At 41.4% G+C, this 72089-nt stretch overlaps 2 protein-coding genes across 2 annotated transcripts in view; both read right to left on the reverse strand.

Moving 5' to 3' along the window:
- The window catches only part of LOC308075682 (sorting nexin-25-like), a gene marked incomplete at its 5' end in the record, with an annotated part of 6652 nt that extends 4675 nt beyond the window's left edge, over positions 1 to 1977 (reverse strand). The window contains one exon of the mRNA XM_080415630.1: positions 1829 to 1977. Coding sequence (XP_080271756.1) covers positions 1829 to 1977 — 149 coding nt within the window. The remainder of the gene's footprint in view (positions 1 to 1828) is intronic.
- A 12311-nt stretch (positions 1978 to 14288) lies between these two features.
- Positions 14289 to 59843, reverse strand: snx25 (sorting nexin 25). Its single transcript, XM_080416433.1, has 21 exons — positions 58073 to 59843; positions 56407 to 56494; positions 46524 to 46740; positions 45730 to 45902; positions 42601 to 42787; positions 39444 to 39517; positions 36659 to 36852; positions 34885 to 35016; positions 33208 to 33357; positions 32258 to 32383; positions 29559 to 29723; positions 27608 to 27739; positions 24929 to 25069; positions 23657 to 23770; positions 22629 to 22706; positions 22234 to 22317; positions 21493 to 21610; positions 20703 to 20769; positions 19799 to 19980; positions 17975 to 18075; positions 14289 to 16858 (listed from the first exon to the last, which is right to left on the reverse strand). The coding sequence occupies exons 1-21, from the start codon at positions 58472 to 58474 to the stop codon at positions 16787 to 16789; spliced, it is 2997 nt and encodes a 998-aa protein (XP_080272559.1). The 5' UTR covers positions 58475 to 59843; the 3' UTR covers positions 14289 to 16786.
- Between the last annotated feature and the right edge of the window lie 12246 nt (positions 59844 to 72089).

Genomic DNA, 72089 nt, shown 5'->3' on the forward strand with positions numbered 1-72089 from the left:
TAAGTAATTTTTTGGGTGAACTCCTCCTTTAATGCAATGAATTGTCCTCTCAAGAGCTTTTTTATGTCCTTTCACGTGCCTGTCAGACACTGGACAGCTAAAGTGTGTTTCCATCTATCACCCGGCTGTTCCTCCTTCCGCGATTTCCTGCCTGCTGGTCATAAATTCACAACCCACCCAAAATCCAGTGTTAGACAAAGTATATTCAAGTATTCAAAAGTACAGGTTACTAACTACCTTTTCAGAAATAGTCAGAAAGTGTCAGAAATTTAGAAAATAGTTCAGTTCAGTTTATTTCCAGCTCTTTTGGACAACAGAAAGATACATATATACACAAGTGCATTAACGCAACTTTGAAAAGTCATAATCACAAGAAAAGGAGGTCCAAGGCACAAGTTTGTGTATATGAAGTGTCCAAGAAACTGGAAAAGGGGACAGGGAGAAGCATAATGCTTATCGAGACATACCCCTGGCTCAGTTTGCAAAAGGAAATAAATAAGGTACAGTGTTTGAAACACAATTCAAATGAAAAGAATATTATATGTATACAAATTATATACCGTAAATATATACATAATTTATGTTATATTTACATTAATTGATACATTAATTGATACAGCAAGCTCACATTCATAACTGATTAAATAATAATAATTATATATTGATAGTATATAAAACTAATATAATATGATATAATACAAATAATAATTACAATCATTTCACAATATATATTATCATCATAATAATAGCATATATACAACCTCAAAACGTGTCGTGCTGCAATGCATTGTGAGCTTATAGATCGGCTATTTTCACTATATTTGAAATAGGGCTTAAAGGAGAATTTTGGACTAAAGTTCTCTTACCTTTTCTATGACGTTATGATATCTTAGGATGAATGGTACAGTAGAAACATTTCATAACTCCACCCCTGAGCCGCCACAGCTTAAAAGGTGCGCGGATAGGCCTTAGGTTAGATCACATATTTTAATAGCTTTTTTTTATTTTTTATTTGGTGAGATCTGACGTTCATAGTGACAGAACACTGTCCCAAAAAACGTCAGATCTTAAAAAAAAAAAAAAAAAAAAAGCTATTAAAATATGTGATCTAACCTAAGGCCTATCCGCGCACATTTTAAGCTGTGGCGGCTCAGGGGTGGAGTTATGAAATGTTTCTACTGTACCATTCATCCTAAGATATCATAACGTCAGAAAAGGTAAGAAAACTTTAGTCCAAAATTCTCCTTTAAGTGGTTATTTAGTATATGTTTGTAAGTTTCGATCCCTTCATAGAGATGTAGTAGAGTCAAAAGTACAATATTGATATTTAAAATGTAGCAGAGTGAAAGTCAACAGCTAGCAAAAGACAAAAACAATATACTCCACAAATGTACAGTACTGAAGTAAATGTACTTAGTTACTGTCCACCACTGCCAAAATCTGAGTTACTATGGCAGCTTGCCACCGGCACATCACAGCAACCAATCAGGACCAATCTTTTCTTTTTTTGTTGCAATTTATTGCTTATATAAACGCTCTCTAAACAATAGTTTTTGGTAAAAATAAAAATCTATCAATAATAATCACAAATAAAATTGTCACAATGACTTTTACATGACGACATATTGCACAGTTAAAGGAGTAGTTCTTCGGTCAGTAGGTCCAACTCCTTGAGTGGACTCCGCCGGTCATCAAATTATTGGCTAAGGAATGCGATAAAAACAACAAAAAATCTCTATGAATTCAAGGCTTCATGAGGTGTGTAATTGATAGAAAATAAGTCATTTTTTGGGGTGTACTACTGTTTTTTTTTTTCAACAACGATCACAGAACATGGGTGCTGTTGCTCAGGTTGTGTGCGTTCGTTGGAGGAATGTGGATAAAGGTCTGCACTGCGTACAAGTCCTGGCTGTTGTTGAAGACGGTTCCACTGAACAGCTTCAGCTCCGGCTTAAAAGAACAACAATGGGTCATCATGATGCATGTTTCTGATCCCTTTCTAATGAAACACTTGTCACACCGTTCATTATGAGTTTAGGCTGCTTAACTGAGTACAATTCCACATTGACCAAATTAGGATTTCTCTCCAGTGTGAATTCTCTGGTGTCGTTTAAGGCTGGACATTCGAGAGAAGTGTTGTCCACACTGGTCGCATCCATAGGGTTTCTCGCCAGTGTGAATTCTTCGGTGTGTTTTAAGGGAGGACATGTCAGAGAAGTGTTGTCCACACTGGTCGCATCCATAGGGTTTCTCGCCAGTGTGAATTCTTCGGTGTGTTTTAAGGGAGGACATTTGAGAGAAGTGTTGTCCACACTGGTCACATCCATAGGGTTTCTCTCCAGTGTGAATGTGTTTTTTAAGGGAGGACATTCGAGAGAAGTGTTGTCCACACTGATCACATCCATAGGGTTTCTCTCCAGTGTGAATTCTCTGGTGTGTTTTAAGGGTGACCATTTGAGAGAAGTGTTGTCCACACTGGTCACATCCATAGGGTTTCTCTCCAGTGTGAATTCTCTGGTGTTTTTTAAGGGTGGCCATTTGAGAGAAGTGTTGTCCACACTGGTCACATCCATAGGGTTTCTCTCCAGTGTGAATTCTCTGGTGTTGTTTAAGGGAGGACATGTCAGAGAAGTGTTGTCCACACTGGTCACATCCATAGGGTTTCTCTCCAGTGTGAATTCTCTGATGTCTTTTAAGTTTGGACATGTCATTGAAGCGTTGTCCACACTGATCACAGCAGTGTCGTCTTGGTTTGGTCAAGCTTCTTTGTTCTTTCTCTGCTGGTAGCACAGGGAATCCAGACTGATGATTCAACACTGGATTGCAGAAAGACAAAGGAAATATGGTTGAGAGGTGGGAATGGAGTATACATGTACAACTTAATTACATTAAGCTGTTCCCTAGAATGAATATATAGATATAGATAAACAAGCAACAAGCTGAGACAACACAGCAAAAATAAAGATAAATAATATACAACAAAGCTAGAGGTTAAAATTAAACACAAATTATATTTTAAAAAAAAGATTGAGACTGTTAAGATATGCTCTGTCTTTCTATGTTTATTATTATTATCTCCTATATTACTACTCTCCCTTTAAGAGTTCATTGGGAAGTCAATTGATGATTAGATGATTGGGCCACCCATGTGGGGGCGTGTATTTGTGTGCTCAATAAAAAACCCAGTAAGAGGGGCAGTCGAGAGCTGACTGTGTTGAATGAACAACGTGTTTCCAGACCACTCTTTTAACCCACTCCGTCGTAAGCTTTACTATGTGTATGTTTAGTTTTAGCCACTGTGTTTTACTTTGTTTAATAGGTTATGGGCCCAGATAGAGGGTAAAACCTAAAGTTAATTCACTGAAACTAAACACTTAGGACTAGGCTTGTGTAGGCATAGCACGCCGGGTCGTAGTAATCAGACATGGCAACAAGGAGACCAGCAGAGCCGAGCAGAAGCTACTGGTCGAGACTGCTGTTTGACGGAGATGAAGGAGGTTATGAAATGTGGGAAACAAAATTCCTGGGGCACCTTCGCCTGCGGGAATTAAAGAAGACAATTCTGTCAGAGCCCCCTGACGAGGACGAGGACAACGCAGCAGAGCTGAGACAAGACACTTTGAAAAATGAGGAGGCGTACGCGGAACTAATACAGTTCCTGGACGACAAAAGTTTGTCACTGGTAATGCGCGATGCCCCAGATGACGGCCGCAAAGCACTGCAGATTCTGAGAGGCTATTATCAAGGTAAAGGAAAGCCAAGGATAATAAGCCTGTATAATGAACTGACATCGCTGCAGAAAACGAGCAGTGAAAGTGTGACAGAATATGTGATTCGCGCTGAAACAGCGATCACAGCGTTGCGGAACGCAGGCGAGACACTGAGCGATGGTTTGCTCGTAGCTATGGTTTTAAAGGGGCTACCTGAATCGTTCAAGCCTTTTGTGATACACATCACGCAAACAGACGATACCGTGGCTTTCCCGGAGTTCAAGACGAAGCTACGGAGCTACGAGGACACTGAGAAAATGCGTGTTCCAGACACGGACGACAACGTGATGGAGGCGCGAGGACGACAAGCAGCGAAACCCGGCAGAGGAGCGGCGCGTCCAGGCGAAAGTGAGCAGCAGGCGACGGCGGCGAACAAGGTCTGTTTCAGATGCGGAACCAGCGGGCATTTCGCTCGCGTTTGTCAACGCAAGGTGTGGTGTAGTGACTGCCGGAGCACAACACACAGAGACGAGACCTGTAGGAGCAAGAAGCGGCGAGGTCGCGATGACGCCCGCAGAGCTGCTGAAGAGACAGCGGAGGACGACGACTACACGTTCAAGCTGAACGACATGACGACGGACCAGCCTAGCCGAGGTGTGAACGCAAGGGGCTTAATGGTCGACTGCGGAGCGACTTCGCATATCATCACCGACAAGGCGAAGTTCAAGTGTTTTGACAGCCGGTTTAAGGCTGAGTCCCACTGTGTTCAGCTGGCAGATGGCACACGGTGCAACGGCGTAGCAGAACGCCGGGGGGACGCGGTGGTCTATCTGACAGACAGCCGGGGACGACAACTGAAGACGACGTTGAAAAACGCTTTATATGTCCCTTTCCTACCCACAAGACATTTTCTCGGTGAAGGCGGCGACAGCAAGCGACGCGACGGTGATCTTCAAGAAAGAAAAGGACGTTTTGGTCCACAAAAATGGTACGAAGTTTCCCATACACGTACACAATAGATTGTATTATCTGTACACAGTAGATGTGAAATGTGATGACCAAGTTAAAGGGTGTTTTGATTTACACACGTGGCATCAGATTTTAGGGCATTGTAATTATGACGACATTCTAAAGTTGCCATCTGTAGTACAGGGTATGCAGACAAACAAGCCTCCATATTGCGATGTGTGTATTCAAGGCAAATTTGTGCAAACGAGGAACAGAGCTCCCGATTTAAGAGCTACTGAGCCATTAGGGCTGGTGCACACAGATTTGGCCGGCCCTATCACCCCAGAATCCAGAGAGGGGTTTAAGTATACACTTTCATTTACTGTGCAGTGTTTTTTTTTTTTTTCCAGTGCAGTGTTTGTGTATCATCTGAAAAATAAGAGTGACACAGTGCAAGCCACTGAGCGTTTTCTGGCCGATGTAGCGCCTTATGGCAAAATTAAGCGCCTTCGATCAGATAATGGTGGCGAATACACTGCTAAGAGCTTTAAGTCTTTGATGGTTAAAAGTGGTATTAAACACGAGACCTCAGCCCCATATTCGCCCCATCAAAATGGAACGGCTGAGAGAAATTGGCGCACACTTTTTGACATGTCGAGATGTATGTTAATTGAAAGTGGGCTGCCAAAAGGTTTGTGGCCTTATGCTGTTCAGACAGCTGCTATGATTAGAAACCGGTGTTTTAATAAACGCACAAAGCAAACACCATTACAGGCGTTGACTGGGAGACAACCCAACCTGTCCAGAATGCAAAAGTTTGGTTCAGAGTGTTTTGCTTACGTCCAAGACAAGAAGAAGCTCGACCCAAGGGGTGTAAAAGGTGTGTTTGTTGGGTATGACAAAACCAGTCCAGCATATCTTGTTTATTTTCCAGACAGCAAAAAGGTGCAGAAAAATAGACTAGTGAAGTTTATTACTCAGCCTGGTGTTGAGCAACAAACCCAGACTAATGTTTCACCTGATGATGAAGATGAGGGTCTGAGATACAGACAGAAAAATGTAATTCCAGTCATTGAAACTGAAGAGGTTCCAGTCCTAGAGACTGAGGAGATTAGCCAACCAAATGTACTTGAAGCTAAAATTGAGCGTAAAACTTACCCTTCCAGAGAGAAAAGGAAGCCATTTCATCTACGTGACAATGTTTCTCAGTATGCTGAAATGGACCCGGTCCACAGCAACATGGATTACTGCTATAGAGTCACATGCAACATACCTGTAACTTTTAAAGGTGCCATAAGCTCAGACAGATCGAAAGATTGGGTAAATGCTATGGATGAAGAAATGCAGTCCCTTAAGGAAAACAACACATTTACTCTAACCACCTTGCCTGCGGGTAAGAAAGCTGTGGGGGGTAGATGGGTTTATGCAATGAAGAAAAACATTGATGGGTCTGAAAAATACAAAGCCAGGTATGTGGCAAAAGGGTACAGTCAAAAGTTGGGAGTTGACTATGAGGAGACGTTTTCTCCTACTGCTAACATGACAAGTGTTAGAGTGTTGATGCAGAAAGCAGCACAGGAAAACTTGATTTTGCACCAGATGGATGTCAAAACTGCCTATCTAAATGCACCAATAGATTGTGAGATCTACATGGAACAACCAGAAGGTTACGAGGTGCAATCTAGCTCCAATGTAAAATTGGTCTGCAAGCTAGAACGCTCACTTTATGGGCTTAAACAGTCGGGCAGAAATTGGAACAAAGTTCTACATGATTTCCTGACTAAGAACCATTTTGTGCAAAATCAGGCTGACAATTGTGTTTACACAAGAGAGACAGAAAATGACAAGGTGTTAATGGTCATTTGGGTTGATGATTTAATCATAGCTGCAAGTGATGATAATGCTCTAAAGTATGTGAAAGCGATGCTTACTTCAAGGTTCCAAATGAAAGATTTGGGAAAACTCAGGCATTTCCTTGGCATTGATTTTAACCAAGTTGACAACTGTGTGAGAATGTCACAGGCACAGTATGTTGAGAAAATCCTGGAAAGATTTGACATGCAGGATTGTAAACCAAGGTCTACACCTTGTGAACAAAAACTAGTCTACACTGACGGTGCCGACATGATGGATGACGTCAGAAAGTACAGAGAGGTAGTCGGTAGCCTCATTTATTTGTCTATTTGTACAAGACCTGATTTAAGTTTTGTGGTAAGCAAGCTATCACAGTACTTTTCGGAGCCAACTGTAGAGCAATGGGCAACAGTTAAACATGTTCTCAGATATCTTAAAGGTACAGTTGACAAGGAGTTATGTTACACTAAATGTGATGATTTAGGTCTGCAAGCGTACAGTGACGCAGACTGGGCAGTTGAAAATGACAGAAGAAGTACCACTGGTTACTGTGTAAGCCTGTCCAAAAATGGCACACTAGTTTCCTGGAATCCTGGAAAACTAAGAAACAACCAACTGTAGCTCTGTCCACGTGTGAAGCAGAATATATGGCCCTTGTAGCCACAATACAAGAATGTTTGTATCTTAGACAGTTTTTAGATTGTCTTGATGAGCAAGTGTCTTGATGAGCAAGTGTATCCACTGCCAAAGGTTTTCGAAGATAACCAAGGTACAATTGCACTAGCAAAGAATCCTGTCAGTAGACAGCGATGCAAACACATTGACATAAAGTATCATTTTATCAGATCCACAGTGAACAATGGGCACATTGTGTTAGAATTTTGTCCTACTGAGGAAATGGTGGCAGATATGATGACAAAGCCTGCAACAAGGTTTAAGTTGGACAAGTTCGATGCATTCATTTTTGGGGGATGAGTTGTAAAAGAGAAAAAAGAAAAGAAAAAATTGTACTTATGCTTATATGCAGTTAAAGAAAGAGCAAGAGAGGGTGTTAAGATATGCTCTGTCTTTCTATGTTTATTATTATTATTATTATCTCCTATATTACTTACTATTACTACTCTCCCTTTAAGAGTTCATTGGGAAGTCAATTGATGATTAGATGATTGGGCCACCCATGTGGGGGCGTGTATTTGTGTGCTCAATAAAAAAACCCAGTAAGAAGGGCAGTCGAGAGCTGACTGTGTTGAATGAACAACGTGTTTCCAGACCACTCTTTTAACCCACTCCGTCGTAAGCTTTACTATGTGTATGTTTAGTTTTAGCCACTGTGTTTTACTTTGTTTAATAGAGACAAGTAGTGAGACTGCTTAATTTAAAACTTAAACTAAACACTAACACTAAAGTAATAAAACATTTGTACGACAGAGCAGGGAAATTAAAACTAGAGAGGTAGAGAAAGTAACACCATTTTCTTTGGGTCCCTCCTGTTCAGCAGAACTGTCCCTGGTTGGGTTGAGAGAGTCCATCTTCTACTGAATTCTGGAGTCCACGGTCAGATCTGATCAGAAATGATTGACAGAAAATACATTGAAAAGTATTTTGATACAAAATACAAATACTGGGTCAAAAAATTTATCAAAATACAAAATGTATTTGAGATACAAATACGTATTTTGTATTTTAAAAATACATGAAAATACATTTTATAAAAAATAGTAAATGTAATCATTAGTAAATTCATAGATTTCTAAGAATAAATTGACCATACAAGCAGACTGTTTTTAATTTTTTTCCGTTCCAACCAAATTACAAAAAAGTATTTCAAATACGTATTTCAAATACATGTATTTCAAATACTGCCCATCTCTGATGATTGATATCCTGGAGGAGTTGTGGATAAATTACAACTACACACTCTTCTTATACTACAGAGCCTGGGGTGGAGCCAGTGACTGCTTTGAATGATTGGACAAAGAGAACAATACAACCATCTCTCCACCAATCACAACCTAACATACTTCAACATGCCCCTCCCCCAGACATGCTCCATCCATGCAACCTTCTAGAAACTGTTGACTTTCTGTTACAAGAGAACCAAGAGCATCCATTTGTGGATGAATTCATTTGTAATATTTAAGCAATATTACACGAGAGGGTGTGCTTTACCGTCATTATTAGCACGCCTGTGATGCGGTCAGGAACGAGGCGCAGCCGAGTTCCGCCGCGATCACAGAAGTGCTAATAATGTAAGGTAAAGCACACCCTCTCGTGTAATATTGCGATTATACAACAGTTACCAACAAAACACATCCAAATGTATTCATATTGTGGGGCAATTCATAATAAAAAAATTTCGCTTATCCGTTTCCCTGTAATTAAAGAGAAGAGTTTATTTGACTGAGACAAAATAGTCCCTGTGGCAGCGCAGCACTCTGTCTCTCTGACTCTCGTCTCATCAACACAGCTGATTCCAGTAGGCTATATGCTCCGTCGTACGATCGTGTTACGTGGCCAAAATAACTGATCTACAAGCTCACAACGCGTCAAGATGGCGATGCCTTGTGAACTTGTAGATCGGCTATTTTTGCCGTACGATAAAGTATAACATACACTGGACTGTTAACGAAATGGGAGTAATTTTACTTTAACACAGGAGGATATTTATACAGTATGGATGTTACCATTGAAATAAAGCACACTTTTTTCCAGTTATTCCTTTTATTATAGGATTTTAGGCGATTTAGTGTGCTCTCTTCCATTGATCAACAGTAAGTCCACCAAATAAGTCAAAATTAACAACATAGTCCATCTTGCGTAGCTGTTTGTTCTCCGCCCGGTGGCGGCGGTGGGTACTGTCTGTTTGTTTTCCTACCGTGGGACAGTCACAGCGTGACTTCACAGCACAGCTGTGTCATATATGGCCTAATCAGGTGCGGACTGCAGTGCGGAGTGATTTATTTAATGTGATTAGGCCCGTGATATGATGCTGGTTTGAAGCACGGCTAGAAAGCTATTTCAACCAATCAGATTGCTTGGTCGGAACTACCTGTTGTATAATCATGCAATTCAAATGTGTCTTAATTCCTATAAGATTAGACTGCCCCAACCCTCCTGATTTCGTGTATAGAGGGGCGGGTGTATAGAGCCGGCGAGAGATTGCGGCTGATCCCATTGGTTCACCGATCTGTCCGTCAACCCCCGCCCCGTTAACACAACATTACGAGCGACGCCCACTGCACTCTGGTTGGTTGGGAAATGAAACACTTCCTCATACCGAGTACACCGACCCGCTGGGCCAGGCTTTTATTTTTAAGCAAAACTAAGCAATAAAAGCCTGGAGATCGAGGCTACTATAAGATTAATATAAGATATCTGAATATAACACCCTGTATTTATAAATGCATTTATTATAAAATGCATGCACAGTAAACAGACAATCAGTATCTTCAGACTTCAACAATGTTGTATTCAGAGGTTTTCAAACTTTTTCATGTCAAGGACCCCCAAAATGATATGAATTTGGCCGCGGACCCCCATCTCAAAATATTTTGTTCCAGGGACCCCCAGAAGCAAAGATTTGAGTTAGTGTTTGCTTTAAAAGAATATATATTCAAAGATTTGCACACATTTTCACGATTTCTTCAAAAAATAGCAGATCTACAAGCTATGAGCTTGTAGTTCATAGCGCCAACTCAGGTTTTTTTGCCGTCTTGACTTCCATCATTCTAATCCATGATGGACATAACTATCTCCACATTAACTGGTCAAAAACGTCCTCCTAACTCCACTTGAGCTGGATTTGGGTAAAGTGATGATAAAATAAGTTTAAAGCAGGGGTCTTCAACGTTTTCAGGCCAAGGACCCCCTAGCTGAGAGAGAGATGAAGCAGGGACCCCCTACTCTATATTGTATAAAATTGTTTCAGATTAAAGTTTTTCTTTTACTTAGTCTGCTATTTTTCCCCTCTACACCTATAGTCTCTTTGCCAAAAATAGCCGATCTACAAGCTCTCAACGCCTCGCGCTTTCGGCTAATGTCCCCCTCAGAAAAGGAATTCTAGGGTTCAAGTGGTTAATGTAAAAAAACTACATCATATCACACAAAGATTTGGCAGACCCCCTATAGTAGCTCTGAGGACCCCCTAGGGGTCCCGGACCCCCTGTTGAAGACCCCTGGTTTAAAGGATTTTTAAAAAAAAGGATAAAAAAAAGACAAAAATGCAAGTATCTGACAATGTATAGATGGGTTTCCGCGCGACGTCATCACAGAGCAGAGTGTGCAATCTGCGCATGCGGGAGGTAGAACGACCCGGAAGTGCCATTCACTCTATTGTTATTTTCGGGATTTAGATATAATGCTGCTATTATAGGCATAATAGGCATAATGCTGCTATTATATACAGACAGATCCAACTTCCGACAAATCATTTTTATTGAGTAAAGAAGATATTACAAACTGCATCATTTAATCTACTTTCATTAAACCCGGTGAAGACCATTTATTTTATCAATGTACCATGGCCAGAGCTGCTGCGGGTAATAGCGCCCTCTACAGGCTCTTCCCTCCACTGCGCGCGCATCATCCTCTCATGTTTACAAACGGGAAACCCATCTATACCAACTTCACCATACCAACTTATTGAGTTGTTTTAAAATCATGCCATTTTTTTTTTGGCTATTCAAAAATAGCAGATCTATAAGCACTATGAGCTTATAGACCTGCTATTTTTTTAGAAAAATCGTGAACATTTGTGCAAATCTTCAAATATATATTTATACAATTTTTTAAAACATTTGTAATATATTTTTCTTCCAGGGACCCCCAGAAGCAAAGATTTGAGTTATATATATATATATATATATATATATATATTCAAAGATTTGCACACATTTTCACGATTTTTCGAAAATAGCAGATCTACAAGCTCATGGTTGCATAAAACCTACAGCAGGTGGTAGTGTAGTTCCACAAGCAAGTCCACTTGCTTGATATGTGCAGCCTGCCTATGCATGTAAGCCATGAAAAGATGGATTGTGTCAGACTTCAGTCACTTTTCCACACAAAAGTTTCATGGCTAAATTATGCGACTATACCAACGTCAGTGACTTGTTTCTACAGCAATTAAATGATCAGCTGAACAGGTAGATGACCAGGGGTCATCGCCACGCTGGCTTCTGGTGGACACTTTGGTCAAAATTAAAATTTTGGACATACAAAAAGAGTGGACAAGAATATTACCAGAAAGAAAGAGCTAGCCTTAAATTACCATAACAGGTCTGTAACTCTGAGAGTGTACAAATGGAACCAAATGGACCCGTAAGGGTCCATTTGGTTCCATTTGTACACTCTCAGAGTTGAGGGGGTCCATGCACATAAAACATTTGAGAACCACTACTAGTTGGGACTCCTAATATGCCATAGTGTTGTAGTAAATAAGTGTCATATATTCTGAAGAAAACCTGGAGACAGACATTCAGTATTATGATCAGAATAAGAACAATATAATGTTTTGTAAAAAAAACAAAAAAAAGTTGCCAGACAGGGACACATTGTTAATTAGAGGTCTTCAACAGGGGGTCTGCAACCCCTAGGGGGTCCGCGGAGGTACTGCAGGGGGTCCACGAAATTGTTTGATAAAAAAATAAAGTTTAAAAACTTTGTTTTTTTTTTCTCCAAAAATGTCAATATGTCTTTAAACATAACATGACATATTTGAATAGCTTAGTATTGAATGCACAATAACATGGTATACATATTTTGTAGAGAAAGAAAAGGTATTTTGCACACCTACTGGGACAACCTGTGGGTAGGCGCAGGCTCCAGGCAACCATTTGTTCATGTTTATACATATAAAACACAATTTTATACATAAATATACGATATATGTGGTGGCCTACCCCCTACCCTACGAGGTAGGGGGTCCCTGCTCCATCACCCCATCAGTTTGGGGGTCCCTGGCCTGAAAAGGTTGAAAACCCCAGAAAGTTGTGGTGCTGCATGTGTGTGTAGGCCTACTCACCCAATAATTAACTGCTGCTAGCTTGTTGATCCTACCCAACAAGACTGAGATGATTGCTGGACTGAACATAACTTCGTTTGTTGAGCACATGGAGCTCAAGCTTCACAGGTGTGATTAATTACACACACGCACGCGCGCACGCGCGCGCGCACACACACACACACGCGCGTCAATAGTGTGCCCCGGCCACACAGTGGTGTAAAGTACATTTACTCAAGTAATATATGATTGATTGATTTTTTCTTTATTAAAGTGTCATGCTTCCAAAGGAAGCCCAGCCCATATGGACTTACAGGACACTAGCTATACAGGTGTAGAAAAAAACGTTTTTTTTACTTTACTGGAGTATTTCCAGTTTTCCCTTTATGTCTGTGTGTGGGTTTTACGAATATTGAACAAATGAAAGGTATTAAAAAGCACTTCTGACTAAGCCTCCTAACTCCAACTCAGACTTCATCATTGTAATCCATGATGGACATAACTATCTCCACATTAACTGGTCAAGAACTTCCTCCTAACTCCACTTGAGCTGGATTTGGGTAAAGTGATGATAATATAAGTATAAAGGATAGAAAATAAAGGATAAAGGATTAAAAAAAAAAAAAAGGATAAAAATGCAAGTATCTGACAAACATATAAAGTCAACAACATACCAACTTATTGAGTTGTTTTAAAAACATGTTTTTTGTTTTCCTGAAAAGTTTATATTTTGGACGTAGCTGGTTTACTGGCCAACAGCAGAGATGTATAGCTACCAACTACTACTATCTTACCCTCCCAATTCTTAGCTGTTTGTGATGTCATATGAATGTATTCGTCTTGAGGCCATATTATTCATTGTGGTCATCCAACTCATTCTAAATAATCGGGGAAACTCGGGTGTTTGGCCCCCTCCTCCTACCTGAGTGGGTTCCAGGGGGTCCCCAGCAAAATGTGTAAATAAAGCATCAGAATCTGTTTAACCATTTTAACCAGATAATACAAAGACTGTATTCTAAACATCTTGAAAAAAAAAATTTAAATCTTGTTGTTCGCGGCCGAATGAATATACATTTTCTTGACATGAAAAAAAGTTGGGAGAACCACTGCACTAATCTACTCTAGTAAAGCTCAAAACTATGAATGCTTTTTTAATGTCACTTAATGCAATGCATTTTCCTCTCAAGAGCTTTTTATGTCCTTTCACGTGCCTGTCAAGAGACTGGACAGCTAAAGTGTGTGTTTCCATCAAATCACCCGGCTGTTCGGTTTTCCTCCTTCCGCGATTTCCTGCCTGTTGGTCATAAATTCACAACCCACCAAAATCCAGTGGTAGACAAAGTATATTCAAGTATTCAAAAGTACAGGTTACTAACTACCTTTTCAGAAATAGTCAGAAAATGTCAGAAATTTTCAAAATAGCATATATACAACCTCAAAACGTGTCGTGCTGCAATGCATTGTGAGCTTATAGATCGGCTATTTTCACTATATTTGAAATAGGGCTTAAGTGGTTAATTCGTAATATATGTTTGTAAGTTTCGATCCCTTCATAGAAATGTATAGTGGAGTCAAAAGTACAATATTTCTATTTAAAATGTAGCAGAGTGAAAGTCAACAGCTAGCAAAAGACAAAAACAAATACTCCACAAATGTACAGTACTGAAGTAAATGTACTTAGTTACTGTCCACCACTGCCACAATCTGAGTTACTATGGCAGCTTGCCACCGGCACATCACAGCAACCAATCAGGACCAATCTTTTCTTTTTTTTTGTTGCAATTTATTGCTTATATAAACGCTCTCTAAACAATAGTTTTTGGTAAAAATAAAAATCTATCAATAATAATCACAAATAAAATTGTCACAATGACTTTTACATGACGACATATTGCACAGTTAAAGGAGTAGTTCACCCCAAAAATGACTTATTTTCTATTAATTACACAGCCCATGAAGCCTTGAATTTCACGGAGAATCTTTAGTTTTTGTCGCATTCCTGAGCCAATAATTTGATGACCGGTTCATCGGTCAGTAGGTCCAACTCCTTGAGTCGACTCTGCCGGTCATCAAATTATTGGCTAAGGAATGCGAAAAGAAAAAAAAATCTCTATGAATTCAAGGCTTCATGGGGTGTGTCATTGATAGAAAATAAGTCATTTTTTTTGGGGTGTACTACTTTTTTTTTTTTTTTTTTTTTTACAACGATCACAGAACATGGGTGCTGTTGCTCAGGTTGTGTGCGTTCGTTGGAGGAATGTGGAGAGAGGTCTGCACTGCGTACAAGGTCCTGGCTGTTGTTGAAGACGGTTCCACTGAACAGCTTCAGCTCCGGCTGCATTTCACAACAAGGATCTGCAGACAGGGGGCCAGTTGCACCACCTCACACTAAGTTCAAACTTAAGCCTATAGTTATAGCTTAAATGGCTTTTTTTAAAAAACATTTAGGGAAAGAATCCGTGTCATTTTTAGATTTATTTGGCTATTCAAAAATAGCAGATCTACAAGCTCATAGCGCCGCACCGAGTGCCGCGCTATGAGCTTATAGATCTTTTTTTTAAAATCTTGGAACATTTGTGCAAATCTTTAAATATATATTTTATACAATTTTTTAAAAACATTTGTAACATATTTTTCTTCCGGGGACCCCAAGAAGCAAAGATTTGAGTTATATATATATTAAAAGTTTTGCACACATTTTCACGATTTTTCAAAAAATAGCAGATCTACAAGCTCATAGCGCGGCACTCGGTGCCGCGCTGTGAGCTTGTAGATCTGCTATTTTTGAATAGCCAAAGAAATCTAAAAATGACAGAGATGCGTCCCCGGATCGAATGGGTTAAGCTATAACTAGGCTAAGTTTGAACTTAGTGTGAGGCGGTGCAACTGACCCCCAGGAAGATGATAAGACTTGATCAGGGTTTACAGCCACCATAGAGGTTCCATGATCGGGGTCTACTTCACCACCCAGTCCCAGCTGATAGAGAGATTCCATGATGTAGACACGGAATACTGTTTGGAAAAAGCAGGTCTGGTGGAACCGCTGTCCATTGTAGGCCCAACACTTTTAGTTTGAAGACCCGTGCATTGATACCAGAACAAAATATATTATGTTATATACTTGGTTGCGCATCCTGTGTCACTAACCATAAATATCCGATCCACAAGTTCACATTGTGTCGCCCGTGTGCCGCGTTGATCTTGTAGATCAGCAATTCTTCTGGCACCTGTGCGCAACTAAGTATATCTCAGGCTTTACGCTGAGGCATACGTAAGAAGGGATCTTCGTGGTACCCATAATTTAACACAGAAAAAACAAAACGATTGGATCGCCGAAATCATGATGATTATGTTGGATAACATACGTTTCGGGGGCGCTCCCCCTAGTGGCTCACCCTGGTCATGAGTGCATACATACCACATAAATAAAAGGCTGTGGTCCTTCCTTCCTGCAGCTAGTCTAGTCCGGGCTCGAACCCGAGCCCTGCCTCTTTACCGCCTTTCCTGTCACTCTCTTACCGTTACCGTCAACAATATAGCAGACATGAGAATCAAAAGATTATAATGATAATAATAATCTTAAAAAAGAAAACGACAACAACATAATTTTCTGTTACTGGATGGATGCTGGCTCTATTTTTCTTCTTTTTGGCACAGACATGCTCTCTTGTCCGTTTGCCTAACACAGGTTGTGCAAATATTTGAATATATTTGTCGAAAGGAACATTTTTGACTCAAATCTTTGCTTCTGGGGGGGTCCCTGGAACAAAATATTTTCAGATGGGGGTCCGCGGCCAAATACATATAATTGCGGGGGTCCTTGAAATGAAAAAGTTTGAGAACCACTGATACAACAACATACGTTTTTTAAAAAAACTGTTAGGATTTAGAAGAGATTTGTAGAATCCCCAGAAGCAAAGATTTGAGTTACAAATGTTTGCTTTAAAAATATATATATATTCCGAGATTTGCACAAATTTCCTTTTTTTTTTCAAAAATAGCAGATATACAAGCTGTAGATCTGCTAATTTTGCCGAGGAAAGAGCACAACTCTGCGACCCGTTCAACTTCATGATTTGCTCTTTCTGTGTCAAGAAGACCGGCCCGTCCGTCCGTCCGTCCGTCCGTCAGTTCACAGCAAAGTTCTGCCGATAGATCGCTCCGGGGGGGGACAGGCAGTCCAGTCTCGTTTGGCAGCTTGTGGTTGGTCTGACTATAGAAAGGCCTGGAAAACACGTGGCTGGCAGAATGTCTGGTATCACCGGAAACGTGTTCAGATGTTTAGGTTCTCCACCTCCATGTTGAGCTCAGGACACAGCTCCTTCAGAAACATCTCCATCAGTACCTGAGGAGAGGAGAGGAAGAGGAAGAGGAGAGGAAGAGGAAGAGGAAGAGGAAGAGGAAGAGGAGAGGAGAGGAGAGGAGAGGAGAGGAGAGGAAGAGGAAAGGAGGAGGGAGAGGGAGAGGGAGAGGGAGAGGAGAGGAAGAGGAAAGGAGGAGGAAGAGGAAGAGGAAGAGGGAGAGGGAGAGGGAGAGGAGAGGAGAGGGGAATGGATTGATTGATTGATTGATTGATTGATTGATTGATTGATTGATTGATTGGATACTTTATTAACGGTTTGCAAAAAGAACAGATATACAGTTATACAATGATGCTAAAAGGATAACACAAAAAGCCCTGAGGGCTCGTTTCCATTGTGGTCCTATGTATTAAATTCACTGGATTGGATACCAGGTTGAAAAGAAAGAACAATAACTCTAAACAGTCTAAGTTGATGCTGGGCAGTTCAACCAATGCTTGCAACCAACTCACCCAGAGACAGACATGGCAACAAAAAATCTACAAGAGTTGCAGTGCAACACGTTACGATGCACAACAACAATTATTGTAACCCCTTTATCCATATTTTATAGTTTGGCTATTCAAAAATAGCAAATATACAATAGAGCGGCACTTGTAGATCTTTTTTCTTAAAAATCATGATTTTCTTTCAAATCTTTGAATATATAAAGGGAACATTTTTAACTAAAATCTTTGCTTCTGGGGGGTCCCTGGAACAAAATATTTGTTGATGGGGGTCCGCGGCCAAATACATATCATTTTGGGGGTCCTTGACATGAAAAAGTTTGAGAACCACTGGTTCAAGAGTGGAAATAAAAATGCTTGTTATGCCTGTATTTGTACTTTATTTGACCAGCGGGTGTCACTGTTGCTGCACAGACACCATCTATGTAGGCTTATTGGCCAGGGATCCTTTTATTTAACCCATTAAAATACATATTGAAAGATTTGCATACATTTTCACGATTAAAAATAAATTAATAGAAGATCTACAAGCTCGTAGCGCTGCACTCGGTGCCGCACTACGAGCTTGTATATCTGCTATTTTTCAATAGCCAAATAAATCTAAAATGACACAGATGCGTTCTGTTTTACTGTGTTGCTGCTAGTATGTCTTACATAGAGAAGGTGTTTGTTGGCACTAGCCTCTTGCAGGGCGTTGAAGATCTTGATGATCCCGTAGCGGGCATTCTGCTGGCCAACCAGATTTGCCAGGGCCTCTGACGTCACAGATGACATCATCAATGGAAGGATGGGAAAAGAGGTGGTCAAAGGTCATGACAATCGACAAGGCAATTCAGTGTTTGCTTAAGATCTCTTTGGCAATTCAAAATAAGCAGATATACAAGCTCATAGCGTGGCACCGAGAGGGCCGCGCTACGAGCTTGTAGATCTGCTATTTTAGAAAAATCGTGAAAATCTGTGCACATCTTTGAATATATATATATATATTTTTTTTTTAAAGCAAACATTTGTAACTCAAATCTTTGCTTCTGGGGGATAAATGTCTTCTAAATCCTAACAGTTTTCTGAAAAACGAATGTTGCTGTAATGTCAGTGGTACTCAAACCTTTTCATGTCAAGGACCCCCAAAATGATATATATTTTGCCGCCGACCCCCATCTCAAAATATTTTGTTCCAGGGATCCCCAGAAGCAAAGATTTGAGTTACAAATATTCCCTTTAAAAATATATATATATTCAAATATTTGCACAAAATAATGTTTTTGAATTATTATATTTTTTTTAATATATTATATTATTATATTTTTGAATAGCCAAAGAAATCAAAAAATGCAAAGGAAACGCATTATAACAGTACATTTGAATTCAGTACAGGGGGGGAAATTGTGTTAAACACCCATCTCCGTTATAGGAAACATCCATTCTGTAACTCTGAGACGGTACAAATTTAACCACATGAGCCCGTAAAGGGTCCATTTGGAAATTGGAACCCGTTACTTGACCACTACAATAATATGTATGCAATACTGTATGTATGATTGAATTCGTGTTTATAAAATATTATAATGAAGGCCCAAATTATAACGATTTTGCTTCATTTTAAAGTGAACATTTTTTAACTCAAATCTTTGCTCCTGGGGGTCCCTGGAACAACATATTTTGAAGATGTGCGCAAATTTTCACGATAAAAAAAATTGCAGATCTACAAGCTCATAGCGCGGCACTCGATGCGGCACTCGGTGCCGCGCTATGAGCTTGTATATCTGCTATTTTTTAATAGCCAAAGAAATAAAATAAAAAATGACAGATGCATTCCCGATCTTAATGGGTTAAAGGGCAAGACCACTTTGGTAGAGGTTTGGGTTGTGTATTTATCTTGCCATGATGTAACTCCAAAGGTGGGCAAGAAATAAAAAATAATTGCTCCATTGATTAGAAATTGATAATTCAAAATATGCTCCTCATTGACTCACATTGTACGGTAAAACAGCTCTCAAAGTCACTCTTTTAGCACATAAACGAACGCAAACAAAGTTGATTCAGACAATATAGAACATCACCAAACCTGTTTTTTTTTATATAAAAATGTCAACTTCCTGTTGATTTTGCCATTTTTAATAAGTAGAAAACCTGGACTGGATCCGCGGTTCCAGATCCAGATCTTCAAATAGTAAAATCAACAGGAAGTTGAAATTTTTATTTAAAAAAAAAAACTACTGGGTTAATTTGGTGATGTTCTATATTGTCTGAATCAGCTATGTTTGGGTTCATTTATGTGCTAAAGGAGTGACTTTGAGAGCTGTTTTACCGTACAATGTAAGTCAATGAGGAGCATATTTTGAATTATCAATTTCTAATCGATGGAGCAATTATTTGTGATTTCTTGCCCACCTTTGGAGTTACATTATGGCAAGGTAACTACACAACCCAAACCTCTACCAAAGTGGTCTTGCCCTTTAAGAAGACATTAGGTTTTACCTGGGATGTTGTCCAGCAGCTTCTGCTGGGCTCTCTCCTTGGTCTCGCTGCGTTCGGAGTCTGTCCGCACGTTGAGGTGCGGCGCCAGCTTCCCGTTGGGCCAGAACGTGTCGCGGAACAAGTTGATGTAACAGACTAACATCTGCTCAGAGAAGATCCAGTTCACTGTGTCTCGGATCTGTCTGGAATTAAAAAAAAACATGCCACAGAGATTGATATCTAGCCTGGTAAACCCCCCCCCTCCGGAAATCTCATTTCCATTTGATTTCAGGAGTGGGTCTGGCATGAACTCCTATTTGGCTATTTGGCTGTGGGCGGGTGTAATACCGTTGACTGACAACCCCTTCAGCCAATCAGCAGTTTGTTCCACCACCACCACCACAGAGCAACGTGACGCAAGGGGACATTTGAAAGGGCCATGCCGAAAATAGGTTGCTTTATTCGGATACACGAGTGTCACTGCGCCCGCCCCTGCCGGTTCTCTGAATTTTTATTTTTTAAATAGGCTCCGTCATGATTAATTTACCACATATATGAAGTTAAACAACTAAATGCTATCCCCAAAATATCTTAAAAGTAAATTCCGTGCCACAATAAAGAAGTTTGAGAGTTTTTAAAAGTTTTAAAACAGTGGAGAAAACGGCGGACAAAGTTTTAATGGCCGCCGTTTGTTTTCGCTCGGCTGCAGTCGGTTTAAAACCATACGGTACCGCAGAGATTGATATCATCTGTCTGAATTAAAAACCACACCTCAGAGATTCATATCGGTTTAGTATTTATATTTGTGTGTTTTTTTTTTCTCTTCCTCATCTCTTGCTTTGTTTTGACAAGAAAGAAAGTGAGAGTAGAGATGGACAGAAAAAAATAATTAAAATAAAAACATGTCTGGGATGAAGCCACTTACTTGTTGATAGTGCGTCCAAACGTGACCTGGACTAGTGCAATAAGGGTCTTCCTCACCCACTTGAACACTGAGGAGGAACACAGAGAGAGTCATGAGGAAAGACAGAGCTACAGGAGGGCAACAACTATCCATTCTTTGTTTTTACGCTGACGATTCCATCAATTACCTCCTGTGTTTTACTTTAACTAAACCCATTAAAACCGGGAACGCATCCGTGTAACCACTTTAACCATTATTTTATACTTTGGCTATTCAAAAATAGCAGATATGCAAGCTCATATGAGCTAATTTGTGCAAATCTTTGAATATACATATTTTTTAAGAGAGCATTTGTAACTCAAATCTTTGCTTCTGGGGGACCCTGGTCCCTGGAACTAAATATTTTGAGATGGGGGTCCACGCTCAAATGTCTTTAGGGTCCTTGACATGAAAAAGTTTGAGAACCACTGATTAAAGCAAAAAAAAAAAAATGTTAGGATTTGGAGGACATTTGTAGAATCTCCAAATATATATATTCAAAATCATGATTTTTCAAAAAATAGCAGATCTACAAGCTCATAGCGCGGCACAGAGCTTGTATATCTGCTATTTTTGAATAGCCAAAGAAATCTAAAGTAACACAGATGCGTCCCCCGATTGAATGGGTGTTAAGGTATATTGTCTCTGTCGGGTGGAAACCTCATATGTCCAAAAACTGTTCCTTTTCACGAAAAACACACACAGAGTTATAATATGGAGATAAGAGGTTTTCTGCTATATTACAGATGATCAGTGTGTCCTGTGTCCTTACTGCCTCTGAGCTCAAAGATCTCTCCTATCAGCATGAAGCAAGGCTCAGCCAGAGCGTCCCTCCTCCCATCAGCCTCATCACCGTAGTCTGACAGGTCACTGTCATCCTCCGTCTCCTCCTGAGCGCACACACACACACACACACACACACACACACGCACACGCGAGCACGCGCACACACGCACACACGCACACACACACAAACGTATTTATGCCGAGCTCCCGGAAAATTCGATAGAGTTGTAACATGAGAATTACTTGTTTGATCAATACCAGTTGTGGCAGAAGATGCTCAGATATTTGACTTAAGTAAAAGTAGCAAATACTCGGTTACAATTAAAAGGCCCGTGTTCAGAATGCTACTTGAGTAAAAGTACAAAAGTATTGGCATGAAAATACCTAAAGTACCAAAAGTTGAAAATAGCAGATCTACAAGCTTACAACGTGTCGCATCGCGGTGCGTTGTGAGCTTGTAGATCGGCTATTTTCAAATAGCCTAGGTATAAAATAGGGCTAAAGTGGTTAATGTATGTTTTTTAATATAATAATTTAAATCTAAAAAGTAACTAGTAACTAAGTAACTAAGTTTTAAAAACATTATAGTGGAGTAAAAGTACAATATTTGCCTCTGAGATGTGGTGGAGTAGAAGTAAAAGTATTGTAAATGGGAAATACTCCAGTAAAGTAAAAGTGCGTGCGTGCGTGCGTGCGTGCGTGCGTGCGTGCGTGCGTGCGTGCGTACCTCGGTGTGTGAGAAGAAGTCCCCGGGCAGCCTCTCCAAGAAGGAAGCCAGAGAGAAGGAGGATTTCTTCTGAATGGTCATTACCTTCAAGAGGGACATGGGGGCCATATTATGTCACGACACATACTGCTTCAAGAAGGACAAGGGGGCCATATTATGTCATTTACTGCATCACTAAATACATTCACCATTACCTTCAAGAGGGACATGAGGGCCATATTATGTCACATACTGAATAACTAAATACATTCACCAGTTTCCGCTACCAGAAAGAGAACCTTGTTGCAGGCACTGACATGCACACATACACAAGCATGTAATCGTGATATTAACTCACGTATGACGGCTGTGGTTGATTGATTGATTTGAGAACCACCGGACTTGGAAGTTCTTACCTTGAGATGCTCTGGGGAAGGACTGAGGAACGCATAGAGAGCCTCGGACTGGCACAACCGCTCATCTGTCAACAGACGCTACACACACACACAGTTTTGAGTTACTAAACTTTTAGGGTTAGGGTTAGGGTGAAATAGCTGAAAATGGCAGAGTAATAGCCAAACATTAGCCGAAAACTGAGAAGATCTACAAGCTCGACAATTTTTCGTGTGCGACATCGCCGCACAACTAAGTATAAAATAGGGAGAACTCTAACCCTAACGCCTAACTAAACCTAATCTCGAAATGTATAATCCTAACGCTCACCACAACCTGAACCTCGATTGAGTTGTAACGTGAGAACTGTGTCCAATTATTACTTGGTTGATCAATACTGAATACAAAGGAGCCATGCCTTTTGTGTATGCATGCGTGTGTGGGTGTGTGTGTGTGTGTGTGTGTGTGTGTGTGTGTGTGTGTGTGTGTGTGTGTGTGTGTGTGTGTGTGTGTGTGTGTGTGTGTGTGTGTGTGTGTGTGTGTGTGTGTGTGTGTGCCTACTGTACTGTACACAAACACACACACATTTTACAGGCTGTCAGCAGGTGTCAATATGAGAAAGTGGCCTGGACACTGAGCTGTGTTTTGTGCTTTTCTGGTCTGGCTTAACGACTTAAACCCTATGCAATTCATTGTCCGGAGTCCCGCAGGGGTCTATACAAAGCCCCCCTTCTTTGTCCCCCTCTAAAACAAATCTCTTCTGAGAAAATAGCCGTTCTACAAGTAGAGCAGCTATTTTCGGCGACTGTTCACCCCCAGAATAAGGACGCTAGGCTTCATGTGGTCCAGGTTATTAGTGCTGTTAGAATAGCTCCCAGTAATAGCAGTGTAGTTTTAAGTGTAGGTTTACATGTTGAAATGAAGCAGAATTAGTATGGAGTATGCATGCAGTTTGTTCAAGTGCTGTTTCCCTTGTCTACTCTTGTTAATCACTATGATGAAATGTAACACGTAAGAGATATTCAAATTGCAGAGCAATGTGTGTTTTCACCTGAAGAAAGGCGTTGAGCTGAGTTTTGCTCTTCTCCAGGAATTTCTGGTCGATGGATTTGAACGGCAGCTTACTGAGAGACGGTAACTGGAGCTTCTTCAATGACGGAAAACACTGAGAGAGAAAGAGAGAGAGACACAGAGAGAGAGAGAATGACAGAGAGAGAGACACAGAGACAGAGACAGAGAATGAGAGAGAGAGACAGACAGACAGACAGAGAAAGAGTGGCAGAGAAAGCAAGAAGCCAATGATGTGTCATCTTCAATAAAGCCATCAAAAAAAAAACTTCTGTTTTGTATTGTATAGTTTTGTTTTAATACGTTTTTTCTTTCGTGAAAATGTTCATAAGAGTCTTGTTGTTGTAATTGTTGGATTACAATGCATCACTACTCTGCTGTTCCAGTGTGTGCAAAGGAGGGCTTGTTTACTCTTCAGAGTTTACAGTGCAGGGTGTGAAATGGGGGGCTCGCTTGTAGAAGTACTCTGTTACAAGCAAAAGTCCGGAATTCATTCATTTTTATATACATTTTTTTATCCCGCAATTTTGTAACCCTTATTTTTCACCCGGTGCCAATTTTCTAAGTGATCCTGGGCGCTAAACTCCCCTCACCAGCCTAGGGAGGCCAGGGCCGAGCTCATGCCTCCTTCAATGCATGAGAGCCAACTGACCTTCTTGTCACCTGACAGGGGGGAGTTTCCCCGGTAGGACGTAGCGTGTGGAAGGAACACGTTATTCCAACCAGTTCCTTTCCCCTCCATCAGGCGCCCCGGCTGTCATGGGGGAGGTGTTATAGCAACCAGGATTACCACATGTTTTTGTGAGGGTATTAACTACCCTAGGAGACACGGGGAGAACATGCAAACTCCACACAGAGTAGGCCCTTTCGCCAACCCCACCTAGGGTATGGGCAGTGATGACGCGGAGGAGAAGACACGCCCTCAGCGCCCACAGCGTCCCCGACGGGAATCGAACCCAGGCCCTTCTAGCTGTGAGGCGACAGCGCTACCGACTGTGCCACCGTGCCCTTCGGAATTAAAAATGTACTTGAGTAAAAGTACAAAAGTATTAGTATCAAAATGTACTTAAAGTGCCAAAAGTAAACGTACTAAAATGTTTGAAAATAGCCGATCTACAAGCTCACGATGCGATGCATTGTGAGCTTGTAGATCTGCTATTTTCAAATAGCATAAAATAGGGCAGGTGGTTAATGTATGTTTTATAATGTAATCTGTCAAATAATTGTAGGTTTGGTGGTGCCGGTGGTTGGTTACCTCGGTGAGTTTGCGGTGCAGGATGTGGAACTCTGTCAGTTTCCTGTGGACGCTCCATCGACTGTTGGCCGACTCCTCTGCCTCCGACAGGCTCACACACACACTGTAACACGCCACCGTCTCACCGCCCTCCTCTGTAGCCTGCAGCAACACAAAGGGTACACGTTCACACAAACACACAGTTACAGTTTTTAAGTTAACCACATGAAGCCTAGTGGTGCTTTTCTGGAGGCATGTACTAATAGGCAAAACTAGTACGCAACACGTTGTTCCTTCCTCTTCGCCTTGCCTACTTGTTGTTAACTAGTTGTACGAACTCTTGTTTTATTGTTTTATGTTTGGATCTTGTTTATTCGATACACTTATTTGTTTTAGCTCTTGCTCATTTGATTTTTCTATTTTGTCTCATCTGTTTATGAAAGTAGGTAGCTGATATATTGCACTTTTACTTTAGCGCTAGGTATACTCTTAGTTGCTTGTTTTAGAAGAGAATGCACTTAATGCTTCTGGTGATTAGTAGTTTAGTTCCCTACCTATGTTGAATGCACTTACTGTATTGTAAGTCGCTTTGGATAAAAGCGTCTTCTAAATGACTGTAATGTAATGTAATGTAATGTTGTGAGCTTGTACTATGTACTAGTGTCACTATAGGCGAAACATTCTGCCAAAAAATTGTATACCTGCAAGCTCACAACGCCGTCGCAACGTGACACGTTGTGAGCTTGTAGATCGGCTATTTTCAGTGAAGAGATTTGGTGTTGAGGTGGAAAAAGGAGGGTTACATAACACTGTGTTTTCTGTTTTACTAGTATCCTTATGGGGACAGACTTCAAGGACCCCCACACACACACACACACACACTGATGTTATTAATTGTTATGAAGCATCACTTTAGTTCAGGGCGGGCCACTGAAGTCACATGCATCAGCTGACCTGTTCGTCAGCTCATCATCATCAGCTCGGACCAGTGTTGATTTTCGTCGACTAAAACTATGACGAAAAATGATCGTCGGCTACCTTTTTTTCACTGACGAAGTTATGATGACTAAAACTAAGACTAAATATATTGACAATTTCCAGTAGATCCAGTAGAACTAGAAGACAAGTAATTTTAAACCTGACCTACCACCAGCAGGGGTCAGCAGTGACAAGATTTCTAACAAGTATGTTTGTGGTGGAACTTTTCCTTCATGTGTATTGGTTCAGTTTCTGGAATCTTAAAAGTGTTTGTGGCCCACCCACCCGACACCATGTTAAAGTGGCCAGATGGGTGGGCCTCGTGCATTTTCAGAGCATGTTTATCTTAATGACGGATCAATCAATTGTGTTGGATCAATGGAACGAACGTAGTATACTTCAAGTCTCTATGCATCTGTATCACAAAACCCATCCAGGTTGTTAAAGAAAAAAACATACCATGACATTTGTTTTCAAATTCATGTTTTAATATTAATGTTATATTATAATTAACGGCCCACCAGTGGTTGAGAACCACTGTATTAGCTACTGAGGTCAAGCATAAAAATGTACCTTAATTAATTGTAATAAAAATTGAAAAAAATCAATACCAATCCCTAAGACCAACCAGTCTGCAGACCCAACAGCAGGGGTCAGCAGTGACCAGATTTCTAACATAAGTATACTAGGATGGAACTTTTCTTCTTCATGTATTAGTTAGTGAGGTCAGGTCATAGATGAGACGTTAACGGACCTCGGGGCAGTGGAGATGGTGGCCTTCCAGTGGCCCAGGTTCATATCGTATCTGTCGGGTGGAAACCTCATGATATGTCCAAAACTGTTCCTTTTCAGGATTCAAATTCATAAACGGCAAAAGTAGCAGATCTACAAGCTCGAAACGCGTTGCTTCGCGCCGCGTTTCGAGCTTGTAGATCTGCTACTTTTGATGTTTTTGTGTCACGCTGTAGTATTCAGTCTGAAAGTCCTCTCAGTGTAGCCGTTTTCTGAGATGGGGGCGTGGCCCAGTGTTGATTTTGACAACAAATTTAGTTTTAGTCATATTTTAGTCATCCAAAATGCTTTAGTTTTTGTCTGGTTTCAGTCGACTAAATATCATAAGATTACAGTCGACTAAATCTACAGTTGATTTAGTCGACTAAAATGTATGTTGGCGGCGCCTTGATGGCGTTGCTGGCTGATTTTACACTTGGTTACATGCTGAAAATAGCAGATCTACAAGCTCGCAGCGCGACGCGTTGTGAGCTTGTAGATCTGCTATTTTCAGAGCGCGACACCCGAGCGCAACCAAACATAAAATGACATGTATCTTAGTTCTACTGAGTCTCTTCTCCACTAGTCCCTCACTAACATTTTAGTCTAGTTCTTATTTGTTGACGAAATTGTCAATATATTTAGTCTTGGTTTTACTCATAGTAGCTTAGGTTTTATTTCGTTTTTATTTCGTTTTCATCAGTGAAAAGAGGTAGTCGACGAACATTTTTCGTCATAGTTCTAGTCGACGAAATCAACACTGGCGTGGCCAATGAGGGACTCTTTGGTGATTGGTTCATACTGGATTATCCCGATCCCGATTGGGTCGTTTAGATTTGCAAACGAGAGAACCCCGCCTTCTACAGCGTCACCCAGACCCTGAATGCGGGGGCTAGCGATTTCAGGGGCTGGAGCCTGGCTAACGATATATCTACCATTATGCGTACAAACCTCGGCGGTGGAGATGGTGGCCTTCCAGTGACCCAGGTTCTCACACCACCAGTCAGTTCTGCTGATGTGCTGCTGAAGCTCACTGTGCTCTCTCTCCATGGCTCCTATCTCCTCCTTCAACTTGCTCACTAGCTGCACGCACACACACACGCACACACGCACACACGCACGCACACACGCACGCACACACACGCGCACACACACACACACACGCACACACGCACACACGCGCTCACACGCACACACACGCACACACACACACACACGCACACACGCGCACACACGCGCACACGCGCACGCACGCACGCACACAGGTTTGAATTTGTGAGGACATTAACAACATTTTAGGACAGCAGTTTTCTCAAAACGTCTATTTCCCATTATACTACTTATACAAACTAAGGTAAGTAAGTAAGTACATTTTATTTATATAGCACATTTCACAGAGGAGTCTAAGTGCTTTACATACATCAATAAAAACAACAACACAACACAAAAAGGCTGTACAAATTTCTCTCAGGTGGGATAACAACACAGGCAAGGAAAATAAAATCATGTAACAACAACAAACGCCTGTTCAAATAGAAGCGTTTTTAGTTGGTTTTTAAAAATGTCAACAGAGGCTGTGTCTCTCAGGACTTATTGGGGAAGAGCATTCCACAGTTTGGGGCTACAGCTTGAAAGGCCTTGTCACCCTTGGTTCTTAGGTTGGTGTTCGGGGTCTCTAACAGCCCCTGTTCAGCAGACCTTAGCGTGGGACCAGATCGATCAAATAACTTGGAGCCTGCCTGACCATGTAGAGCTCTATAAGTGAGCACCGGGACTTTAAAATGGACTCTGAAATTGATGGGGAGCCAATGTAAGGCGGCTAAGACTGGAGTCTGCACGATATATCGATAATTTACCTTCATCACGATGTCATCATGCGCAATATACGTGCCACGAAAGACAGCCCTTACCGCGATAAATGGCATATGTCTAGTAGCCGATTGAGCAATCCCATCGGCAACGCACTGTGGAGTGGAGAAGTATAAATGAAGTTGAGCACAGCTGCTACTGCGTGCCGAGCACACAGTCTATGGTGCCGAGTCCCTGCTCCTCGCACCCCCGTCCCCCACACACACACACACACACGCGCGCACACGCGTAGAGTGGAATGCTCATCAACACTACATCTTAAATATTAATATACTAATCTTGTATGTAATAAAGCTGTTACTCAAATTGACCAAACTAAAATCCATGTTGGTTGCTATAAGATGAGAGTAGCGATCTCTCCCGGTGGATATGTTTTCAACCCAAATGCGCATGTTCATATTATTGACGTCTCGTTAAGTGCCTGTATGCGCGTTTCTGTCTATGGTGTCTTGTCTCGTGTGTGCGCGCACGCGTGTGTCTGTGTGTGTGTGTGTGTGTGTGTGTGCGTGTGCCGTGTGCGTGTGCGTGTGTCCAACTGAAAGTTTTCTGTTGACATCAAGTACTTCCCAGTAGCCCCTCATGAAACTGACTTCTACTTCTCCCCCAAAACCAAAAGGGCAATTAACCCATTGATACCTGGAACGCATCTGTGTCACTTTAGATTTCTTTGGCTATTCAAAAATAGCAGATATACAAGCTCATAGCGCGGCACCGAGTGCCGCGCTATGAGCTTGTAGATCAGCTATTTTTGAAAAATATTTAACTTTTTTTTTTTATGGTTTTTTAAAAAAAAAAATAGGATTTAGAAAACATTTTTAAGAATCGCCTCAGGTCTTAAAGGGTTAATTAGCAAGTACTGGGAGCTGATGGTAGGTGGTGGCGCTCCACCTCAGCAATACATCTCCCAGGGGGGGGGGAGGGGGGTGTAGCGGCATTGTGAAACAGGGATAGACTCCCACGTTCTCACTCAGGCTGATACCGACAATAAGCCTCTCCTCCTCCGACCTAAATGGCTGTAGTGTCGAGCTTATACCTTTTTGTCAGGCTTGGGTGCGTTCTGCATGGAGCTCAGGGCCTGTCGCTTGTACAGCAGCTTGTCGTGGAGCTGGCGCAGTTTAGTCGCGGCGTAGCTGGCCTGCTCGTTGATTCCTTTACTGCCTTCGTCGCACGCCACCTCTCCTGCGTCCAGACCCGCGCACTGGTGGACGACGCACAGGAATACAAATGAACACACACACACACACACACACACACACACACACAGTCAAATAATTCACTTAACCCATTGAGACCTGAAGCCGATTCTACATGTCTCCTAAATCCCAACAGTTTTCTGAAAAACGTATGTTTCTATATCAGTGGTGCTCAATCTTTTTCATGTCAAGGACCCCCAAAATTATATGTATTTGGCCGCGGACACCCATAAAATATTTTGTTCCAGGGACCCCCCAGAAGCAACGATTTGAGTTAAAATGTTCGCTTTAAAAATATATATATTCAAAGATTTGCACACATTTTCACGATTTTTCAAAAATAGCAGATCTACAAGCTCATAGCGCGGCACTCGGTGCCGCGCTATGAGCTTGTATATCTGCTATTTTTGAATAGCCCAAAGTGTTAAATAATGCTTTTTAGCTCAAATCTAAAAATGACACAGTTCCAGGTCTTAATGGGTTAAGTAAAAGTACCAATACTGCAATACAGAAGTACTCCGTTACAAGCAAAAGTCCAGAATTCAAAATTTACTTGAGTAAAAGTACAAAAGTATTGACATCAAAATGTAATTAAAGTACCAAAAGTAAAAGCACTAAAATGTTTGAAAATAGCAGATCTACAAACTCGATGCGACGCGTCGTGAGCTTGTAGATCGGCTATTTTCAAATAGCCTCGGTATACGATAGGGCTAAAGTGGTTAATGTAGGTTTCATAATATCATAATTTATATCTGAAAAGTAACTAGTAACTAAAGTTTTCAAATAATTAAAGTGGAGTAAAAGTACAATATTTGCCTCTGAGGTGTAGTGGACTAGAAGTAAAAGTACTGGAAATTGGAAATACTCAAGTAAAGTACAAATACCTCAAAATTGTACTTAAGTAAATGTACTTAGTTACTTTCCACCACTGCACACAAATAGTAAAGTAAGAAAGCCTTGCCGAGCCATGAGGCCCACAGGGCAGGAATCTATCTCCGGTTCCTGTCGGGTGAGGCAGTTTGATGTTCAAGTACACCACCCCGGACATGACGCTAGAAATATATCCCTTTAATCACCTATTTTATACATGCAAAATGTTTCAAAAGTAGCTAAAACAGCAGATCTACAAGCTCACATCATGTCGTGATGTGAAGCGTTGTGAGCTTGTAGATCTGCATTCTATTCCAGTGGTTCTCAAAGTGTGGTCCTTGGGGGGGGGGGGGGGGTCCCGAGCAAAAGTAGATATAGCACAAAACCACTTGAACCACTTTATCCATCTATACGTTGGCTCATTCAAATATGTTTTTGTAAATATCGTATATGTTTTTTTATTATTATTATTATTTTACACAAATCCTCTCTTCTGGGGGTCCCTGGCACAAAACGTTTTCAGATAGAGGGTCTGCAGCCAAATACATATCAATCTGGAGGTCCTTGACATGAAACAGTTTGCGAAACACTGTTCTATACTTCACTAGCCTCGATCTCCAGGCTTTTATTGTTTCGTTTTGCTAAAAAAATAAAAGCCTGGACCAGCGCGTCGGTGTACTCGGTATGAGGAAGTGTTTCACTTCCCAACCAACCAGAGTGCAGTGGGCGTCGCTCGTAATGTTGTGTTAACGGGGCGGGGGTTGACGGACAGATCGGTGAACCAATGGGATCAGGCGCAATCTCTCGCCGGCTCTATACACCCGCCCCTCTATACACGAAATCAGGAGCGTTGGGGCAGTCTAATACTTCACTGACATCAGAGTGTGTGTGTGTGTGTGTGTGTGTGTGTGTGTGTGTGTGTGTGTGTGTGTGTGTGTGTGTGTGTGTGTGTGTGTGTGTGTGTGTGTGTGTGTGTGTGTGTGTGTGTGTGTGTGTGTGTGTGTGTGTGTGTGTGTGTGTGTGTGTGTGTGTGGCTGCTATGTATGTATGTAAGGGAATGTATATTGCTAGGCACGACAGAATTGTTGGGTTATTAGTCAAGGACATAAGTTCATACGTTTCATCATCTGCCAAAATGTATAACCACTCTTGTGTTTCAACTGCCATATTAATGTGCAATCATGAAAATGATGCCTTTTAAGATGTCACAGCTAACACACCAGATGTTGTTGTCGTTGATGAGGACAGTAGAGAAGTGACCATTTTGGAAGTGGCATGGGCGTTTGACCACAGCCTGGAAGAGGCGTTCCTTACCAAGGTGCTAAAGTACCAACGTCTTTAAGGATGCTATTATACAGCTTTGGTTACAAATGTAAACTGCTTGTGTTCATATTTGGAAGCCTCGGTAATGTCCATAAATCAGTTGTGAGAGGCCTGCAGATTGCAGGAATGCCCGAGTCATTGGCAAAATTGTGTTCAGTGTCTGTGATAATTGGCAGTCGCCATACATGGAGGAGGCGATGCTTCCTCTGCCCGTGATCTGTATCCTGAAATTCTTGTTGTTGAGCTTTGCCAAGTTTGTACATCTACTACCGTTTGTGTTCAAGAATGTCTTGTTAAAACGTGAACGCGATTAAAGATGTTAAATGTGTGTGTGTGTGAGTCTGACCCCTTCCTCCTTGTCCTCGGCGCTGCTATGCGATTGGCTGCGCTGCTCCTCTCGTCTGATCAGCCTATCGTAGAAGTCCGACACCAGGAAGGAGGGGTAGTAACGCTCTCGCATCTGCTCGGCAACCTAAGCGCGATAGAAAAAAAACCACACACACACACACACACACACAAAAACGTTTATGACCCGGGTCCAAAGCGAGGCAGATTCATTTGGCCACGGTGCCATGGGATAGCAAAGAGAAGCCATTGACCGCTCACATGCCATGGTTCGTGATGTTTCATCAAGATTGGCCGTGGCTAAATGAGATTTTCTGCCAGAGCAGCAGTGGCTCTTGGAGATTCACGATTAAAGAGGGTTTGTTTGTTTGTCACTCACTAGTAGGAGTGAAATGTTGGCGTGGCATGCTCGGAAGACGGTGCTAACAATACATTTGAATGATTTTTGATTGATTTTGTTTATTTTGGACACTGTTAAAAGAATAAATATAGATATATAGACAGACAGACATACAGACAGACAGACGTATAGATATAGATATACCGTAGATATGAAAACCAGTAGCGCTAGAGTGCTCGAAAAGGGCATAGGAAGAAGTTTACATCGTATCAAGTCCTACCCCTTCTTGCTCATTGTAATTTTTCAATCAAATAATGATTTAAAAGACAATTAAAGATTCAAAATCTATGTAAATACATAACAGGATAATAGTAAAAGATATTTAAAAAAGAATGGTGATAATGATAGTGATAAATCTGTTGCTAGTTTGACCACTTCAAATACTCTTTAATCTTAAAATAACCCAAAATAGGCTATCTATTCTGATAAATGATTCTGGGTGTGCAACATGCTTTCATAGAAAACATGCTAACTTCTATGGAATCCAAATGACTGAACTTCAATCCATGTACAGTAGTCTGCTACTTTGACCACCAACAGCTAACAGTTACCTGCTCCTGTAGTCTGATGAAGACCTGCGTTCCTCGGTTGCCCACCAAACTCTGCTGGACTTCCTTCAGCAGAGCTTTCTCCACGGGGATCTCCCTGCTCTCCACAAAGAACTTCTGGTAGATCTCCCCCACGATCTGGGGCACCTCACTCTGTAACACACACGCACACACACACACACACACACACACACACTTGGGGTGTTACTATACTGCCCCACAAAGCCAAACGTGCAGTAAGCACGTTTTTTGGACACACACTGACTTATTTGTGTATCCCAAAGGGTCAAATTATCCTTTGTGATTTTGGGGGATAAACAATTACCTCAAGAACAGATGTACAAATAGTTACAGTATATGCCGATATCTTTTTTTTTTTTTTTTTTTGCAAAATATGTTTATTGCTTTTTTTTAAAGACATACAAAATACAAACATATAAACAAACGAAAAATAATAAGACAAAAATACAGCTCAGATACAACATTCATAAAACGATAAGCAAGAACATGATCAAAGGACACAACTCCCGGCCAACAAGGAAAGACACCATTCAAAATGATTTAAGATGTATGAAAACACCAGTCACCAGTGGCACAAAGACACTAACCAGGACAAAATGCTGGCCTACAAGAAGGCTAAGGCCGGTATGGGAATCCCCCAAGCACAGTGGCGGACAGCGTAGGTCCAATATAAGACAGATATGGATCCCAGATCTTGTAAAAAGTGTCCAATTTGGAATGCAACATACATGTAATGTATTCACAAGGGATACAGTCCATTACAATATTATGCCACGCTCTTATGCATGGAGCATCGTCCTTGATCCAAAACAAGAGAATGTTCTTTCTGGCAGCGAACGTTAGCAGGTTAAATAACCTTCTATGTTTAATATTTACAATATGACCATCTATGAGACCAAGTAGAAGACACAAGGGATTTAAATCGATAGGAACACCAAAGATAGAAGCGAGTTCTGCAACAATATCAGACCAATAGTTCCGAAGCTTCACACAGGACCAAAGGCAGTGAATGTAATTACCAGTCTCTGTCTTGCATTTAAAACAAAATGGGGACACACTGGCATCCATTTTATTTTTGAGAGCAGGGGTTATATGAACACGGGCCGATATCTCATTTGACAGACCAGTTAACACATTGCCTGCCAAGGTCCTTTTAAATAAAACACTTGCCTGCCAAGGACGTAAACATACGTCGTTTTTGGTGAAAATGAGCCTTATTCAATGGGCGATAGAAACAAAATGGAAGATCGCGGGAAAAATGTAGAGGAGACCCTCCCGCAACCCCCAGACACTTTTTGTTTACTTCCGTTCCGTGTCTACAACGTGGCTTCTGCGGCTCTCCAAAAATCGCCAAATTAAGGTAAAAAAACGCTGGCAATGGGGATAAAAAACGATGTTTTAATCTCAGGAACTCAATGTGTTAAAACACGTTTAAACCCATTTATCAGTTGAGACTGTAAAAAAAAAAATATATATATATATACATATATATATTGTAGCTACTGCACTTTGGCTTTGTAGTGTAGTATACTTGTGATGAGATACACATTTTAGGCATTTTTACCCACAGAACTGCCTCTGTCTGTCTGTCTGTCTGTCTGTCTGTCTGTCTGTCTGTCTGTCTGTCTGTCTGTCTGTCTGTCTGTCTGTGTGTCTTACCTTATTGGCCGTTTTGAGCGTCTCCACCAGCTCCCAGAAGCTGATCAGGGCTCTCTTATCCACCCTCTCCATGTAAACTCTGAAGTGTTCCCTGTAACCGGGGTTACACAGGATGTCATCAAACTGCAAGATCTGGACGAGAGACACAGAGAGCGAGAGAGAGAGAGACACACAGAGAGAGAGAGACTATATTATTCCTCTATTGACGTTGAGCAATCAGCCCCAACAGCTTTCTGTGAGCCAGTGTTGATTTCGTCGACTAAAACTATGACGAAAAATCCTCGACTACCTTTTTTTCACTGACGAAAACTAAATAAAAACTAATGACTAAAACTAAGACTAAATATATTGACAATTTCGTCAACGAATAAAAACTAGACTAAAACGTTAGGGAGGAACTAGTGGAGAAGAGATCCAGTAGAACTGAAAGACAAGTCATTTTATGTTTGGTTGCACTCGGGTGTTGAGCTCTGAAAATAGCAGATCTACAAGCTCACAACGTTAGGGAGGAACTAGTAGATCTGCTATTTTCAGCACAGGCAACCAAGTGTAAAATCAGCCATTACGATGCCATCAAGGCACCGCCAACATACGTTTTAAATCGACTATAGATTTAGTCTACCAGAAATGGCATCACTCCCCGACGTGTCCTTCAGTGGTTGTGTTTTTTATTCAGGCAACCAAACCAAGGTCGCCCCCGTGCCTATCTGAATAAAAAAACACACCTCAAGGACACTTCCCTCCTTCCGTTGAGTGCTGAGCATTCTTCTGCTTTTATATATCGTCCTCAGAGCAGCCAGGGAATGGCCGAGGAGGGAGGCACGTTTAAAAGGGTGCGTGCGCTGGCCTGGGCGCTTCTTCTTTTTTTTCACACCATTTCTGAGGCATATGAGGTGAAGTAGATGTACAGTAAGCCGGTGCTTCTCAAACGTTTTCATGCCAGGGGACCCCCAAATTGATATATATTTGGCCGCGGACCCCCATCTGAAAATATGTTGTGCCAGGGACCACCAGAAGCAAAGATTTGTGTTGAAGTGTTTAAGTGCTTTAACCCATTGAGACCTGGAACGCATCTGTGTCACTTTAGATGTCTTCGGCTATTCAAAAACAGCAGATATACAAGCTCGTAGCGCGGCACCGAGTGCCGCGCTACGAGCTTGTAGATCTGCTATTTTTGAAAAATCACGTTTTTTTTTTTTGATTTTTTTCAAAAAACTGTTAGAATTTAGAAAACATTTTAAAAAATCGCCTCAGGTCTTAACACTTTACCTGCCAATCACGAGTATAACCGTTGATGAAAAATACACCCGTTTACTGCCAAAAAATCCATCCACGAGTATAACCTTTTTTTTTTTTTTTTTTTTTTGTCTTTTTTTTTTTCAATTTATCCACACAGAACCAGAGATATCACGATCCAAAGATTTCTAGCTCCATTCACTCCTTGGTTAACTTATTACTTTAAAATCCTGTATCTCGGCTCCTTAAAAAAAAAAATTTAACACTGGCACTGGGGGAAGTAAAATAAAAAAAACCCTCTGGCAGGGAATGTGTTAATGGGTTAAAAGAAATATATTCAAAGATTTGCACGAATCGAAAAGCCAAAGTATACAAGGTTAAAGTGGTCAAAATGATTGTGATGCTAAATTCACGCATTTTGGGGACCCCCTGGAACCCCCTCAAGGACCCCTGGGGGTCCCCCCGGACCCCACTTTGAGAACCAATGCAGTAAGCGGCGTTTGCGATGTAAAGCTGCGGGGTTTTTTTTTTTTTTTACCCTCTGGCTCTGGGGCCCCTCGCTGTCCTCGGTGGCCGCCCCCTCCTCGGTGTGGTCGTAGTTGGGACCCCCCAGCAGGCGGATCCTCTTCTCGCACTGCTTCTTGGCCACGGTCAGCTGGTTGATGTAGCGCTTCATGTCTCTGGCGCGCAGCAGGTCGGCCTTCATCGCGGACGACTCCTTGCCTTTGCGCTCTGACAGGGCGGGAAGAACAAAGAGACGAGGTTTATAACGAGGGTTCCCAAAATGTTCAGGCCGCCCCAAAAAGAATCATATTTGAACTGGGGACCCCCCACCCTGACAAGCACTTGGTAGGAGTTGAGGCATTACATTTAGTTTGGCTCTGTACCACAGATAAATATTCTGAAAATAGACGACCAACAAGCTCACAACGCCTCGCAAAACGACTTGTTGATAAAAAAATATACAAATAACTGTATTCACTGGAACAAAGGGAGGAAGCACTACATGGATCAAATGGCTCTCTAGAGTCTTGACAGATGCCCTTTGGTGGAACAGGTAGGTACTGTATACATAAACACAGTCCAAGAAGTACTGCTTAGTCTCCCTAGTGGTATAAACTGCAAGCCTGGTAAACCCCCCTCCCTCCGGAAATCTCATTTGCATTTGAAACAAAATGTGTGTCGCAAGCTTCTTCCATTTGACGGAGTCAGGTTAATAAACTGCAGACCAACAAGGAAAAGAATCCAAGGCACTCTTCACTTGATGAAGGAGTGCCTTGGATTTTTTTTTGTCCCTTGTTGGTCTACAGTTTATGCCATGGGGGCAGAAAGAAGCAGTACTTCTTGGACTTTTTCGAAAACTTTTCAAAGTTTACGGAAATGTTCACCTATACTTTGCAGGATCAAAGTGGTAAGAAATCAGGGCACATGAGCTGCAAAATGACCAATACCGAGGTCATCAAAAGAACCTAGAATAAAGGCAGATACATTGGCCAGACTGATATACAGTATCAGTCCAGCTCCAATTGCTACACCCGCCTACATGTTAGCGAGATGTGATGATGATGATGGTCACAATCATGGATACTGTACAGTAGGTCCATTCCATTTGACTCTCACGTAGGGCTGTCACGATTACACATTTAAGTTGACGATTAATTGTCACTCAAATAATTGCGATTAACGATTTAACCCTTTAAGACCTGAGGCGATTCTTAAAAATGTTTTCTAAATCCTTTTTTTTTTTTGAAAAAACAAAAAACAAATTGAAGATTTTTCAAAAATAGCAGATCTACAAGCTCATAGCGCGGCACTTGGTGCCGCGCTATGAGCTTGTAGATCTGCTATTTTTGAATAGCCAAAGAAATTTAAAGTGACACAGATGCGTTCCAGGTCTTAATGGGTTAATTGTGTGTTTGGCATTGAACATTGGAACATGAATTTTCTTTTTTTATTTCCGTTTGCCTTTTACGCTTTGTGATAAAAAATAATTGCACAGGGCAGATATGACAAATAAGTTAAATACACAAAGAAATCATTATCCATTTATCATTTTATACAAGTAAAAATGGCAGAAATAGCTGATCTACAAGCTCAAAAGATCAGCTATTTCTGCTATTTTTTTATATTCAGAATTTGTGTGATTTTTTTTTCAACGGAAACTATTATGACAATTATGCAAATATTATGCAAAAATAATTGCGATTAGACGATTACGTAATCATTGTGACAGACAGCCTAACTCTCACATGGATTAATCCTGTGATAACACAAGTCTCTGATATCATGTGAATTATTAGGATGAAAGATATTGGTGGTGTTAGTCAGACTGACTGGTGGTGGGCAGTGGTGGAAAACGTACTCAAATGTTTTACTTAAGTAAAAGTATCAATACTGCAATGTAGAAATACTCTGTTACAAGTAAAAGTCTGGTGTTCAAAATTTTTATTTTGTAAAAGTACAAAAGTATTGGTATCAAAATGTACTTAAAGCACCAAAAGTAAAAGTACTAAAATGTTTGAAAATAGCAGATCTACAAGCTCACAACGCGTCGCACCGCGACGCGTTGTGAGCTTGTAGATCTGCTATTTTCAAATAGCCTGTGTATAAAATAGGGTTAAAGTGGTTAATGTATGTTTCATAATATCATCATTTATATCTGAAAAGTAGGCCTGACCTCGACTAAGTCGACTGGTTAGTCGCGGGGGGTCCGAGTCGACTGCGTGTCTCTTAGTCGACTCTAGTTTTTTTTTTAATGGCCAAAAATGTTTTCAATAGTTTTTTGGCCAAGTCTACACCTGCAACCACACGTAACTTCCACTTTATTCTTCTTATTCCTCGTCTTTGTATTGGTATCGTTTGTGTTGGAGCGCCTCAGTGCGGCTGCAGAGTTCACGTGCAACCTCTTCCAGAGAGAGATAGAGACACTAGAAACTCTGCTGGAGACACAAAACAAACTGTGTAGACTTGGCCCTTTGAAATAAAATGCATTTTGGCCAAAAAAATAAATAATTAATTAGTCGACTGCCAGTCGACTATTGGCAATTAGTCGCCAATTAGATTCGACTAAACAAATCCTTAGTCGGGGACAGGCCTACTGAAAAGTAACTAGTAACTAAAGTTTTCAAATAATTGTAGTGGAGTAAAAGTACAATATTTGCCTCTGAGATGTAGTGGAGTAGAAGTAAAAGCATAGACAACTGGAAATACTCCAGTAAAGTAAAAGTACCTCAAAATTGTACTTAAGTACAGTACTTGAGTAAATGTATTTAGTTACTTTACACCACTGGTGGTGTGTGTGTGTGTGTGTGTGTGAGCTGTACCTTTCTGCTGCTTCTTCAGTGCAGGCAGACTGCTGATGGTGGTGGCGTGGATGATCTCTACTACTATCTGATACCTAGAGAGAGAGAGAGAGAGAGAGAGAGAGAGAGAGGATGAAAGAGACAACGAGACGGAGATAGAGAGACAGACGGAGACAGAGAGAGAGAGAGATCCATGAAATAAAGCGAAATACATTTTCAAAACTGAACATTTTGTAAGGCAAAGTCCTAAATCTGCGATTTGTGAAACAGCGCGAAAGGAGCCCCCACACTGGCACTGTATTTCCTAAACTATTGGTTCTCAAAGTGAGGTCCGGAGAACCCCAGGGGTCCTTGGGGGGGGGGGGGGGGGGGACCAGGGGGTCCCCAGCCAAATTGATTAATATAGCGTCGCAATCATTTTAACCACTTTAACTCTTTGACTGCGGACGACGCGATAACGCGTCAAGTGCTACTTTGTCCAGTTGGCCGTCGACGCGCTGGACGCGCGTTCATTGTTTAATCTCTGATTGCGCTATGCTGCTTAATATTCAATGTTATTCTCGAGTTCCACTTACTTCACGGACATCTGCATCCGGTTTCATGACCTGGATTCCGTTTCCGGTTTTTGATTCTTTTCCCCAGTCATTTTCGTCCAAAATAGGTAAATAAACGGTCTTTCACACGGTATGACGGACAAACGGACAGTTTCTCTTCTATAATCTATGGTCTGGGTGACGATCAGTCATCGCCGTCGTGTATCACATCGTAATTTTGGCAATCAAAACAATCTGGGAGGACGTCACATCCGTTTTCATGTTTTTCCCTGTCTAATCTATCAAGAAGGGTGAGAGAGTCCCAACGACCTGATCAAGCAGTCATGTGCTGCTCTCTAGTGGCGGATTTGTGCTGGGTCTTTATATTATGTGCCCTTAAATTATTTTCATGAGAACAATTCAAAATATAAAAATAAAAAAACACAAATTGCTGGCACTGGGGGAGTACTTTATGAAAATACTCTGGCAGTCAAAGAGTTAACCATTATTTTATACTTTGGCTGTTCAAAAATAGCAGATCTACAAGCTCATGAGCTTGTTAGATCTGCTATTTCTGAAAGATTCCTGGCACCTCGTAGCCAAATACATATCATTTGGGGGGGGGGGGGGGTCCTTGACATGAAAAAGTTTGATAACCACTGTCCCCCAATATGTCAAAGTTATGATGTTTTGGTCATATTGTTCTACTACATACTGTACAGCCAAACAGGAGAAGAAATTGAAGATTGAGGCTTTAACCTTTGCTTTTATGAAATCTAAAGATCATTAGGGGTCTTCAACAGGGGGTCCGGGACCCCTAGGGGGTCCTCAGAGTTACTACAGGGGGTCCGCCAAATCTTTGTGTGATATGATTTTATTTTTTACATTAACCACTTGAACCCTAGTATCCCTTTTCTGAGGAGAACTTAACCTCACAGCGCGAGGCGTTGTGAGCTTGTAGATCTGCTATTTTTGGCTAAGAGTCATAGGTGTAGAGGGAAAAAAAGAGCAGCAAATGTTTATCTGAAACTCAATTTTATACAATACAGAGGGGGTCCCTGCTTCATCTCTCTCTCAGCTAGGGGGTCCTTGGCCTGAAAACGTTGAAGACCCCTGACTTAGGGGATTATCGGAAGATGCTTCTGAACACGTATTTCGATTGCTAGTTTGACCACTTCAAATACTTGAATCAAATAACTTACTAATAACCGAAAATAGCCTATCTATAAACATGCTATTAGTATAAGACATACAATACATACATTACGATTAGCCTTTTTTAGGGATTTTCGATAAAAGAATACACATAAATAGATGTTTAATTTTTTTGGGGCAGCAGTTGTTAGGTATGTCCATATTATGACCATTATGCTCTAAAAGTGTGAAACACATTTTTCTTTTCACCCCGGCTTTAACCCTTTAAGACCAGGAACGCATCTCATTTTAGATTTATTTGGCTATTAAAAAATAGCAGATATACAAGCTCGTAGCTACGTAGCTACTTTTATATCTGCTATTTATTTATTTTTATCGTGAAAATGTGAGCAAACCAATGCATATATATTCTACAAATGTCTTCTAAATCCTAACCGTTTAAAAAAGAAAAGGTATGTTGCTATATCAGTGGTTCCCAAACGTTTTCATGTCAAAGACCCCCAAAATTATATGTATTTCGCCGCAGACCCCCCATCTCAAAATGTTTTGTTCCAGGGACCCCCAGAAGCAAAGATTGGAGTTAAAAATGTTCCCTTTAAAAATATATATATATTCAAATATTCGTACAAATGTTCACAATTTCAAAAACCATAGCAGATCTACAAGCTTGTATTGTGCTATGAGCTTGTAGATCTGCAATTTTTTAATAGCCAAAGAAATCTTAAAATGACACAGATGCGTTCCCGGGTTGAATGGGTTAATAAGAGGAATAGGTGAACACTGTTAACGCTACACCGCCACCACACATGGCAGCATGACCAACACAGGGTGCTGACTGACACAGCGCGTCAGAAACGCTCGTTATTTCACTGAAAACCACAAAAAAAAGAAAATGACAGTCCTCTGGCCTGCTCCAAATTTAGACTCGGTCTATCGCCGTGGCGACCGTGTCTGTTCCCATGGTAACGCCACAGCAGTGAATGGAGTACTAGTTAACAACACCTGTTTCACCCAGCCGGGGGGGGGGGGGGTGTGTGTGTGGGTGTGTGTGTGTGTGTGTGTGTGTGTGTGTGTGTGTGTGTGTGTGTGTGTGTGTGTGTGTGTGTGTGTGTGTGTGTGTGTGTGTGTGTCGCTGTTCCGCAGCCTGTGAATGATCCCAGGATCACCGAAGAGTACACCCAGAAATCACGTGATCGCAACAAAATGGAGCTGGTTTCGTTTAATGCTATATGAGTGTGCCGCACTATGAGGTTGTAGATCTGCTATTTATTTTTTTAATCGTGAAAATATGTGCAAACCTTTGAATATATATATATATTTTTAAAGCGAACATTTGTAGCTCAAATCTTTGCTTCTGGGGGGGTCCCTGGAACAAAAATATTTTGAGATGGGGGGTCCGCGGCCAAATACATATCATTTTGGGGGTCTTAGCCACAGAAGAGTTTGAGAACCACTGCTCTAGTGTGTTACTAGGAGGTGTACCGTAGTACCTGAGTTGTTTGAGGAAGTCCACGTCGGCGGAGGTGGAGATGAGTTTGATGAAGTCCTCGTAGGAGGCGGCGTAGGTGTAGGCCTTCTTCTGCTGCTCCGCCTGCTGCTCCCGCTGCTCCAGCTGGGACAGCAGCATGGTGTTGATGGAGTCCGGGTCGCTCAGCACCTCCACCAGGGGCTTCAGCACTGGATGGAGCACACACAGAGAGAGAGGTTTGGATTACTATACAAAAGCACTAGCCTGGTAAACCCTCCCTCCGGAAATCTCATTTGTAATTTATTTCAGGAGTGAGTCTGGCATGATCGCCCATTCTGCAGTTTTGGCTGTGGGCTGGAGTTGGGCGGGAGTAATACCGTTGACTGACAACCCCTTCAGCCAATCAGCAGTGTCCCACTTCAGCCAGTGCATTTTTACCACTTCCAGACTAATGTGACGCAGCGGGACTTTTGAGACGGCCATGCCCAAAATAGGTTGCCTTATTCGGATACAATGCGTGTCACTGCCCGCCCCTGCCGGTTCTCTAAATTTTTATTTTTAAATAGGCTCTGTCATGATTAATTGACCACATATATGAAGTTAAACAGCTAAATTCTATCCAAACGATATCTTAAAAGTAAATTCCGTGCCTCAAAAAAGAAGTTTGAGAGCGTTTTAAAACCGAAAGTTTTTAGTTCCATTTTTGTCGTCTGCACTCGGTCCCATTCGGGCTCACTCGAACTCGCCACCTGCAGTGGCGTAACGGAGGGGCAGCAAGTGCTGCGGTGCGGGGGGGCCACCAGCAGGCGGGGCCCCGCCTGCGCTGATAAAAATATTTTTACAGCAAAAAAAAAGACAAAAGTTGACGCGCGCAGGTTTTGCGCGCGCGTGCATGTACGTGGGCCTCACGTGAAACTCCCGCGGGGAGGCCCCGCGATTCTGCGTTACGCCACTGGCCACCTGATTGGCCAACTGTCGCTGTCAATCACAGAACGATGAGCGACGACGCTGATAGGCTCGTCCATTTGGTGAACGGGCTAGAAACGCCCAGACAAGCCTTCAGGCCAGACTCCTTCCTGAAATCAAATGGAAATGAGATTTTCCGGAGGGAGGGGCTTTACCAGGCTAAGTGAGCACCTCTCCACCAGGGGCTTCAGCACTGGATGGAGCGCACAGCAGTGTTGATTTTGACAGCAAATTTTGATTTAGCTCCATTCCACTCCATTTAGTTTTAGTCATATTTTAGTCACCTGAAATGTTTTAGTTTTTGTCGACTAAATATCATAAGATTATAGTCGCCTAAATCTACAGTTAATTTAGTCGACTATAATATATTTTGGCGGTGCTGTGATGGCGTCGTAATGGTTGATTTTACACTTGGTTGCATGCTGAAAATAGCCGATCTAGAAGCTCACAACGCTTGTGAGCTTGTAGATCTGCTATTTTCAGAGCGCAACACCCGAGCGCAACCAAACCAAAATCACTTGTCTTTTAGTTCTACTGAGTCTCTTCTCCACTAAGTCCCTCACTAACATTTTAGTCCAGTTTCGATTTGTTGACGAAATTGTCAATATATTTAGTCTTAGTTTTAGTCATCATAGCTTAGTTTTTATTTCGTTTTTATTTAGTTTTCGTCAGTGATAAAAAGGTAGTCGACGAACATTTCTCGTCATAGTTTTAGTCGACGAGATCAACTATACTAGTGAGCACCTCTCCTCCACCAGGGGCTTCAGCACTGGATGGAGCACACAGAGGTTTGGATTACTATACTATAGTGAGCAGTGGTGGAAAGTAACTAAGTACATGTACATAAGTACTGTACTTAAGTAAACATTTGAGTTACATTTTACTTTACTAGAGTATTTCCAATTTGTAATACTATATATTGCCATGATAGGAGCCTGTTAACACATTGTGTGCCAGAGGTTTATTAAAATAGGGCACATCCAGTGCCAGGCTGCCAGCATATCTTCCATCCACTTACACTGATATGTTTCGTGCTGTAGAACCCCCGACACGGAAGTGCATGTAAACATAGCCTGCGTGCGAGACGGCGGAGGGTCCCGACTAAGGCCTGGAACAAAAATATTTCTAACGCGATCCTCCATTGCAGTGATCGCTGATCGAAAACGGCTCATTCCCACCACGTTAAAAAAGATATTAAGCTTTTAGTCAAGGAGTTAACATTGGAGCGGACAACCGGAAGCATTTTTGACATGGATCCACATCCGGCCTCTCCTTCTTAGAGACTCCTTGGATGATCCCAAAGTTTCGTTAGAGCGCCCCACGTGGGATTTTTTTTTTTTTTTTTTTAAATGGGCCAAAAACGGTCCGGACCGTTTATGGCACATAACGCATAGCTTCTCAAAAACGGTCCGGACCGCTTTTGGCACACAACGTGTTAAAGAGTTTGGGACAGAGCCCAGAGAACCTCACGGACCTTGAGGCAGAATGACAGACAGACAGACAGAGAGGACAAAGCCCCTTTGTTCTCGGCTGCATCTTAAAATGCAATATTATCGGATTCTGCCGTCTGATCCCATCTAATGGAAACCGTTATCCAATTACATCTAATGGAATTGCATTATTGGCCTGGCTGATACAGCACTACTACACTGGAGAGTGGAGAAAACACACACACACACACACACACACACCCCCATAGTCATAGTCTTTTGAATAAAATTCCATTTGGTTTTAGTCATATTTTAGTCATCTGAAATGTTTTAGTTTTAGTCTAGTTTTAGTCGACTGAATATGATAAGATTATAGTCGACTAAAACTACAGTTGATTTAGTCGACTAAAATGTATTGTGGCGGTGCCTTGATGGCGTTGTAATGCCTGATTTTACACTTGGTTGCTTGTAGATCTGCTATTTTCAGAGCGCAACACCCGAGCGCAACCAAAGATAAAACGACTTGTCTTTCAGTTCTATTGGATCTCTTCTCCTCTAGTCCCCTCCCTAACGTTTTAGTCAGGTTTTTATTTGTTGACGAAAGTGTCAGTGAATTTAGCCCTGGTTTTAGTCACAGTGGCTTAGTTTTTATTTCGTTTTTCGTCAGTGAAAAAAGGTAATCGAATAGGTTTTAGTCGACAAAATCAACACTGCTTCGGTCAGACAGCAGCGTAAGGCGTGACTCTCTAACTAACCTTTAGTGGTGATGACTTCGGTCAGACAGCAGCGTAGCGTGCGTGACTTGGCGTCCCTCTGCGGCAGCAGACACAGCAGCAGGAGGCGAGCCACGCAGCGCAGGAACGCCAGCTCACAGTCTGGACTCACCAGACACGGATGGAGAGGGAAGGGCCTCGCACACTCCTCTGGTCTGAGACACAAGAGAGGAGAGAGAGAGAAAGGGACGGAGAGAGACAGAGAGATAGAGAGAGGGAAAGGGACGGAGAGACACAAGAGAGATAAACCCAAACTGGAAGGGATAGCAATGGGAGCAGTGTATGTGTTTGTGTGTTTGTGTGTTTGTGTTTGTGTTTGTGTGTGTGTGTGTGTGTGTGTGCGCGTGCGTGCGTGAGTGTGTGTGTGAGTGTCTGTGTTAGAAGATAATGATATAAATGACATTAGATCAGGGGTCTTCAACAGGGGGTCCGGGACCCCTAGGCGGTCCTCAGAGTTGCTACAGGGGGTCCGCCAAATCTTTCTGTGATCAGTTTTTTTTGTTTTACCTCAACCACTTGAACCCTAGCACCCCAATTCTGAGGAGAACTTTAGCCAAACATAGCAGATCTACAAGCTCACAACGCCTCGCGCTGCGAGGCGTTGTGAGCTTGTAGATCGGCTATTTTTGGCAAAGAGGTATAGGTGTAGAGGGAGAAACCAAGAGCAGACCAAGTAAACCAAAAAAGTTTAATCTGAGGCACAATATAGAGGGGGTCCCTGCTTCATCTCTCTCTCAGCCAGGGGGTCCTTGGCCTGCGTGCGTGCGTGCGCCTACCTGGCTGACGCGGCCTTGAGGTCGGTGAAGTGCGTGTGCAGGATACGGATGGTGTCGTAGCACACGACGTTGACCAGGTCGATGTCGGCCAGCCGCGACCTCAGCTGGGTCACGGCCGTCCACCAGTCCTGCACCAGCATGGAGTAGAGCTGGCCTTCATCGCGACTCAGCGGCCCGTACCACGACAGAATGTAGTCTCTGTACGAGTAGTCGAACACTGCGGAGACGAGAGAGAGACGGAAGACCCAGAATGTCAAGTCAAGTGTTATTTGAAGAACAGCACCGTTCGTACAAAACTAAACTCTTCTAGTAGTAAAATGTAAGTAAAATTTTCTTGCTGTCGGGGCAGAAACGTTGTTTTTTTTTTCGTAAATTAACGCCCTACTCGATCATACTACAGCGTCACACAAAAGCATGAAAAGCTTGAAACATCAAGCTTGACAATCTGCTACTTTTGATGCTTTTGAATTTGAAACCTGAAAAGTTTTGGACATTTTCAACTGACGATTTGCGGTTTCCAACTGACGATTTGCTTTACATCAAAGGATAATAATAAAATATCCACGCATTCCTGCCATTACCGTTTTCAAAACAGTAATCAGGCAGGTTGTTCCAGAGAGTAGGACCATATTAGGGACTAGATGCATGTTCACGAGATTTAGATGTTATTCTAGGTACAGTTAGGAGACCAGTGTCTAAAAATCTGAGCGGTCTGATTGGTTTACATGTAGTGAGATTGTGAGAACTAAGCAAACCCTTTAACTGATTCACTGCCAATCACGTAGATCTACGCGAACCTATTTAAAGCTGCCACGTGCCAGTCGTGTAGATCTACGTGAACTATTTTTTATTTTTTTTTATTTTTTTCTTCCAATTTGACCCAAAGACCAAGGAGATATGATTTTTCGAAGATCTAGACTCCTATCCACTTCCTTGTTAACTTAAAAATTATGTATCTCGGCTCCTGAGTACTTTTTTTTTTCAATGAAAAATCTCTGGCACTGGCTAAAAAAATATGAAAATACCTCTGGCAGTTAATGGGTTAAGAGCTTTGTGAAACAAATAGTAGTAAGTTGAAATAATTTCTGTATTGAAATAGGAGTCCATTAAGTCATCCAATTATTAGTAGTAACGATGTGATCGTCCTTTCTCATCCCAGTGAGTGCTGGGAGTCCAGCAAACAGGGCATTACAGTAATCTGCCCCGTTGGAGATGAATGAATGCATGGACCAATCTTTCACAGTCATGATTGAGACATGAAGCTCCTAACTTTGGAGATGTTTTTTCCAACAGATAAAAAGCAGATCTACAAGCTCATCTTAGTGCGTTGTGAGCTTGTAGCAGAGATGCTGCTAGCCCTGCGTCCTGCGTCTCTGACGGACTGACGCACATTTTTAATAAAGGACGCATTAAACCAACCATCACAGCGTCCACGGGACGCATACAACCAAAGCGAGCCGCTAGCCACGCAGCCGTGCTCCAAACCGAGCCACGCAGCCGTGCTCCAAACCGAGCCACGCAGCCGTGCACCACACTGAGCCGTGAGCCGCGCCCAAAGCGAGCCGCAAGCCGCGCACCAAACCGAACCGCGAGCCGTGCACCAAACAGAGCCGCGATCCGCGCAGCAAAGTGAGCCGCGAGCCGCGCACCAAAGCGACCTGCGAGCGCACACCAAACCGCGAGCAGCAAAGTGAGCCGCGAGCCGCGCACCAAACCGACCCGCGAGCCGAAACACCGACGCGCGACACGTCGTTTTCAGATCGTTATTTTCGGTGCGACACAAGCATAAATCATTTGAAGGGAATCCCACTTTTTAAGAAGAAAACACCAGAGCAATAAATACTGCCGCAAACATCTACTTTTCTTAAACAAATATCTCTGCTCCGTTTACATTCTCTTCCACAAAGTGTTGCTGTTCTTTAGTTCCTATCTATCTCTGCTCCTATGAAGTGTACATTATCTTTTTCATATTATTATTATGAACTTTATATTGTAGTTTGTACCCTGTATTCTGAGTTTGTGACTACAACAAGTAGCAAAATAGAATGTACATTAGGACAGTGGTTCTCAACCTGTGGGTCAGGACCCCCAGGGGGCTCCCCACATGATTTGGGGGGGGGGGGGGGGGGTCCCCAGATGACAGTGAAGTCACAATTTAAGGACTTTTAAGATATTTTTAATACCTCAAGAAAGAAAAGAAAAAAGACTATTACTGCATCCAAACTAATCAACAAACTATACTATAAATACGGTCAAAATTGTGAAATAATATAAGAAAGAGGCGATCTACAAGCAAGGCGTTGTGAGCTTGTAGATTAAAAAAAAAAAAAACGACCTTGTAGATCTGCTATTTTGACTACCGTAAATTTCGGACTATAAGCCGCGATTTTTTCCCATTTTTTGACCCTGCGGCTTATATAACGGTGCGGCTTATCTATGGATTTTTACAGCTAACGGCCACTAGGGGACCTCCTAAATCTATGGATTTTACACCTGCGGCTTATAGTCCAGTGCGGCTTATATATGTACAAATCATTCAATTTAGCTGCTGCGGCTTATATTCAGGTGCGGCTTATAGTGCGAAAATTACGGTATGTATCTGTGGAACTGAGTTAAACTAAATTAAATGCCTCAACTCCTAATTCCAAGTGCTTCTCAGGGTGGGGGGTCCCCAGTTCAAATATGATTATTTTGGGGGGTCGCTGCCTGAAAAGATTGAGATCCACTGCATTAGGATATAATGTACACAGTCACACACACATAGAAGATATGGAGATTGGAGATCAAAGAAAACGATAGAAGGGGGGGGGGGAGACGTGTAATTGGGGACCCATAAAATGTTTCTGGGACCCATTTGAATGACCACCTGTGGGTCCCGGGACCCATTACATTGAAAACCTAGCAACATCACTGTTGTAAATCTGCTATTTTTGTCTAAAGTTCTCCTCAGAATAGGCACGCTAGGGTTCAAGTGGCTAATGTAAAAAAAAGAAATCATATCAAACCAACAGTTGGCGGCCCCCCTGTAGTAACTCTGAGGACCCCCTAGGGGTCCCGGACCCCCTGCTAACCCATTTAGACCTGAGGCCGATTCTAAAAACGCCTTCTAAATCCTTACGCTTCTTAAGTTTTCTGAAAAACTATTTATTCAAAAATTAAAACAAATGTACGTTGCTATATACTGTACATAGCAACAACAACAACAACCCCAAAAGAGGGTTCCCGTCCTGAAAAGGTACAGTTACAAATAGGGGTTCCTGCCCCAAAACGGGTTAAAACACATGTAATAAAAGCAGAACACGAGAAAGGAAGAAAGTCAAAGATATTCCTCTGAGTGGCCATGCGTTAAAGGGATTCTAGGTAACTTTAAGCCTAAATTCAAAAATGTTTATGTATATATATATCTTGCATTTTTTCCCCTCTATCAGCCACTATATAATGGTGCTGGGGTGTTTTCCTGCATTGAAACACAGTCCTCATTCTGAAATCCGTATTTTCCCTACTATTTATGTTTTGACATCCGGGTATCCGGGACGTAAATGGAACGCACGCATGTGTGCGTGTCCGTGCGCGTCCGGCGAGTTCGAGTGGGGGGGGCGGTGTTTGACAACAGTTTTTTTCTTTTTTTGATCTCTCTAAGTTGCCTAGAATCCCTTTAAGATAGCAGTCATTATGAAAGATTCATTCTGCCACAGCAGCACACTCAAAGAGTATCTTACCATCAAAGACTTCTGATGAAACATTCACACTGATATATGGAGTCACGGCAAATCAAAGAAATTCTGAGCACCACGTGCAGAACTCTTCGTGAACCATTTCCCAATGAGCATGGACATCTAATGAAACGCGAGTGCTATCAAATAGTCAGATGCTGCTGTGACTGAGTGTGGAACCAAGTGCCTTGACGTTCGCAATGTGGGAAAGTAATCCATTAAGACCGATAATGCATCTGTGTCATTTTTAGATTTCTTTGGCTATTAAAAAAAAATTGCTGATATACAGGCTCATAGCGCGGCACTGAGCTTGTAGATCTGCTTCTTTTCATTTTTTTTTTTTAAATGGTGGAAGATTTGTGCAAGTCTTTGAATGTATTTGTCACAGGATGATTGAATAACCAGGACGATTGAAGACAGAGCGCTCGTTTTTAGGCACCGGGCTTCGGGGCGAGGCGGGGCGAGGCGGGGCTTTGCTGCGACGCGGACCTGTCTGTTGTTGTTCCCCCCCCCACGTAGCAACCAGGAAGCTACGCTAGGGGAACGCTGAACACGCGTTCACACGCACGTGATAATAGTTATTGTCCATGACGGAGGCGCGCCGACTCAGCAGAGCTTGAGGCCGAGGAGGCGTGCGAGTGCCCGCGCTGACCGGCCGATGCTCTGATAGTCGACACAGCGCCGTCCGAGTTGTAAACCGATAGGGACAGAATAGTTATTTTCATGGATCACTGTGTGTGTGTGTGTGTCTCAGGGAGAAACTAAAACAATGCGTGTGTGCATGCACGCGCGCATGTGTGTGCGCACAAGCGCGCACACACACAGTGATCCATGAAAAGAACTATTAACTCAATCTTTCCTTCTGCGTGGGGGAACAAAATATTTTGAGATGGGGGTCCGCAGCCAAAAACATATCATTTTGGGTGGTCCCTGACAAGAAAAAAAGTTTGAGAACCACTGATATTATAGCAACATAAGTTTTCTCTTTTTGTTTTTTAACCGTTAGGATTTAGAAGACATTTGTAGTATCCTTGAGTGACAAATGTTCGCTTTAAAAAAATATATATATATATTCAAAGATTTGCACAAAGTTTCTTGTTTTTTCAAAACAAAGTAGCAGATCTACAAGCTCGTAGTGGGGGCACAGAGAGCTTGTATATCTGCTATCTTTGAATAGCCAAAGAAATCTAAAAATGACACGGATGCTTTCCCGGTTTTAAAGGACAACTTTGTTTTTTTTACAACCAAGGTTTATGTTTTAGCTTGTAATTAAAGTAAATTAAAGATGAGTGTTAAAAAATGTTCATTTGCTGCTTTATAGTTTTAGCAATTTTTGCGATCTTTTTTTTACAGTGGGCGGGGGCATTCGGGCAGGTGGCTAAATGTGTCTTTTTTACACAATAAAAAAAGGTCCTGTGGTCTTTGATGGCCAGATGTGAGTTATTGGGGGCTAGAAGAGTTACCATAAATAATAATAAAGAAATCGCCGGGTTATTGTGTAAAAAAAAGTAATATTTAGCCACCTGTCCGAATGCCCCCGCCCACTGTAAAATAGATCGCGAAAATTGCTAAAACTATAGAAAGCAGTAAATGAAAAAAATGTAACACATCTTTTATTTACTTTAATTACAAGCTAAAACATAAACCTTGGTTGTAAAAAAAACTAAGTTGTCCTTAATGGATTAAAGATGTATCATTCCAGTCCAGTGAGAAATATCGAATTGAACAGCGTGACTTGATATTTTCATCAGAGCAAGAAGAGACATTAGAAATCATTCAGTTCATTCTCTTCTCAAAATGGATGACAGACATCAAGTCAATGGAGAGATCCGAGTTAGTATATAGGCCTACTTTTCCATTTACCATGTGTGGTTAGTCACCCTTTCCGGGACACTTAGTCCAGGTAACGCAGAACCAGTGGTGGAAAGTAACTAAGTACATTTACTTAAGTACTGTACTTAAGTACAATTTTGAGGTATTTGCACTTTACTTGAGTATTTCCAATTTCCAATACTTTTACTTCTACTCCACTACATCTCTGAGGCAAATATTGTACTTTTACTCCACCACAATTATTTGAAAACTTTAGTTACTAGTTACTTTTCAGATATAAATTATATTATAGGATAAGGATAATTCCTTTAACAGGTCCGTTCATGAAGGTCCTTGCGGTCTTGTTTCCAATGAGGGCCTGTGAGCAATTAGGGGTTAAGAGTCTTGGTCAGGGACAAATTTCATTTCATCGACACATTTGCTGGCCTGGCCTAGAATCGTACCTGGGGCACCCAGGGCCTCTGGACTTATAAAACCTACATTAACCACTTTAGCCCCATTTTATACCTAGGCTATTTGAAAATAGCCGATCTACAAGCTCACAACACGTCGCGATGCGACGCGTTGTGAGCTTGTAGATCAGCAATTTTCAAACATTTCAGTACTTTTACTTTTGGTACTTTTAAGTACATTTTGATACCAATACTTTTGCACTTTTACTCAAGTAAATTTTGAATTCCGGACTTTCACTTGTAACAGAGCACTTCTACATTGCAGTATTGATACTTTTACTTAAAGGGTAAGACCACTTTGGTAGAGGTTTGGGTTGTGTAGTTACCTTGCCATGATGTAACTCCAAAGGTGGACAAGAAATAAAAAATAATTGCTCCATTGATTAGAAATTGATCATTCAAAATATGCTCCTCATTGACTTACATTGTACGGTAAAACAGCTCTCAAAGTCACTCTTTTAGCCCATAAACAAACGCAAAACAAAGTTGATTCAGACAATATAGAACATCACCAAACCCAGTACTGTTTTTTTTTTTAATAAAAATGTTAACTTCCTGTTGATTTTGCTATTTTTATTAAAAAGAAAACCCGGACTGGATTTGCGGATCCGGATCCGGATCTTCAAATAGTAAAATCAGCAGGAAGTTAACATTTTTATTAAAAAAACAAACAGTACTGGGTTTGGTGATGTTCTATATTGTCTGAATCAGCTTTGTTCGTGTTCGTTTACGGGCTAAACGAGTGACTTTGAGAGCTGTTTTACGGTACAATGTAAGTCAATGAGGAGCAAATTTAGAATTATCAATTTCTAATCAATGGAGCAATTATTTTTGATTTCTTGTCCACCTTTGGAGTTACATCATGGCAAGGTAACTACACAACCCAAACCTCTACCAAAGTGGTCTTGCCCTTTAAGTAAAACACTTGAGTACTTTTTCCACCACTGCGCAGAGCGTCTGTCCCTTCCGTCCCTATGACAACCTGGTCATCACTCCAAGCATCTACCGACCTGTGGAATGACCGCTCGGGAATGACACCCACACATGCTTGACCATTTGACCCTGTCGTTTGCTGACCAGTGTTCGTCTCTACTAGTGCTGCAACTATCCATTATCTTCTTAGCAATTATTCTATCGGTTACCTTTTTCGATTAACTGGATAATCAAGAAGCGCTGGGGGAGTTTTTGTATGTAATTGAATGAATCAATTAGTCAGATTAACCACTTAACCCCCATTTTATTCTTATAAAATAGGGACTATAGCCGATCTACAAAATCACGCTTAGCATCGCAACGCGTTGTGAGCTATTTTCACTATTTTGAATAAAAGAATAAAAAAATATATATACATACATATACATATATACATATACATGATATTCGAATATTGGTCTTAAAAAAATTCTGATATTCGAGTATATTTGAATATTATTATTATTATTATTATTATTATTATTACTATTATTATAAAAAATATATTTATATATATTTTTTTCAAAACATTTTTTTAAATATATTTTTTTGACAGAAACAGTACAAAAAACAATGTATCGAGTGCTCGGATCCAATAAAACATATATTTTGTTTGTTTTTAAAACTCCATACATTGTTTTTTGTATTGTCCCTGTCAAATAAACATAATAAAAAAAAATGTTTTTAAAATTCGAAAATTAATTTTCATATTCGAATATACATATTTTCCCAATTTTCGAATAATATTCAAATATCAAATATTCGTTTGACAGCCCTAGTAGGGCGTAAAGCATATATACATTTATTATATGCAATTATATCCCTCTTTTTAAAATGTTTAACCCCAGATTTTCAAAACATTTTCACACAGCGCATTTACAAGCTCGGCTATTGTAGAGAAGTGTTGAATCAGGCTTAAAGTGGTTAAGCAGACAGAATGGAGTAGTAGCACAAAGATGACTACTGATACAAAGATGATCCGGCTTAACCTTTGACCCTGTGATGTCACAGAGGCCTCTCACCTTACTTACTACCAGACCACTTATAATAAACCTTTTTCAACACACACACACAAGGGTACACAACTACACACACACACACACATGAAAATCCTGACACCATCTGTTACCTGGCGGCAATTTCTCAGACTGTGTGTGTGTGTGTGTGTGTGTGTGTGTGTGTGTGTGTGTGTGTGTGTGTGTGTGTGTGTGTGTGTGTGTGTGTGTGTGTGTGTGTGTGTGTGTGTGTGAGTGTGTGTGTAATCCATGCTGAGGGGGCGGGGTTAGAGACAAGTCACAGGATATTGAATGATGTAGCTCCAAAGTACCTCAGTAATTATTTAAAAAAAGGTCAGTGATGTCCACGACCACGCTACAAGGGGGGGAGGATCCACTGACCTGGTTCCTGGTCAGATTTGACACATTTAGACCTAAAAAAAATACCACCTTCTAAATCCTAGCATTTTTTCATTCAAAGAAATGTAATGATGTTGCTATATATCTAGCACAGTGGTTTTCAACCTTTTTCGTGTCAAGGACCCCCAAATTGACACATATCAGCCCACGGACCCCCATTCGAAAAGATATGCCAGGGACTCGACCATTTTGATTTCTTGGGGATCCCAATCTACACTGTATCATCATCATTAATGTTCATTTAACTCTGAGAGTGTACAAATGGGACCAAATGGACCCGTTAGGGTCCATTTGTACACTCTCAGAGTTAGAGACACATAAGGGTCAATTTGGTTCCTAACTATTAGTTTGGCTGGGGACCCCCTGGAACCCCCTCAAGGACCACTGGTGGTCCCCGGACCACTGGTTGAGAACCACTGATCTAGCATGTCGTCTCTGTCGGGTGGAAAACTCAGTAAGTCCAAAACTGTTACTTTTCAGGATTCAAATTCAAAAGCAGCAATAGTAGCAGACGATCAAGTAGGGTGTTAATTTACGAAAATAATTGAAAGGTATAACAACATATAGGCTTTCCAGGTCTAAATGGGTCGATCGAGCATTTGGACAATATACATTCAAGCACACTGCAGCAGCAACTGTGGCATGGAATGGGTTAACCTACAGACGGTTAGGAGTAACAGTTCCTGTGATTCTTTTAAATCTTCCCTAAAGGGATCTGGCTAAGGCTGGGAGCAGAGTCTGGGGTCTAGATTTGATCTAAACTAAATGTATTGAAATGCACGGTTTCTTTGTGTCTTATTTATGTCTTATTTATAATTGCACCTATGGGTGCTTGGACCTGACATGCACAAGGACACTTGTGGCACCATTGGGTGTGCGTGAACTTCAGTGCAAATACACACATCACATCGTGCAACATGAATGGCGTAATTTGCACATACATAGTACATACATATGAAGGACTTCTGGGGAATATGAAAACACAACACAACATATGAAAACACTTCTGGGGCTCATTTTAACGTCTACTCTGGATTTCTTGTTTCACCCCCCACCCCAAACAGTTTTTAAATAGCTTGATTCAATACGTTGGACTCATTTAAAACAGAAAACTACTTTCTCACAGAACAATGTTCCTCTGAGGTATTCTGGAATGTTGAGACAAAAAGGAAAAATGCATATTTGTATCCTGTGTGTTTGAGCATGATGTCATTTCTGTTGGGACGGCTGTGCAATTTGTGTTGTGACTAAGCATACAAGAGAAACTATTTGAACATTTCTGTTGGTACGCCGACAGAAAATGTCAAACTAGTTAGACAGGATGTAGTTGGTAAAATGAAGCGACTTCAAAACTGTCTGGGGGAGCAGCACACACAAAAGACTGAGTAGTAGACGCGTCAAATATCACTCTTAACCAACACTTACGTTGTCACATGACAATAGATTCTCTGCATAAATGTGTGGACACATTATTCATGAAGATGATTATTATTATTACCTTCCTTCAGGGCCTTGTCCACGTTATGTGACACCACCACCCTCGCCCGGCTCTGGTTTGAGTCTGGAGCCGGCACCAAAAAACGAGCCTGAAATACAGAAAAACAGGTCAGTTTGTCAGGGATGGATCGACGATTTGGACAGCATTAAACAAAAAGAAAAGAAAAGAAAAAAGGAACAAAACAGGAAAACTAAACATCATCACATATTATTCATAAGTAGCTTAACCTTGCTGAGTGCAAGGCTTTGTCTAAATCGAGCAGAATTTCTCAACTTCATCCAACAAATCTATAATGGTAAACACACCGTGTCATGTGTCAACTAGAACAGATAGTCCACGGAGTCCAGTGGCCACCTCAACATTAAACTCACAGTTTTTTTTTCCTCTCAAAATGTTAAAAAAAAATAAGACTAAATGTATGCTTTGGAAAATGGTTGAAAATAATGTCAAGTATATATGATTTGAGCATGTACGGTACATCATTATCAGACCTAAATTCCGTGTTTATTTTCCAAATGACTGGCTATCACAGATTTTGTAGCAATTCGTAGCATTTGTATAAATGTTGGGCCATTTTAAAATGTATAAAATACATGTAAATATAAAATCATATAAAATATAACATACATAAAAAAATGTGCCCAATAATACCAGGTGCCCACTGTTCTGGTTACCGAAACGAGGGGATAGGGCGAAGAAAGAATGGAGAGTAAAGCAGCAGAGAGGACAGAAACTGAAAAGGAAAGATAATGTGAATGTCGTCTGTCCGTTCACTTCAAACTACACACATCGGCCTTTCTTTCTATCCGCCTGTCCGCCCGCCCATTATTCCAAAGTTCACCCCTGGGTTTTTAAAAGCTTATACCCAAATATCACCGGATCAGGCTGTTGTTGTAGTTTATAGCTAGAGATTGCGTGCATGGCATGGTATGGCATGGCATGCGTGGGGGAGATTCAAGGGGGCCTCTTCTCATTGCTTACAATCAGTCATAGCAGATTACTGTCTGTAAATCAACGTGGTTCTCAAACTGGGGTCCGGGGACCCCCGGGGTTCCTGGAGGAGTTACATGACTGTAGCTCAGAGTGTAGACATTTACACAATTTCAATTTGTACACTCTCAGAGTCAGAGTTAAGATCTTATCCTATAGTTTGCGGTCCCAGAGATAGAAAATTGTATCAAATGGGGGTCCATGGTCTAATCCAGTGGTTGTCAACCAGTGGTCCGGGGACCACCAGTGGTCCTTGAGGGGGTACCAGGGGGTCCCCAGCAAAATGTGTTAACATAGCGTCACAATCATGTTTAACCACTTAGCTTTGGCTATTCAAAAATAGCAGATATACAAGCTCATAGCGCGGCACTGAGTGCCGCGCTATGAGCTGGTAGATCTGCTATTTTTGAAAAATCTTGAAAATGTGTGCATAGCCTTGAATATATATATGTTTTAAAACGAACATTTTTAACTCAAATCTTCTGGGGGGTACGTGGCACAACATTTTCCATTGGGGGTCCACGATCAAATGTATATCAATTTAGGGGTCCTTGGCATGAAAAAGGTTGAAAACCACTGGTCAAATCTATCAACCTGCGGGTCCTCGTAATAAAACAAATGCAACTTTGAAACCCACTACCGCATGACGTGATTCTGAACAGTGAACAGCACTGACCATGAGCTTGCCGAAGAACTCCAGCTGCCCCGCCAGCCGCCTCCTCTCGCGGTCGAAGCGGACCACCTTGGGGGGGCTCTTGCGGACCAGCAGCACCACGCTCCCGGCCAGGAAGCACAGCAGGGCGAAGGAGGCGTAGACGAACAGCTTCAGGAAGAAGGAGGTGACGCTCAGGCCTCCCCAGGCGAACTGGAACACCAGCACGGCCGCCACGCCCAGGCAGAACGCCGGCACGAACTTGAACGACGAGGAGCCGACCGAGGAGATGGAGGAGGGGATGGAGGAGGGAGAGGAGTTGGCGGACATGGGCTCCGGTGGCGGCGGCGCTCCTCTGGCACCGGCGGCGGGCGGTCTCCCTCCAGCCAGTGGTGTGATAATGCTAGCTGAGGAGGAGGTGGGCATGCTTCTGTGACCCCACCACCATCCATATAGTATGTGTCACTGCTAGTCAGTCTATGATAATAATAATAATAATAATAATAATAATAAAGTGGGTCCTCTGCTCTGCTGGTGTCTGTCCGGTGAGAGAGCTGCTGGGTACACCGCTGGTGGTGGTGGTGGCGCTGGTGAGACTGGTGGTGTATACCCTCGACTACGCCGCTGTTCGCAGGGAGAGGACGACTCAGAGGAGGCATCCCCACTCATATGACATATTCTCCTCCTCACCCTGAGGCGGCCCACGGCGGCGTTCCTCCGTCTCGCCGCCGCTCTGAGCATCAGGCCACCCGGCGGCGGGCGGTCACAGTCTCACACACACGCACACACACACTCACACACAGGCGCAGTCCCTTATAGTCCGCTTAGTCATCCAATGATGATGAGTCCCTGGGCTGAGAGCAGGAGACACCAGAATGCAGGGGCTTGTCTGTCTGTCTGTCTGTCTGTCTGTCTGTCTGTCTGCCAGCCACCCTCCCACAGATAGAGGAGGAGAGGACAGGGGGATGACAGATGAAGCTGCAACCGTCACCTTGAGAGCAGATGAGGGTCTGTCTGTGTCTGTCTGTCTGTCTGTCTGTCTGTCTGTCTGCCACCCCCCCAGAGGAGGAGACACAGAGGACGGACGGACGGATGGATGGATGACGGATGAAAGCTGCAACGACCACCACCACGATCACCTTGAGAGCAGACAGGTGGAGGAGGAGGAGAGGCAGGCAGCCCCACAACAACCAGCAGCCACTGTTGTTGTTGTTACCATTAAACCAATGAACCCGGGGGGGGGGGGGGGGGGCTATTATTACTATACTGGTACGTACCCGGTAAGTAGGTAAAACCTAACCAACGTTAGCTTGGAGGAGAGAGAGAGAGAACCGTACGTTTACCCTACGGCATCATCATCACCACCAGAGACATTTTCCTCTCTCTCCACGCCAGTGACAACAGGTTCACTCACTCACTCACACCGCTGCCATGTTATAATCCACCTCCAGCCCCCCTATAAAGCTGTGCTTTTCTTATGTTTTATAACGTTAATCAGCAGCTAACGTTAGCTTAAAGCGCTCCACACACACTAAACAACACCATCCATACTATACCTATCTATACTCCCTGGAGGAAAGCAGCTACAGTATTAAGGCGGCCCTGCTTGCTGCTTATTTTTGTCATGAAAACAAACACAAAAATAATTGTAACTATTATTTGTCCAACAAAGAACGTATCGGCTGCCTCCGAAAATGTCTCCCCGAATTGTAATAAAAGATAAGAGGGAAGAATAGAGAGGTTTTTCTTTCTCTTCTTCTTGTTGTTGTTGAGTGCTGCTGCTGCTGCCGCTTCAGCTGACTGGCTGACTGGACTGATAATGTTGCCAGGTTTTGGGAGTGAAACAAGCAAATAGGTCTATGAAAACAAGCCCAATAAGCCACAGAAAGAGCACTTTATTATTCCCCAAGCCAAGATATTTCTTTAACCCTCCAAGACCCGCAGTTGTAATATTACAACATTTGTATTTTATCAAAAACATGGTATAAATCATTTGTTTTCCTGTTATTCTTTCACCTAAACATCATCATTGGATCCTATTGTTTAGTCTTGCAATGTCATTGGCCGGGATATTTGCATATAAATACCCCCCACAGAGGCAGGAAAAGTCACAACTTGAAAATCCTTGAAGGAAGAACAATCTCTTTTTCACTGGACAGGATTTCTCACAAAAAAGTAAGTAAAATGTCTGCAATATTTTTTTTGGTGATCATTAGAATGTCTAGAACATGTACATATGATATTATTGGGAAAGATATCCCCCAAATGTAAATTAGAGCATGCTTTATACTTGTTGTTTTTTTACAACTCTGGGTCATAGTGGTAGCAAATAGCAATGCCACCTGTTCACCTGGCTAAGTGGAGTCTTATAGTTTTCACAATACATTTATACAATTATGTGTATTTTCCCCACATTGCATTACTATATATATATATATATACCACAAATAACCACAAACATTACCAAAATGTTTTGCTAAAACATTATAGGCAATGAAATGTTATAACTTTTAAGCTAAAGCAGTATATTTGTCTTCGAGTACAATTGGTTAAAACATACAAATTGGTATGTGTGTGTGTGTGTGTGTGTGTGTGTGTGTGTGTGTGTGTATATATATATATATATATATATATATATATATATATATATATATATATATATATATATATATATATATATATATATACCAATTTGTATATTGTAACCAATTGTACTCGAATACAAATATACTGCATCATTAGCTTATAACATGTCATTGCCTATAATGTTTTAGCAAAACATTTTGGTAATGTTTGTGGTTAGCAATCAGTGTATGGTAATTGTTCATATGGGAGTCGCCCAGTTAAGAATCTCTCATCATTGTTCATGTGATGGGTGTTGGGATTGCCCACTTACAGTCATCCCCAATCCCTTTGTTAGGCTAAGCATCATCATTCATCACTGATAGTGCTAAGTACCATCATCACTGATGCCACTTGTGAGGATAAGCAAAGTACAATAGGTTGGCCAGACAGTATTGTGTGACTTGTGAAATATGTACCTGCAGTGAGATGTGCTAGTACTAATGTACTAATGGTATTTCTTTATTTTCATTTCAGAATGCCACAAGCAAGGAGAGAGCCTCGCTTCACTGCAAGGGATGTGTTGGATATTGTAATGCATGGAGAGAGTGATGTGGACATCGACTTTACTGAAACTGATGAAGAGTCGGATGAAGAGGCCTGTGGAGAGGAGTCCAAAGAAAACCATCCACCCAGTGAACCCAGTGAACCCACTGACCCACTGACCCACTGCCCCCCCCCCCAACCGGCCAAACACGCCAAACCCAGAATGCCACAAGCAAGGAGAGAGCCTCGCTTCACTGCAAGGGATGTGTCCAGACTGCAATCCACGCAAGGCACCATGTCAACATCGGCCATCAGATGTGCGCCAGGACCAAGTTGGACACCTCCCACGGAAGACAGAGAGGGGGCGCTGCAGGAATAGTGGCTGTTCAAGTTACACCAGCTTACTCTGCCACAAGTGTGGTGTTCGTCTGTGCATTTCAGGAGACCGAAACTGTTTCTGGGACTATCACTGCTAAAAAGCAAGTGATTGTAAATGGTGTTCAAATTGATGGATGAGAGGGGGTGCCCGTTTCATTTTGAGCAGGTGTGAATTGGTCTTCGGTGGAGGGCTGTTTGCATCACATTGTGACCAGTGTATATTGTAATTAGGTTTCTTTAGTACATTCATTGTACTGTTTTTCATTTTGTTCTTTTAATAAAATCAAAATTCTTAAAAATATGGCTTATTGATGTTATTATTCATAATGTACTGTTCTGAGGCCCAATATTATTCATAATGTATACTGTTCTGAGGCCAAATGATAAACCATAACCATATAAATGAACCCTTAAGTTGTTTTAGTGAAGTATATAGACATTTGCCATGCTATTCTGACAGTGAGTAAAAATGGCCTATAGGAAATTCTGCTACCCGTTAGACCCACTGTTGTAATATTACAACATTTCAATTAAACCTTACGAAAACTATTTTTTTTAAAAAACATTATATTTCCCTCTCCAAAGTACTCCTAAAACACCATCTGAAAGGTTGATTATTTTTTTTTGTAAGTAGAAATATATCCGGGTCTTGCAGGGTTAAAAATAGCCGATCTACAAGCTCACAACGCGTCACAATTGTGAGCTTGTAGATCTGATATTTTTGAAGAAAAATCTTTTTTTTTTTAAGTGAAAATTGTGGAATATTTTCAAATCCACACAAATCTTGAATGGGGGTCTCTGGCACAAAATATTGTCAGATGGGGGGGGGGGGGCAAATACATATTAATTTGGCAGTCCTTAACATGAAAAACTACTGGTTTACACAATATTTAGATAACAAGCCAAAATAAGCCACTACACTTTAGAAACAAGCCCAAAAAAGTATTGACCCGCAACCACCAATATTTTCAACTAAGCCCAAAAGTCGCTTATAATACGCGGACATGGCAACACTGCTGACTGACTGCTCTGACAAAACCTCTGCGCACGTGAAGGCCGTCGGCCAATCAGCGGCCAGCGCTAAGGCCGATTTATGCTTCGTCGTCGGTGTTGCCAGGTCTGTTTATTTATAAGCTACTTTGGGCTTGTTTTTCTGTAAAGTTGCTTGTAAATATTGGTAGTGGTTGTGGTGGGTTGCTTTTTTGGTAATTTTTGTTCAAAAAGTGTAGTTGCTAATGTTGTTTAAACCAGTGGTTCTCAAACCATTTTCATGTCAAGGACCCCCACATTAATATGTATTTGGTGCCAAGGACCCCATACAAGATTTGTGTTCAAAATATATTCCACATGTTCCCCTTTCTTCCCAAGACTTTTTTTTGGGGGGGTGGGGGGTGAAAATAGCCGATCTACAAGCTCACAACGCGTTGCATCGCGCCACGTTGTGAGCTTGTAGATCGGCTATTTTCAAATATTTTCCCAGGCTGTGTCTCCTAGGCTACCAGAGAGGCCAATTGGCTATTTAAAATGTCAATGTCCCTGTCCATGTCCATGTCTTGTTTATGTATGTTTACTGTGTTTTAAAGTTTTGTATTATTATCTGCTGTAACATAAATTGTCCAGTTTGGAACATATTAATAGACTTGACCTTGACCCCTAGTTTACAGCCCCCTTTCGAGGCTCGTATAGTTTCAATGTACAGATTATTAAAAATTCACATTGTCCTGCAAACGGATCTCCTTACAACCAAAACAACCAGTCAAAGCCAACCAAATCAAAAAAGAGCTTTTTCGTGCATTATTTGAAAAAAGTCAAGTCGAGTCATATTTATTTTTATACAGCATGTTTAAAAGCAACAGCAGTTGACCCAAAGTGCTTTCTTATCAAATTATAGAAATGGAGAAAAAAAAAGGAAATTAAATGAAATTAAAACAAGTAAACTAAAGCACACAAATCAAGAAGAAAATACAATAAAACATATAAATGTAATATTATTATTATTATAAAAGAAACATCAGTGAATAAAAAGCATTGAATGGGCCTAAAATTGTGAATGTATGGAGTTGATTGAGACAGAAGTCTACTCAACTACTACTAACTACTAGGCTATGCTTGAAAAAAAAAAAGGCTGACCCCGTGACCCCATGTAAAAATATATATATTTTTTCATTCGTTCATTCATTTTGTTCCTTTTTATCGGTATCACAAAGAAAACTTTTTTATTTAAAAGTTCAAAAGAAAAAATACCATGACATTTTATTTAACTATGACGCTAGTATGTCACATGATGTACAAGTAGGCTACAACCCCCAGGCATGATGTAGCCTAGAGGTACGTACACCCCCTGGACATGACACTAGTATGTCACATGACAACACCCCCTGGACATGACACTAGTATGTCACATGATATACAACACCCCGTGGACATGACACTACTATGTCACATGATATACAACACCCCCTGGACATGACACTAGTATGTCACATGATATACAACACCCCCTGGACATGACACTAGTATGTCACATGATATACAACACCCCCTGGACATGACACTACTATGTCACATGATATACAACACCCCCTGGACATGACACTAGTATGTCACATGATATACAACACCCCCTGGACATGACAGTATGTCACATGATATACAACACACTATAGTAGGCTATGCAGTGGTGTAAAGTAGCTAAGTACATTTACTTAAGTACTGTACTTAAGTACAATTTTGAGGTACTTTTACTTTACTGGAGTATTTCCATTTTTCAATACTTTTACTTCTACTCCACTACATCTCAGAGGCAAATATTGTACTTTTATTCAAGTAAATTTAATAGACTACCCCTAATCCAACCCTTGATGCTGAATGCCAAGCAAGGAGGCACTGGGCCCCATTTGTTATGGTTAATATATTATAGTCTTTGGTATGACCCAGCCGGGGAATCGACACCCCCCAATCTCAGGACAGACCCTCTAACCACTAGGGCCACTGAGCAGTGTTGCCAGATTCTGTGAGAGAAACAAGCAACCAGGGTCTAGGAAAACCAGCCCAAAAGAAGCGACTATATGGGCCACACCACATGAGCACTTTAACATATACATCAGCTACGCGACGCGTTGTGAGCTTGTGTAGATCTGCTATTTTCAAATAAAATCTTGCGGGGAAATTATAATATTGCAGGTCTGGCAACCCCTGCCACTGAGCTGGTTAAACCACAGGAATAGTATTTACAGGACAGAACGTCAAAAACAATAGCCTTATGGTCTTACTTAAGAGTGTGGAAGTGTGTGTGTGTGTGTGTGTGTGTGTGTGTGTGTGTGTGTGTGTGTGTGTGTGTGTGTGTGTGTGTGTGTGTGTGTGTGTGTGTGTGTGTGTGTGTGTGTGTGGCAACACACTTACACATAGGCCTACTACTGTACGTCATCATGACCCATTTAACACAATCAATGCAACATTCCTCCTGCGGGGCATAGGTTGCATAAACCGGTGGTTCTCAAAGTGGGGTCCAGGGACCCCCAGGGGTCCTTGGGGGAGGTTCCAGGGGCAGGGTTGCCAGATCTGCTTATTATAATTTCCCCGCAAGATTTTATTTGAAAATAGCAGATCTACAAGCTCACAATGCGTTGCATCGCGACGCATTGTGAGCTTGTAGATCTGCTATTTTCAAATAGCTGATGCATGTTAAAGTGCTCATGTGGCCCATAGTTGCTTCTTTTGGGCTGGTTTTCCTAGACCTGGTTGCTTGTTTCTCTCACAGAATCTGGCAACACTGTCCAGGGGGTCCCCAGCAAAAGCAGTTAACATAGCATCCATCACAATCACTTTGACCACTTTATCCATTTAGACGTTTGGCTATTCAAAAATAGAAGATCTACAAGCTCACAGCGCTGCGAGCTTGTACATCTGCTATTTAATGTTTTAAAATGTTTTAATGCTAGGAAGATTTTGAATAATTTAGATAATTTATTAACACCAATCTTCTCTTCTGGGGGTCTCTGGCACAAACTCTTTTCAGATGGGGGGGGGGGGGGGGGTCCGCGGGCAAATACATCAATCAATTGGGGGTCCTTGACATGAAAAAGTTTGAGAACCACAGGAATAAACGTAGCAACCTGCTATTCAGCAATGGTCTTTATAAAGGACCACCATAACATAAGTAAACACATGTATATTTATCTATACAACTCTCTCTCTCTCTCTCTCTCTCTCTCTCTCTCTCTCTCTCTCAAGGAAATAATCAGATTCATAATTATAGTGACATCTGGTGACAAAAATATGTTACTGTAGAATGAATGAATGTGAAACATGGAGGGCTTTTCTAATATCAAATGTAATATTGTTTTGGCCAATAATTGGAGAATGGACACATAAAAAGCGGAACAATGACACTTATTTTTCTTTTCATAATTGAGTTGCTCCCAATGCATCGCATCGCCCCTTAATTAATATGAATATTGGACTGCATGCATGATATTGACAAAAATCATAATGCAATGTTCTGGCAGATATAGTGATTTCAGAAATGTGATTTATGTGAACACTTTTCTAAATCAAGGTTATATCTCTGTGCGCCTCAAATTTGCTCACCATCTCCAAATTAATGCCATTTTTACAATTTACAACTTATAAGGCATTTAGCAGATACTCTTATGCACAGCAGAGGTGTAAAGTAACTAAGTATATTTACTCAAGTACTGTACTTAAGTACAATTTTGAGGAATTTTTACTTTACTGGAGTATTTAAATTTTTCAGTAGGCTACTTTTACTTTTACTCATTACATCTCAGAGGCAAATATTGTACTTTTACTCCACTACAAATATTTGAAAACTTAAGTTACTAGTTACTTTGCAGATATGAATTATTACATTATAAAACGTACATCAGGGGTGGACTGGCCATTTGGCGTACCGGGCAAATGCCCGGTGGGCCGCGGGCCAGTGGGCCACTGGGCCAAACGCTCCCGTTTTAGGATTATTACGGTCATTTCAGGGTCGCGTGGCCCAATTATTAGTTAAGTTAATGTTTGGGCTAAGATGCTGGGCCTCAGTGCGGCTGCAGAGTTCATGTGCAGGGCTGGGCTGAAACAGTGAAACGCTCCCCCCCCCCCCCCCCCCCGTTGACAAAACGGCCCGGGGGGTGGTGGGCCGGTCCAAACCAAAATGCCAGGGCTGAATTTTGGTCCCAGTCCGGCCCTGACGTACATTAACCACTTTAGCCCTATTTTATACCTCCCTCGGCTATTTGAAGCTCTACAAGCTTGCGATCTACAAGCTCGTAGATCTGCTATTTTCAAATATTTTAGTACTTTTACTTTTGGTACTTTTGTACGTTTACTCAAGTACATTTTTTATTCCAGATTTTACTTGTAACAGTATATTTCTACATTGCAGTATTGATACTTTTACTTAGGTAAAAAATGTGAGTATAGCCTACTTTTTCCACCACTGGCACTGAGCTAGATGAGAGGAGGGATCATATAGCGGCTATATGATCCCAGATAGCCTATTATCTGTTAGGAGAAATGAACACATCCCATTGCCAAGGAGTCTGTTTACCGTTACTTTTGGCCTCCCTCCCTGTGGTCTACAGTTGTCATGGCAACCAGCCAGCGACCCACTGAGGACACAGTCAGAGACAAACAGGAAGCTGACAAATGAGAACTGAAACCGAAAACATGTTAGTGAGAGAGAGAGAGAGAGAGAGAGAGAGAGAGAGAGAGAGACTTCTGCACATGCTTCTACTGTTGCAACATAAACCAGGACTAGACTAGTAAATGCTGCATTTATATAACAACGTAGGCATTTAGCAGACGAATGCATAGAAATTGTAATCCAAGAACCCATCATCAGTCTAAACAGCATAATATATATAATTTTTAATAATCTGTACATTGAAACTATACAAATTATAGGATGCCAGGTCAACAAATGAACCTGACATAATGTCTACATGACATGCTATCTAAACAATTTAACACTTACAATTTAGCCTGCAAGGTGCAACGCTATAGGGCAAGTGGTTTTCAACCTTTTTCATGCCAGGGACCCCTAAATTGATTTACATTTGGCCGCGGACCCCCATCTGAAAATGTTGTGCCAGGGACCCTACATATACAAGCTATACTATACAAGCTATGAGCTTGTATATCTGCTATTTTTGAATAGCCAAGTGGTTAAAATTATTGTGACACTATGTTAAATAATTTTGCTGCATGGGGACCCCCTGGCACCCCCCCCCCCAAGGACCACTGGTGGTCCCCGGACCACTGGTTGAAAACCACTGCCATAGGGCAAGTGCTGTGAGCTAAGGTGGAGTCTGAAGAGGTGGGTCTTCAGATATGGCACCTTTTATTTTTTTACAGTGGCCATGGTGACACAGTGTTGATTTTGACAGCAAATTTTTATGTAGTTTTAGTCATAGTCTTTTGAATAAAATTCCATTTAGTTTGTCATATTTTAGTCATCTGAAAAGTTTAATTTTTAGTCTAGTTTTAGTCGACTAAATATAAGGTTATAGTCGACTAAATCTACAGTTGATTTAGTCGACTAAAATGTATTTTGGCGGTGCCTTGATGGCGTCGTAATGGCTGATTTTACACTTGGTTGAATGCTGAAAATAGCAGATCTACAAGCTCACAGCGTTGTGAGCTTGTAGATTTGCTATTTTCAGAGCGCAACACCCATGAAGCGCAACCAAAACATAAAATGACTTGTCTTTTAGTTCTACTGGATCTCTTCTCCACTAGTCCCTCACTAACATTTTAGTCTCGTTTTTATTTGTTGATGAAATTGTCAATATATTTAGTCTTAGTTTTAGTCATCATAGCTTAGTTTTTATTTAGTTTTTATCTAGTTTTCGTCAGTAAAAAAAGGTAGTTGACGAACATTTTTCGTCATAGTGCACTCGTCAAAGTGGGTGCAGTGGTTCTCAAACTTAAAAAAATGGGACAAAATGGACCCTATTACTGTCAAGAGTTACAGACTCGTATAAAGGGTCAATTCAGAACCCACTCGAGGAACCCTGCGAGTCCTTGGAGAACCACTGCTCCAGTGTATCCACAACTACCTGTACAAATATGAAAAAAACAAAAAACTGAAACGATAGTAATTAAAAAACAACAACAATCTTTATTCAGATTTACAAGTTGATCCACAGGTATGATAGTTACCATGACAATGTGACAGAGAACAAAGTCCCTCCATACTGGCAATTAATCATGTTATTACTCTGAATGTGCTTCTTTACATTTGTGTTTTGCTGAGTAGCCCCCTTCCACCCCCCCCCCCCCCCCTCAAGACACACCAGCACAAACAAACAATCATTAACACAAAGGATATGGGCTTAACTTTCCCTATTAACGTATTGGAAGGAATATTGAAAGGAATATATATCGTCGCTGTTGGGCGGAGAAACCTCACATGTCCAAAACTTGACTACTCTTCAGGATTCAAAAGCAGCAGATCTACAAGCTCGAAACGTGTCGCTTCGCGCCACGTTTCGAGCTTGTAGATCTGCTACTTCTGATGCTTTTGTGTGACGCTGTAGTACGATCACGTAGGGCATTAATTTACCAAAAAAGAAAAAGACAAAAATATGGAGAGAGGTTTCTGCTTGACAGAAACCGGGAAGAAATCTTGTACTGTATGTCCGTTACTTTTTAGGAAATGGAAAGAAAAAGAAGCCGTGTTCCAATAGTTCCATAGTAGTTACTAGTTTGTCACAAGCTCTTATTAATACTTGTCATTGGTTCAACGTTTTTTTAAAACCTACAGACACTTGATTTTCACTTTCAAAAGGCGTTTGAACATAGCCGATCAACAAGCTGACAACGCGTCGCCATGTGACAAGTTGTAAAGCTTGTAGATCGGCTATTTCCGCTTTCGCATGACACCATTGCATGACGAAGCAAGGCATTAATTAAAAAACAAAACAAAAAAAAAACATCACGACAAGCTGAGGAGATGGAGATGCAAGGTTTCTGCCTGACAGCGACGATAATCGTCCGTCGGGTTGGAAACCTCACGTGACAGCTTGCAGATCTGCTATTTTTGATACTTTTGCGACGCTGTAGTATATGATCAAGTAGGGCGTTAATTTACACAAAAAAAACACACAAAGTTAAAATATGGAGATAAGCGGTTTCTGCCCAAAAAGCAACGATATGCAGCTTTTATTGAATTCATGTACGTATTAGAGCAGGGGTCTTCAACAGGGGGTCCGGGACCCCTAGGGGGTCCTCAGAGTTACTACAGGGGGTCCGCCAAATCTTTGTGTGATATGATTATTTTTTTTTACCATAACCACTTGAACCCTAGCATCCCTTTTCTGAGGAGACCTTTAGCCAAAAAAATAGCAGATCTACAAGCTCACAACGCCTCGCGCAGCGAGGCGTTGTGAGCTTGTAGATCGGCTATTTTTGGCAAAGAGTGATAGGTGTAGAGGGGAAAAAGAGCAGCAAACGTTTATCTGAAACACAATGTTACAATACATATAGAGGGGGTCCCTGCTTCATCCCTCTCTCAGCTAGGGGGTCCTTGGCCTGAAAAGGTTGAAGACCCCTGTATTAAGAGACTGTCGGGGATATAACAGAGCAGGCCGCTACTGTGGACAAGTAACCCAGTCAAAACAGCTTCTGCAGTTTGAAAAACATCCATTGGGTGTCAACAGTGAAATGATATTATCATGCCTCGTCTTTTAATTCCTCGTAGTTTGACTTAAGGAAGGAAGTGTACGGTTATCACTTAAATAACAGTGACGATGTGATTCATTGTGTCTGGTAACTAAACATGGAAGCAGATTATTAGCACAGTCAGCCAACCACCTGATAAGAAAGTCCTATTGCTCAATAATAACAATATTACAATTCATCAAACGTCATTCATTCATATTTTGCAGGAGCCACGTCAAGATAAGAAAAAAAGAAAAAAATCATATTGGCCACCTCTAATAGCCACTTCCCTTTATGGTGAAACAATGTAGCAGAAATGGACTGAGTTTTAGAGCGTTTTTAAGTCATTGCGATGCTAGACCAGGAGAAACATTGAACATGTTTAGGCACTCTGAATGAGACATCTGAACTGTGTGGGAACTAGAGTCCGACCCACACATCGGTTTGGCTGATCTATCAGCCATTTTTTGACATCGATATGCTGCTTTTTTAACCATTTAAAGAGTTTCAGAAAGAGCATAATCTACTGACAACGCTCACAACGCATTGTGATGTGAGCTTGTAGAATGGCTATTTTCGAATCTTTCTGAATAGGGCTTAAGTGCTCGAATACATTTAAAGTTCAGTCTATATATATTCTGTATTTACCCATTTGCTTGTTCATTGTTTAATTAAAACAAAATGTTATTTTCAGATATTGAAGTTTAATATACTTGATTTATCTTTAAAGGGGTTTCCCCCCTAGCTAAATGTTGAACAAACTGAACATAATCAAATCTAAGTTTTACAAATTGATTTAAAACTCTGGCATCGATTAGGCTCTAGGGTGAAGGAATGACTAATTCAATCATCTCATTACAATACCATGAGCAGGAACAGGCACTCTCAGGCATCAAGTAGTCATTGGAGAGAAAAGTAAGGGTGGGGGACCTCACAAGGGACCTCATAATTTGATTTTATCACAATCATTGGGCCACGATTCTTCGATGTCGCAATTCGTTCGCTTGTCTCGACTTGTAGTCTTTCCAGTACACTAGCCATAATAAACATAAATCAATACATTTCAGTTTATTTCTAAGTGCAATTACAACAAATTAAACGTTTAAACCGGTTTGAATTATCAATATAAATTGTTTTTTGTTTTTTTTGTTTTTTTTCAATTTAGATCACTTTAATATTTAAACCTATTAAATATTGTGTGCTGTCTGTTGAGATATAAACTGAAGGTCAGGTAGATTTGGCCAGAATGTCATTGTCAAAAGAATCCAAATTCTTGACAGATCATGACAAAAAGAAAAAAGTGACCTTAAGCTGAATCAAGTTTTAACCTGCACCTCTAGAGAGAAAACCTTGGGCTAAATTGGAAAAACACTGTCATTCATAATTGTTGTCAATCTCATATCATAACGGATTGAAATAAGTGCTTTCCGGTCTTTTAAAAAGACAACAGATTTCTATTAAGGTTACATTGGGAAAACGTAAGTGCATTTTTGCTTGTATGTCCAAAACCATTTCGCATCCGTGTCATTTTTAGATTTCTTTCGCTATTCAAAAATAGCAGATCTACAAGGTCGTAGCGCAGAGCTTGTAGATCTGCTATTTTTGAAAAATATATATATTTATATTTTTTTCAAAAAACAGGAAATGGAAAAAGAGAACCTGTGTTCCAATGTAGATCAAATGTAAAAAAAAGCTATTATTTAGTCACAAGCTCTTGCTAATACTTTATTGGTTTCAAAACAACTTTCAAGAATAGGGAAAATAGCTGGTGTACAAGCTCGACGTCATGAGCTTGTCGATCGGCTATTTTCGCTACTACCGTGCGACAAGTATAAAATACAGCATTCATTGATAACATGGAGATACAAGGTTTCTGCCCTAC

This window comes from Gymnoscopelus braueri, assembly GCF_963280865.1.
Source record: "Gymnoscopelus braueri genome assembly, chromosome: 20".
In the NCBI taxonomy this organism is placed as follows: Eukaryota; Metazoa; Chordata; class Actinopteri; order Myctophiformes; family Myctophidae; genus Gymnoscopelus; species Gymnoscopelus braueri.

Excerpts from the sequence above, each read along its gene's own strand:
- snx25 (XM_080416433.1), bottom strand. The coding sequence starts at position 58,474 with ATGCCCACCTCCTCCTCAGCTAGCATTATCACACCACTGGCTGGAGGG. Across the intron at positions 27,740-29,558 it reads CACCCAAGCCTGACAAAAAG|CTAGTGAGCAAGTTGAAGGA; the intron begins GTATAAGCTCGA and ends GTGTGCGTGCAG. Across the intron at positions 18,076-19,798 it reads GCTGCTGGACAACATCCCAG|AGGCCCTGGCAAATCTGGTT; the intron begins GTAAAACCTAAT and ends CTGTGACGTCAG.